Source organism: the organism of the source record quoted next, unplaced genomic scaffold (genome assembly GCF_019419815.1).
Source record: "Pyrus x bretschneideri cultivar Hongxiangsu unplaced genomic scaffold, Pyrus_bretschneideri_v1 Contig16, whole genome shotgun sequence".
Lineage (NCBI taxonomy): Eukaryota > Viridiplantae > Streptophyta > Magnoliopsida > Rosales > Rosaceae > Pyrus > Pyrus x bretschneideri.
Window position 1 is genome coordinate 6,494,405 of NW_025999457.1, and position 60,948 is coordinate 6,555,352.

General features: G+C 36.7%; 5 protein-coding genes and 1 non-coding gene across 8 annotated transcripts; 3 read left to right on the top strand and 3 right to left on the bottom strand.

Annotated features, from left to right (window-relative positions):
• The first annotated feature begins 8,468 nt into the window (after positions 1-8,468).
• On the top strand, positions 8,469-20,495 carry LOC103962080 (purple acid phosphatase 2-like). Of its 2 annotated transcripts, XM_048581197.1 has the most exons (9): positions 8,469-8,476; positions 17,792-17,951; positions 18,224-18,421; positions 18,589-18,703; positions 18,928-19,157; positions 19,341-19,479; positions 19,654-19,874; positions 20,009-20,130; positions 20,297-20,495. In XM_048581197.1, the coding sequence occupies exons 1-9, from the start codon at positions 8,469-8,471 to the stop codon at positions 20,493-20,495; spliced, it is 1,392 nt and encodes a 463-aa protein (XP_048437154.1). The 2 variants fall into 2 exon arrangements, with proteins under 2 accessions (XP_048437154.1, XP_009373020.2); XM_009374745.2 differs by lacking the exon at positions 8,469-8,476 and having other exon boundaries at positions 17,379-17,951.
• Positions 20,496-28,138: 7,643 nt separating this feature from the next.
• LOC103962056 (WD repeat-containing protein 13) lies at positions 28,139-33,767 on the top strand. 2 transcript variants are annotated; one of them, XM_009374720.3, is made up of 13 exons: positions 28,139-28,242; positions 28,647-28,976; positions 29,076-29,185; positions 29,335-29,404; positions 29,653-29,788; positions 29,908-30,045; positions 30,420-30,559; positions 31,403-31,450; positions 32,535-32,645; positions 32,735-32,916; positions 32,999-33,120; positions 33,209-33,285; positions 33,369-33,767. In XM_009374720.3, the coding sequence occupies exons 2-13, from the start codon at positions 28,725-28,727 to the stop codon at positions 33,477-33,479; spliced, it is 1,497 nt and encodes a 498-aa protein (XP_009372995.2). In that variant the 5' UTR covers positions 28,139-28,242; positions 28,647-28,724; the 3' UTR covers positions 33,480-33,767. The 2 variants fall into 2 exon arrangements, with proteins under 2 accessions (XP_009372995.2, XP_009372994.2); XM_009374719.3 differs by having other exon boundaries at positions 28,142-28,242; positions 29,644-29,788.
• Positions 33,768-33,897: 130 nt separating this feature from the next.
• Positions 33,898-33,970, top strand: TRNAE-CUC. Its single transcript has one exon. It is a non-coding gene; the product is annotated as a tRNA-Glu (tRNA).
• Positions 33,971-35,259: 1,289 nt separating this feature from the next.
• On the bottom strand, positions 35,260-38,976 carry LOC103962055 (chromatin remodeling protein SHL). Its single transcript, XM_048581086.1, has 5 exons — positions 38,775-38,976; positions 38,322-38,667; positions 37,241-37,309; positions 36,146-36,281; positions 35,260-35,540 (listed from the first exon to the last, which is right to left on the bottom strand). The coding sequence occupies exons 1-5, from the start codon at positions 38,845-38,847 to the stop codon at positions 35,514-35,516; spliced, it is 651 nt and encodes a 216-aa protein (XP_048437043.1). The 5' UTR covers positions 38,848-38,976; the 3' UTR covers positions 35,260-35,513.
• A 1,315-nt stretch (positions 38,977-40,291) lies between these two features.
• LOC103962054 (beta-galactosidase 5) lies at positions 40,292-46,513 on the bottom strand. Its single transcript, XM_009374717.3, is given in 20 exon segments — positions 40,292-40,760; positions 40,881-41,217; positions 41,316-41,518; positions 41,673-41,786; positions 41,873-41,983; positions 42,591-42,700; positions 42,808-42,917; positions 43,015-43,193; positions 43,306-43,361; positions 43,364-43,469; positions 43,838-43,956; positions 44,085-44,172; positions 44,357-44,462; positions 44,541-44,629; positions 44,885-45,028; positions 45,186-45,278; positions 45,387-45,453; positions 45,528-45,640; positions 45,747-45,842; positions 45,984-46,513. Coding segments are annotated over 20 exon segments (2,544 nt in total). The 5' UTR covers positions 46,164-46,513; the 3' UTR covers positions 40,292-40,637.
• A 1,975-nt stretch (positions 46,514-48,488) lies between these two features.
• On the bottom strand, positions 48,489-59,196 carry LOC103962053 (RNA-binding protein 28). Its single transcript, XM_009374716.3, has 19 exons — positions 59,170-59,196; positions 58,731-58,907; positions 58,468-58,528; positions 57,021-57,057; positions 56,418-56,548; positions 55,962-56,054; positions 55,764-55,866; positions 55,542-55,675; positions 53,034-53,173; positions 52,489-52,539; positions 52,327-52,409; positions 52,185-52,239; positions 51,975-52,086; positions 50,883-51,624; positions 50,588-50,801; positions 50,391-50,461; positions 49,766-49,934; positions 49,535-49,664; positions 48,489-49,370 (listed from the first exon to the last, which is right to left on the bottom strand). The coding sequence occupies exons 1-19, from the start codon at positions 59,194-59,196 to the stop codon at positions 48,643-48,645; spliced, it is 3,258 nt and encodes a 1,085-aa protein (XP_009372991.2). The 3' UTR covers positions 48,489-48,642.
• Between the last annotated feature and the right edge of the window lie 1,752 nt (positions 59,197-60,948).

Below are 60,948 nucleotides of genomic sequence, written 5' to 3' on the forward strand. Positions count from 1 at the left end.
TGATGAGTCGCTGAGAAGTGATCTTCTGAATGACCTTTCAAGTGCAAGGTTTGCATTCCACTCCTGCATCAGAGGGCAAATACTGCAAGAGAAGATGCCAAACCTGCATGGGAAAAAACTAGGGAAAATACCACCTCTGCAAGGGGAACGGATAAGGCAAGTGAAAATGATACATTGAAGCATGTGGAGACAAGCACAACAAAACAAGAGCTGGTTCATCCCCGATAGAGCTGAAGATCACTTGTCATGTGGAGCTGCTCGTCGTTCCATTTCATTCAAGGACAAGTCCCAAAGATCTTGAAGAAATCACAAGTCCGATTCAAGATCAATTGTCCACCACCCTTGAATCAAATTCAGCTCCAGATAAAAAGAGTAAATTCACACCTTTGGTGCAAGTCTAGCATAAAGTCCTGCAGCCTAGTTCAAGAAAAAGCTTGTGGAAAGTTAACAAGTAAAGCACCTATTTCGGCAACTCTCCCCTCTAAGAGACTAAAGTAGAAGGATCAATAATCAGCCTAAAGAATTTGAAATTAGAGGGAGATACTCATCAGGGGGAGCATCCAAAACAGATCAAGATTTTTTAACGAGTCAATCAATAGCTTATGGCCATCCAATGGGGAGTGTTGTAAAGATGGCTAGCCACTAAGAGCTAGTTGTCCACTCAATAAAGGAAGTGGAAATTTAGGATGGCCACTAAGAACATGTTCTTCCACTATGAGCTATCGGCTACATACTTTTGGTGCTCTTATTTTCCTATAAATGTAAGACTTATGGAACACAAAAAAGAGTTACATGGCAAAGCTAGGAAGAAATGAAGAGGAAGAGAGAAAAGAAAGGAAGGAGATAGGAGAGAATAGAGAGAAAGTTATCTTTGTAATCTTTATTATTTCAGATTATAAATGGAAAGCATCACTACTGCCCCGAGGACGTACTCCAGTCACACTGACTATAGAGGAACCTCGTCAATTTTGTGTCTTGTTTATTTATTCCACTGCACACACCATCAGTTTTACAACACTTAGGTATTTATAGAAGAAAAAAAATAGAATTTTAAATTTCGTCTCGAAAAAAAAAAAAAAAAAAAGATATACATGACGTCAGCTAAGAACACAGTTGGGCCCAACTGAACGGGTTGGCTGGCTAAGCTTGCCTAACTCGATGGCCATTTGGTTGAATTTATGGCCCTGTGGGTCCCAATGTTTTTTGGCCCAAATCTCCATTGGAGATGTATTTTATGTCAAATTGGACTATACTTTAGCCTATAGCCCCTTGGCCAGCACGGTTAGAGATGCCATATTGACACTTCAAATAGTACTCATCCTACACTCCAACTTTCAGGCAATTCTTATGCAATCATCGTCCCTCGTTTTTAAGGCCATCTCCAATCGATCCGACTAGAGGGCCATATGGCTAAAAATAGCTCGAAATGACACAAAAACTGTCTTCAACCGAGGGCTAGCCCAGCCTACTTTTTTATTTTTGGACGAATTTTTTTAACCCAACCCTTTTTTTTTTTTTGTCGAATTTCTCACATACTTTTCATCATTCCATACTATCTTACCTCATTTTATTTCAATTCGTCACATTCTATTTCCAATAATCTTTCCCTTAATTTTTTCAATAATTTTCAAATGGCCACCTCTTTCAATAATCTTCCAATATATCCAAAAATCTTATTTTAATATGGTAGTTTAATTTAATTAACTATATTTATTCAATTAAAATAATAAATTATATTTGGTCTATGGCCTTTTGGTCCCCTCGGTTGGAGATGGTTTTTTTGTCACAAGGCTATGTTTGGTCTATAGCCATTTGTCCCCTTCGGTTGGAGATGGTATGAAATATGGTATGGCACTGTTCATTAAAATATAATTTATTTGAGGGCTATATGGCTAAAGAGAACCCTCTGGCCCTCCTTCAGTTGGAGATGGTCAAATACCTTTTTTCATTGTTTTTCTTTTGGTGTATCTTTGTTTTAGATATATTTTAATTTCTCTCAAGCATGTTCCGTTTGGGGTTTCGTATTTGTTTGATCTTCTATCTTCTTATTTGTTTTGTCCTCATGGACTCTCTGTGTTTATTATTCACTAGCCCAAAAGAAGTAGTTTAATACCAACAAAAATTAGACTTCAAACAGATCTTTCAATTTTAGTAACTGCTTGTGTGACTCAAATATTGTTCCATTCTTTGCACTCTAATATTGCTTGTGTGACTTATTTGGTGCTAGCATGCTATTATGTTTTTATTCTTTTCCCTCTTCAAAATATTTTCATTTTGAATAATCTTATTGATGATATGTATTCCTGATAGAATATGTTTTTCTAAACTACCACATTTTTGTATGGTCGTGTAGTTGATATTCTCTTGCAATTCGAATTGAGTTAAATTGATAGGAGTTGGTTTCACTACATACTAGAGAGTGGAAACTCGATTATGATGGGGTGAAGACATAATAGGGAGGGCAGATAAGATTACTTAGGCCCTGTTTGGCAGATTAGATAAAGGATCGGATAGGATTAGTTATACGGACCCGGGTGTTTGGCGTTCACTCGTACTAAATAAGCACCGGATTAATTTAACCGGTCGGATAGGATAATACGGTATACACCCGCTTAATAAAACCAACCAAAACGTCCGGATTATTTAGTCGGGGAAGAAGAATATGGGAGAGAAAGGGAGGGAGTTTGGGGGGTGTGGCGGAGAGAGCTGGGGAACAATTATTTGGGATTCTTCTATCGGGGAATAAGAAGGGAGAGAGAGGGAGGGTGTTTGTGGGGTGCGGAGAGACCTGGGAACAAAAAAATGATTTCATTTTTTAAAATTTTTTTTTTTTAAAGTTTGATGCCTCCTATCTAGAATAATATCAAACACAGTATAAATAATACGGTCACTAGTCCGATACTGCACCAAACACCCGACTAATTTAGTCAGTACTATCCGGTGGCTATTTATCCTATCCGACAGAAATAGTCAGTACAGCCCGAGCTGCCAAACGAGGCCTTAAAGGACTAGGGCTGCTCTCAGGGCTAATGATGCAGGGTTAAAACGTAGGCAGCTCACAGAAGACTTAGTGGCAATGACAATTTACTTAGCAAGGTATTGACAAATAGGCTCTGGAAGACCAATGCTAGTAAGATAGGTATCGCTTTGAAGTTGTTTTCCGATTTCAATTTAACTTGATAGATTTAGAGTAGATTAAACTTCAACCAAGATTTAGAGTAGATTAAACAATGACTTCAACCAAGAATATAGAATATATGTAAATGTCTCCAAGAATTGAGAACTCTTCGTCTTGATTTACAGGAGTCCATGTTTCAGCGAGAGAGGAAGAATCTTATTTAAAATGACTCGAAGCATTTTTGGTGAAATTGTATTTGGGTTCTAAGAGCACTCAAAAAGCATTTACTAAGAATTAGTTCCAAAGAACATTCATCGAAGGTGCTTTCAGTCATTTGAAAAGCACCTTCAAATGAGTCCTAATTTACAATCAACTCATTCAGGCTGCATTTGTTGCACTAGACTATTTCGAACTGAACTAGCTTGACTTGAACTAAGTAGGATAAGAACAATGAAGTGTTTAGTGTATTGCGAGGCTAAATATGTTTGGCATTTTGTAGTTATTTAATTTTTAAAATCCTAATTAATATTTCACGTTTGCTGTTAGTACTTTTTAGAAGAACTAACCAACATTTTTCTATAACTCTCTCTGCCACTTCACTTGCTCTCACAAAATCGATTACAAATCTTAAAATCAAACCACGCAGCAAGAAAGAGATTGAAAATGTAGGAGGCGGTGCATGTGTGATTGGTTCAAAGGTGGGAGATAGGGGTTTAGATTTGGTTTGGGTTGTCTTGGTGCATTTGTGATTGAAAATCTCAAGCTCATCCCACTACATATTTTTTTTGGGTTTTCTGGGTTGGAATTTTGGAAGTCGAATCTGGTTTTGAAGAGGGATTTGGTTTAGGTTTTCTGGTTGCATGTTTTTGGGTTTGCATGATCTAGGTTTGAAAAGGGTTATGGGACGAGAGGAAGAAGCAGATGGGAGGGGAGAATCGAAGCAGAATTGGTCTTAATGGTCCGCCCAATTTCAGTGGTGGGTGGTCTCGCTAAGACCCTCCAACCAAGCTTGTAGTCAGACTTGGTGTAGGGTAGTCTCATTAAAGCTAGTCTTTGGATGAAACAAATACGCGACAACACTAATAGTTTAGTCCAATGAAAGCTAACGATAGCAAACAAATGCACCCTCAAGGCTTTGGTTGATTATGATAAACCAAATATTCAAGATATTTCTCCACGTCAGCAATGCATGGTAAAGGACTCTCCAAGTCAGCTACACAAGTTAGATAATCTTCAAACTCTTCAACAGATAGAAAGGAATCACAATCCTTCCTTATCTAAAACTCATGTGTAACTTAGTTTTGAATTTCAAATGTAATCAGATGATATGTTTATACTGTAACCAACCTCATCTTGTAATCTCTATATAATGAAGTCCATACCTCACTCATAATTAATTGAGTTGAGTTTATGCAATCAATGTTTGCAACCCTAGCTTAAATTCTTTCATGGTATCTTTAAGCTAAAATCTAACGACAGAATTTTTTTTTTCTCCTCCCATGGCTTCTCAATTTTCCTCTCCCATTCCCCTACCAAATGTCTCCAATTTTCTCACGATCAAACTTGATCGTACCAACTACCCACTGTAGGAAGCCCAAATGCTACCTTTCCTCCGCAGTCGCAATCTTGTTTCATTGATAAATGGAACCAGTAAGTGTCATCCAGCATTCCTGAAAGATGCGGATGGCAACATCACTGACACAATAAACCCCGACTTCGACACTTGGGTACAATAGGATGCCACTGTTATGTCCTGGATCAACTCTTTAGTTCACCCCACCGTACTTGCTGCTTTAATTGGGAAAACTAGCTTTTATTCTGCCTGGAAAACACTACATGATCGATATGCTTCTCAGTCAATCGGTCGCCTTCTTTAGCTTCATAGTGAGTTGATGAATACTCACAGAGGTGATTCTTCCATTTCTGAATTTTTGGATAAAATTAATTGTTTAGCAAATACCCTCTCTCTCTAGTGCTCCTGTTTCAGACTCCGACATCGTTGCCATCATTCTCAACAACGTCGGCCCTGCTTATGAAAAGCACAGTTGCCTCAGCCCAAGCTCGTGATGAGGCCATTACCTACAGTGTTTTGGAAGCACTTCTCCTTGGCACTGAAGGAGGACAAAAAATGCATTCTACATTTGGTACTGACAACGACCTCACTGCCCTTATAGCGAGTCGCAATGGAAGCCATACACCTGCATCTTTTCGAGGATGAGGATCCTCTACTGGTTTTCAAGGTCGTAGTCATTTCAATAGTGGTCGTGGATCTTCTAATAGACACTGCCACTCCCCCTCACTCTCACCAAGGGTCCAACTCTAACCAAGGATCCCACTCTCACCACGGGTCCAACTCTCACCAAGGGTCACACTCTCGCCAAAATGATGTGATTCTCGGCATAGCTCATTTCCAAGGTACTTTCACTACTGGACGAATTCAATGTCAAATATGTAGTTGCCATGGTCATTCTGCCATTGACTGTTTCAACCACCTAAACATGTCTTATGAGGGACGCGTCCCTGCACCGGGATTGCCATACAAAAGTGGTTGTTTGACTCAGGGGCCAATGCTCACATCACAAATAATCCTACTAGTGTTTCAAATCCTCATCCTTATAATGGCATGGACCAAGTCAATGGAGTTGTTGGTGGAACAGGTTTAACAATTTCACACATAGGCAACACTTGCATTTGTACACCTAACTCCACATTTACATTACCCAATACACTACTATGCCCAAATGCATCAACTAATATTATTTCCATCCATCACTTTACAAATGATAATAACTGCTCTCTAACCTTATACCCTAATTTGTACTCTGTTCAGGAACTTCACATGGGGAGAATGCTTTTACAAGGCCCGAGTAGAAATGGATTATACCCCTTATCTGGTGTCTCATCATCAAATAAAGGTGTGTCTGCATTTTTAGGTACTAGGGTGTCCAATTCAATTTGGCACTCTAGGTTAGGTCATCCATCGTCTCATATTTTGCAAAGTTTAGTTTCTAGGAATAAATTGCCCATTAAAGGTGTTGTCACTAGTGAGTTCTGTCACTCATGTCCCATGGGTAAGAGTCATAAGTTACCTCTTCAATTGTCAATTTCTAGGTCTTTGTCTCCACCTTACCAACTTCATTTTGGGATGATGCTTTTCATACAGCAAATTATTTGATCAATCGTTTACCAGCTAAAGTTCTCCATGATGAGTCTCCATTCCAAAAGTTGTTTCACAAATCTCCTCAATATGATTTTCTTAAAGTTTTGGGTGTGCATGTTTTCCATATCTTCGTCTCTATAATACTAATAAGTTACAATTTCATTCCAAACGTTGCATTTTCTTAGGTTATTCATTAAATCAACAAGGTTATAAGTGTTTAGATCCGTCCACGGGTCGCATATTTTTGTCACGTTATGTCTTATTTGATGAAACCAATTTCCCATACAAAGAATCCATTTCTACCAAGCCTTCATCCTCCCACTCATCTACGGTACTGAACATTGATCCATCCCCTTTAATATATCCCTCTAAGAACCCTATTTCCCCTACTTTTCCACAAAATCCGCATCACTCCTTCCATCCCACCATACCATCCACACAACTTAACCCTATTCCCCTACTTTACCTCAAAACCCGCACCATCTCATGCATCACATCATAACATCCACACAACCTAACCCTATTCCCCGTACTTTACCACCAAATCTGAACCACCCCATCCCTCCCACCATATCATCCACACAACCTAATCTTCCCCATTCACCTATATTAAACAATCATATTCCATCACCATCACCCATCTCCCATGTACCCTCTATCCCTGACCCTTTACCAATCATATCCTCTACGAATGCAGTATGTGTGGCTCCTGTCTCATCTTCTTCTCAGAGACACATTCAACCTGTTCACTCCATGGTTACACGTTCAAAGATGGCATTCAAATACCAAATCCCAAATATGCTCTTGTTTCTGATGTGACTAATGAAATTGTTGAGCCCACTTGTTTTACACAGGTAACTAAGTACCCTGAATGGCGTATAGCTATGGCAAAAGAGTTCAATGCTCTGCAAAGAACAGGAACGTGGTCCCTGGTTCCTTTTCATCACTCCGTGAATGTTCTACCAAATAAATAGGTGTACTGTATTAAACGTAAATCTGACAATTCCATTGAAAGATTTAAAGAACGTCTTGTTGCCAACAGTTTTCGTCAACAAGAAGGGATTGATTACAGTGAGACGTTTAGTCCTGTTGTCACTCATGCTACCATCAGACTTATTCTCTTCGTGGCTCTTCATTTTAACTGGCAAATTATCCAACTTGATGTCAAAAACACGTTTCTCCATGGTTCTTTAACTGAGGAAGTGTACATGCGCCAACCTTCTGGCTTTGTCAATCCACAGTTTCCATCACATGTATATCATCTTCGACGGTCGCTATATGGTTTAAAACAGGCCCCACGTGCCTGGTTTCAGTGTTTTTCTCAACATTTGGAAGAACTCAGGTTTCAAGCATCAATGGCAAATTCTTCGCTGTTCATTTTCCTCAATGGAACTACTGTCATTTATTTACTCATCTACGTTGATGACATTCTTGTCACATGTAATAATCCATCCCACATCTCCACATTGATTCAACAATTGGGGCAAAAATTTTCCATAAAGGACCATGGGGCCTTACATTATTTTTTGGGAATGGAAATTACGAGAACACCGACGGCCATGTATTTAACATAATCAAAATATATCCTGGACCTCCTCAAATGCACTCAGATGGCTGACGCTAAATCATTGTCTACTCCAGCCCTTCCTGGCCGCAAGCTTAGTCTGTATAAGGGTGAACCCTTAGATGATGGAACAAATTTTCGAAGCGTTGTTGGGGCTCTCCAATACCTTTTATTCACATGACCTGACATTGTTTTCGCTGTCAATTAAGTCTGTCAGTATATGCATTCACCCACCACTACACATTGGGCTGCAGTCAAGCGCATTCTTCACTATCTGAAGGCCACTCATGATCGCAGTATAGTTTACAAACACAGTTCGTTGTTCCTAACAGCCTCTGCAAATGCTGACTATACTGGTGACCCAGATGATCGTCGCTCGACTAGTGGTCATTGCATTTTTCTAAGGGATAACTTAATCTTTTGGAGTTCTAAAAAACAAAGAGGTTTGTCTCGCACAAGTACAGAGGCTGAGTATCGACAAATGGCCTATACCTCCGCCACTTTATCTTGGTTCAGACACATATTCCATGATCTTCATCTTCCTCTCAATCCACCAAGATTGTGGTGTGATAATATCAATGCATTGGCAGTAGCTTCCAATCCAGTTTATCAGACTCGTATGCATCATGTGGAAGTTGATTATCATTATGTTAGGGAAAAAGTAATTCGAAATGAACTTGTTGTGGCATATGTTTCATCCGCTGACCAAATCACATATATCTTAACAAAGGGTTTGTCCATAGCTCGTTTCAGTTATCTCATTTCCAATCTTCTGTTCGTCAACGCCCACTCAGCTTGCGGGGTGGTGATAAACCAAATATTCAAGATATTTCTCCACGTCAGCAATGCATGGTAAAGGACTCTCCAAGTCAGCTACACAAGTTGGATAATCTTCAAACTCTTCAACAGATAGAAAGGAATCACAATCCTTCCTTATCTAAAACTCATGTGTAACTTAGTTTTGAATTTCAAATGTAATCAGATGATATGTTTATACTGTAACCAACATCATCTTGTAATCTCTATATAATGAAGTCCATACCTCACTCATAATTAATTAAGTTGAGTTTATGCAATCAATCTTTGCAACCCTATCTTAAATTCTTTCAGATTATATGTGTAGTAGTGTTCTTTGGTTTTTTTTGGGAACTAAATACTATTTTGCTTCTCTTGCCGGCAGATTCGCAATTGGAATGTCTACATTTTTCTCAAGTATTGAATTACAGTTGGAACACTTGGCTTAAGTGCGTGTCTTTTTGGAATAGTTTGCATGGATACACTTTGGATTCTACTAAACATACTTCTCATACATCCAATTTCTAATCACACTTTAATAATACAAATGAAACACATAAAACATATGCGAATTGTATTACAGTTAGGCCCGAAGTATTATTGCACTTTTTTAGATGCACATTCAACAACTTCTAACTTTTTTGCAAGTGGCTTTTTACCGTAGTGGTAGAAAGATGTTGAGCCATTGCAGGACGGCGTGGGTTTGAATCTCGTCGGTGGCTAATCTAACATCTAATCTAACAAAATCTATTGTTTGACAAAAAAAAAAAAACAACTTAACTTTTTTATGTTTAAATATGAAAATGAAGAGCCGTGTCTCAAAATAAATAAAAGCTAAGAATCACATTCACCTACATTGTTCTACACGTTGTTGTTACACCGTAAGTTTCTTCAAGGGCCTTGGTGGCTTTGATCTTGAAGGTTGATGGAAGTTTCTTCAAGGGCCTTCGGGGCTTGATCTTGAAGGTTGATGGATGAGCGTTTCTTCAAGGGCTTTTGGGCTTGATCTTGAAGAACGGTTGGTTTTCTTCAAGGGCCGTCGAGGCTTGATCTTGAATGAACAGTTGGTTTTCTTCAAGGGCTTTTGGGCTTGATCTTGAAGAATGGTTGTGTGGATTTGTTGATGTTGTTGATCCAAAGGGTCGTTGGGGCTTGATCTTAGGATGAACGGATGATGAATGATGAACACTTTCTTCAAGGGGCCGTCGGGGCTTGATCTTGAATTGGTGGAAGCTCTTCAAGGGCCGTTGGGGCTTGATCTTGAAGGAGGATTTGACGAAGAATGAAGAGGGCTTTCTTGATCCTTCGGGATTTTCTTGAGAGCTTTAGGACTTTAAGGCTTCAAGGTTTTGGTGTGTGTAGAGAAATGTATTTGTGAATTGGTGTTTTTTCCTCTTGATGGAGAAGCCTATTTATAGGCTTTGAGAGTGAATCACCACCACAAAATTTTCCCACCCAAGCACTATTACCTAATTTTCCCACTTAATGCAATATTGAAATTGAAGTGGTCTTCTTTATGGCCTAATTTCCCACTTAATACAATATTGAAATTGAAGTGGTCTAACAAATGGCCTAACTTTCCACTTAATGCAATATTGAAATTGAAGTGGTCTAACAAATGGCCTAACTTTCCACTTAATGCAATATTGAAATTGAAGTGGTCTTATTTATGGCCTAATTTCCCACTTAATACAATTTTAAACTTGAAATGTGCTTGCTTTGTCATTGCCCAAATGAGAAAAACTTGCTTTGATCCGTAATGGATTGAAATGTGCTTACCTTGTCATTGCCCAAGTTGAGAAGAAAAACTTGTTTAATCATCCAAGTGTATTTCTTCCTATTTTGTTGAGTCACATGCCATGTGTACAATTTGTACGACACGTGGCAATACACTCCTATGTAGATACAAATTGAAGAGCCTAATCTTAAATAAAGTAAGCTAAGAGCATCTTTAATGGATATTGTTAAACATAAAATATTACGTTAGTATTTAATAGTTTATGTGACGATTTGACAATTTTATAATATTTTACTTTCGATGTTATAAAAATAGCATTATAAACATTTTTCATCTTTTTGAGGAGAAATTTTGAGATTTGGTTTTCAGGCCAGCTTACTTCACTTTGAACATTTTTCATCTTTTTAAGGAGAAATTTTGAGGTCTAGTTTTCAGGCCAGCTTACCTCTCCTTAAGAGTGAAGAATGTGATTAGTTAAGAAAAATGGTTAGTTGTAATGTGTAGGCAGTTAAGGTGGTTGTAAGGATAAGTTTGTTAGAAGTTATTGTGGTAATAACTAAAGAAGTTAGAGGGCATTATTGTAATTGAGTACATCATTTAGCTCTATAAAACCAAAGTGTAAATTGCCATTTATGACATCTAGAAATATATAATCATTATCTATCAACACATACTCTCTCTTAGTGCTCTCTAGTTCTTCATCTCAATTCTTTACATTTGTTCAAAGATCTTATTGAAGTTAGTATGGTATCATCACCAGCAAAGGCTCACGGCCATTTCTAATCTTGAAGCTTTCATCTCTTCCCGTGATTCAACTCTGAAGGGCTTCTGGTTCTTGGTGGTGAATCAATTATGTAGTTCTTCAACAATTGGGTTTTGGAGGTTCACAAAATTGTTGATGTTGCTACTCGCTTATCAGGTACTATTGTTTGTATTCTCAATCAGTAATTTAGGGATTTGATTCGTCGGTATTCTACATCTGTGTTAACTACTCTGCAATTAAAAGTTTCAAGATTATGTGATTTGGGAATTTTGAGTTGATTGCTCGAATGTTCATGTGATTTCTAAATTTTCTGTTTTGTTGATAATTCAAGAAAGTGTTAGTCTTTATTGATATTGCAGAAAGTATCAATCTTTCTTGATTTAGCTAAAGATATAAATCTTTCTTCACATATAAGGTAAGTGTCAATCTTCTTGAATAGTAAGAAAGTGTCAATCTTTCTTGGATAACTAGATAGTGGTGAGTATCATTCTCACTCTCACTTTAGTGGGTGAAATTCTTCTCTGAAGTATTACAATTTGTGTTTCTTGAGTATTTCATCATGTCTACAAAGGTTAAGAGTCTTTTGGGCATGCTTATAATAAGACTGAAGGATGACAATTTTGCTAAATGAGCATTTCAATTTAAGTCAGTTCTTAAAGGCTATAAAACTGTTTGGTCATTTTGATGGTACTAATGTATGTCCACCAAAATTTGTGATACACACTAACATTGGGGTCACAACTGAGAATACTACAGCATATATTGAATAGGAATCAACTGATATGGCATTGATCAATTTGTTATTGGCAACTCCGTCTAATGAAGCTATTGAATATGTTCTTGGTTGTAAAACTGCATTTGAAGCTTGGTCAAATCTTGTGGAACGTTTTGCCTCTATGTCTAAGTCCAGGATTAACCATTTGAAAACTGAGCTGCATATAGTACAAAAAGGATCAGATTTCATTGATAAGTATCTGTTGGGGCTTAAGAACATAAGAGAATAGTTAACTGTTGCAAGGGAGTTTATTTCTGACAATGATGTAATGATTGATGGTCTTGCTAGATTACCAAAGGAGTATGCTATAATTTGAATAGTTATTCTTGCTAGAGAATCAATTATTACATTGAAAGAATTTTGTGCTTAGTTGTTAGGTGCTGAAAAACAAATTGAATGAGAAATGAATGTGTTATCCCAAAGCATGGCTGCATTATACACTCAAGGATCATCTACAACATAGAATTCATCTAATGCATCTGGATCTAACCCTTGGGTCACTGTCATATCCCTGCTACAACAGGTGGTACAATTACACAACAACAATTTTCACAACAGCAATTTCCACTACCACAGTATCCACAGCAGCAGTTTCCACAGTAGTCTCAACTCGTTGATTCACAGTCTTATGGTTTTGCTTTCATGGGCAATGGATCGAACTCTGGTAGTCCAAGATAGAACTTTGGTCAAAAATCATTCAACGGTTCAAATTACAAAGGTAATAATTACAGGCAAAATGGTGGTTATAAAGGCAAGAATTTCAGCTATGGTGACTCTTCAGGCTTTCAATCTAGGAATTCAAGACTTAATGGCTCTAGTATGTGGTCTAGTAGCGCTAAAAACAAGTCCAATGTGGTAATTGAATGCCAAATATGCAATAAAAGAGGTCATACAGCTGTCAATTGCTTTCATCAAAATTCAAATACACCAACTACAGGTTGATTGCTAGAATGTTAGATTTGTAGAAAAATAGGACATTATGCACTATAGTGTTTTCACAGGGCAAATTATGTATTTCAAGGTCCTCTTCCACCTGCAATATTGAATGCTTATGGCAGCACAACAAACACCTCAATATGTTCAACAAGATTCTTGGATTGTTGATACTGGAGCTTCTCACCATATCACTTACTGATGTGAATACACTCAATCAAGTCACTCCATTTGAATGTTATGAGAAAATCACAATTAACAGTGGCACAGGTCTAACCATTGACAATATTGGTTCAACTACACTCAAACACAATTCTCATGAATTGATCCTTAAAAATGTGTTACATGTTCCTAAAATTGCAAGAAGTCTTCTTTCTGTACGACAATTATGTGATGATAACCATAGTTGGTTTATTTGTGATGAGAGTGAGTTTTTTGTGCAGGACAAAAAGACAAATGAGGTTTTGTATCAAGGAAACAGTAAGCCTAGGGAGCTATTTGAAGTACCAATTGTGAAAAATCAAGAAGAGTGCAATCTACAATGTAGAATTCAGCTTTTTGGAACAATTGGTAAAGTTAAAACAGTCCAATATAAGTATAGATATAGATAGTACTCATAATATGTGTACTCATTGTGTAAAAGGCAAGATGTTAAGGATTCCTTTTTTTCTATTAGAAGTGATAAATGATCTCTGCCATTTTAGAAGGTTCACTCAAATATTTGGGAACCATCTCCTGTAAATTTATTGAAGGGTATAGATATCATGTAAAGTTTGTTGATGAATATACAAAGTATGTGTGGATTTTTTTATTGTGCAACAAATTTGATACAATTATTGTGTTTGTAAGGTTCTATAATTTTGTTCGCACTCAATTTGGAATTGTAATTAAATGTTTGCAAACTGATGGAGGAGGAGAATACACTAGTCTTGCATTTAAAGCTTTTCTTTATTCAAAAGGGATTGAACATATAATCTCTTAGTCTTTATACTCCACAACTAAATGGAGTGGTAGAAAGGAAACATAGGCATGTTGTTAAAACTACTATCACTTTGCTTATTGTTGCTGGTTTACCTGCTGAATTTTGGTATTATGTATGTGTACATTCAGTGTTTTTTATCAATAGGATGACATGTAAGTCTTTGGCACTAGAATCCCCTTACAAAAGATTGTATACCAAGCAACCAGATTTGAAGTCTATAAAAATATTTGGTACTGCTGTGTATCCATGGTTAAAACAATATAACAACAATAAGCTACAACCAAGATCTGAGAGATGTATTTTCTTAGGATATTCAATGGGTTATAAAGGTGTTATCTGTTACAATCCCAAAACTAGGAAATCCATTGTTTCAAGGCATGTACTTTTTGATGAAATCATATTTCCTTATATTCAAGACTCACAACATAACATCTCTAAGCAACCTATGGATTCATTTACATCATCTCATTTGGTTAGATCAGTCGTTGTTCCATTTTCAATTCTAACACAGGTTCTACATCATGAAAATGCAGCAAATCAAAATGGTCATCTTCATTCAGCTTGTTCTCTAAGTCGGTCTGGGAACATTTCTGTACAATATAAAGGGTCTTCCAATATTTCTATCAATTCCAATGCTTCTACAAACATAGAAAATCAAGATATCAGTAGTCAAGTCCATGGCTCAACATCTACAATAGGCAATACTCTTTCCTCCTCATCTAATACGCCTTTTTTGCTTCATGTCCTTGATCCTGCACAATTCCAAGTAATACTCCCTATTTCTTCTTCACCTAACACTCATAACATTGCTCAATGTTTAGATCATGGCATCCAAACTCAACTAAGGACATGAGCTATTCAAAGAGAAAACTATTCATCCTTTGTTGCTGCTTTACCAAAGTTACAATCATTACAATTTCAAGATCCTAGTGTATCATTAGAATTTGATGACATGTGTGGAGAATTCTCATTCATTGTTGATATAACTAAGGTTGAAGAACCTAAACATTTTAAAGCAGCATCCATAATAGTACAATGGCAAAATGCCATGCAGGAGGAATTCGATGCATTGACAGCTCAAGGAACTTGGAGATTAGTTCCCCCTCCAACAAATAAAACTGTTATTAGGAGTAAATGGGTGTACAAAGTCAAAAGAAATCCTGATGGGATAGTTGCAAGGTATAAGGCAAGGTTGGTGGCACAAGGTTACAGTCAAGAACAAGGTCTAGCCTACTCTGAAACATTCAGTCCAGTAGTTCGACACATTTCAATGAGATTAATACTTGCATTGGTAGTTCAAAATAATTAGAGGTTTGAGACAATTAGACATCAAGAATGCATTTCTACATGGGGAACTTGAGGAGGAGGTCTACATGAAACAACCACAAGGTTTTTTGAATTCCAAGCATCCAACACATGTTTGCAGGTTAATTAAATTTCTATACAATCTCAAACAGGCTCCAAGAGCCAGGAATTCGAAGTTTACTAATTTCCTGCCTTCCCTGGGATTTAAAACCTAATGTCTGATACTAGTCTATTTCTGAAAGAAGATGATGGAGATGTGATTATCATGCTATTATATGTGGATGACATAATATTGACTAGTTCAAATCATGCAAAGATACAATTTGCCATTTCCCAACTTGCAGATGTCTTTGATTTAAAAGACATGGGACAATTGACATATTTCTTAGGACTTCAAGTTCACTATCAATCAGATGGATCTATATTTGTTAATCAATTGATGTTCACAAAAGAGTTGCTAAAGAAAGCAGGCATAGAGTCATGTAAGCCCACTTTAACTCCATCAAAGCCTCACTCTCAAATACTTGTTTCTAAACGAATTCATGTTGATGATCCAACTCATTACAGAAGCTTAGTAGGTGCACTTCAATACCTTACATTTACAAGACCTATATAGCTCATGTTGTCAATGTTGTTTGCCAATACATGACAAAGCCATTTAAGTTACATATGCATTTGGTTAAATGGATTTTGAGATATTTGGAGGAACCATTCATTATGGTTTAAGGTATACAAAATCAGCTGACTCTACCATTTCAACCTATTCCAACTCTGATTGCGCAGCAAATATTAACACTATGAGGTCTATCACTGGTTATGTGGTTTATATTGGTTATAATCCAATCTCATGGCAATCTAAGAAGCAATCCACAGTGTCTTGAAGTTCCACAAAAGCTGAGTATAAAGTTTTGGCTTACTGTGCAACTAATGCGTTTTGGATCCGTTCATTACTGAAAGATTTGAACCAGTTTATTCCCATACCACCTCAATTACAATGTGATAATTTGTCATCATTAGCCTTGTGTTCTAATCCAGTGTTTCACTCAAAAATTAAACACCTAGACTCAGACTACCATTTTGTTCGAGAAAAAAAAGTACAAAAAAGGGATATTATTATGCAATACATTCCCATTGAAGAACAAGTAGATGATGTATTCACAAAGGGTCTTCATAGTCCAGTCTTTCTTAAACACTACAACAATCTCAACATTGGAGTTCTTCCTCAGCAGTCTACAAATGCATCAGGGTCTTAGTGTTCTTGAAGATGTCTTGCTGTCAATCTAAGCTCTGGCAGCTTAGCGTGAGGGGGGAGTATTAACCATAGTCATTAGTGATGACATGGTTACTTAAGAGTGAAGAATGTGATTAGTTGAGAAGTGTGGTTAGTTGTAATGTGTAGGCAGGTAAGGTGGTTATAAGGATAAGTTTGTTAAAAGTTTGTGGTAATAACCAAAGAAGTTAGAGAGCATTATTGTAATTGAGCACGTCATTTAGCTCTATAAAACCAAAGTGTAAATTGCCATTATGGCATCTGGAAATATACAATCATTCTCTCTCAACACATACTCTCTCTTATTGCCCTCTAGTTTTTCATCTTAGTTCCTTACATTTGTTCAAAGATCTTAGTGAAGTTAATACTTGCTACCTCATCTCTCTTGATTTGTCATGGTTACATGGTCCACTTTTAGTCTCATCCCTCCCACAGAAATAGAATATTTTTGCCAACCACCCTCAACCTCAAGTGATGTTGATTAATACTTTATTTTATCACTCTTAGATGAGTTTAACTTTCGAGATCCATCTTGTGAATAGACAAATCTCAAAATTCAAACACATGCACTAATAATAATATAGTGGTGAGTATTACCACTATTTAAGATGGTAAAAACAAATGCACATTATAAAAATCTCTCCCCTCTCACACTATCCGGATTAAGGGTGTAGTACCCAACATCATGAAGAGATCCTCTCATGATCTCTCACACCAAACCCCACCAATCAATTAATCTGAGCCCTTAAAATTTGATCTAATGGCTAAAATTATTTTAACTTTTTAAGGAATTCCCTATTTGTAGTCGTTAGATCAAATTTCAAGAGCTTGAATTAATTGATTGGTAGGTTTTGGTAGGAGAGGATCTTTGCCCCCAACATCCTCTCCTCAATATTATAATACGACACGTGGGAAAACAAAACTGCACCAACACAAAACAGTATTTTTACCACATCGGCAAATCGGCAAAACAAAGGCAACGGGAAAAACAAAACTGCACCAACACAAAACAGTATTCATCGCACATCGGCAAAACGAAGGCAACGGGGAAACCAAAGTTCGTAGCATAGACTCATCGAGCTTACCACTAAAGCCTAAACAGACAAAGCTAAAGAAAAATGGAAGACAAACATAAGAATCTGCTTAAGAATTCAAACATCACAACATCACCAACAAAGAACCCACCTAAGACAAAATCCAGGCCAACCCAACTCTCATTTCATTCAAATACCTCACAGTATGACAAATTACAGAATTTTTTTTTTGTTTAATTTTATTTAACGGTTTCATGTATATTTAAGGAGGATGAGGGTTCAGAGCAAATGGAGTGCTGTGGATAATATGACCGAGATGGGTGTGGGGAGCTTAGATTCTTCTACTTGTTCAAGGGTAACCATTTTTGTAGTCTTGGGTTTGGTTTTGAACTTGGCAGTGGTTTGTAATGGAGGTCAAACAAGCGCTTTTGTGCGGAAAATTGATTTCAGCGCGGATATGCCGCTTGACAGTGACGTCTTTCGAGTCCCTCCTGGGTACAATGCACCTCAACAAGTATAATCTCTCTCTCTCTCTCTCTCTCTCTCTCTCTCTCTCTCTAGAATTACGATACATTGTTAATGCAGTTCTGTCTTTTGTTTTGATTGTTTACATTCTATTGAATTGTATGGAACCATATTTACAAGACCCGTTACTGTTTTTTTTTTAGTTTTGATTTCAGAAACGTATTGCTTACTACATAGTCTTGTTTCTTTTCTTGATGGGATTGACTAATTTGTGTGGTTTCGAGCGTTTTTACTTGTCTGAAATGTTTGTGCTGAGTAAAGGTTCATATAACACAAGGAGACCACACGGGAAGCGCGGTGATTGTGTCATGGATCACTGCCGACGAACCAGGTTACAGTAAGGTGGTTTACTGGAGTGCAAATAGCGAGAACCAGACGGCTGAGGGCATAATTACAACTTATACTTTTTACAATTACACTTCTGGTTACATTCACCATTGTGTCATCGGAAACTTGACGGTACGTTTCCTCTGCTTTATGTTGTGCCTCATTTTTTATTCATCTTCAATTGCATAGTTTCTGGAATTGGTCCGAGAGTTTCGGAATTTGCTGACTGAAATTACGCATGTAGCCTCAGTACAAGTTATAGATAATAGTATGCTCTAATCAGCTAAATTGTTATGCAGTTCAACACCAGATATTACTATGTGGTTGGAATTGGCGAAGAAACTGAAACGCAGTTCTGGTTTACAACTCCTCCTGAAGTTGGGCCGGACGTACCTTACACATTTGGTCTCATAGGTGAGGATGTCATACCAGAAATGGATGCATCGTAACGTGATGCAACTAATTAGACTTGCTTTAACTTTTGGCTTTCTGATTCAAAGATAACTTCTTGCTGTTTAGTGGGTTGGAAAGTTTTGCTAGTTTAAATCTTTTGAAACTCGTTCCTTGGTGCGCAACTTTCTAATTTGAAACAGTATGCATTTTGTTTTTGGCCTTAATCATTGGGGTTTTATTTGCAGGGGATCTGGGTCAGACCTTTGATTCAAACAAGACTCTTACTCATTACGAATCAAACCCGCTGAAAGGACAAACAATATTGTATCTTGGGGACCTCTCCTATGCAGATGACTACCCGAATCATAATAATGTTCGGTGGGATACATGGGGAAGATTTGTGGAGAGAAGTGCTGCTTATCAACCTTGGATATGGACCGCAGGGAATCATGAAATTGATTTTGCCCCAGAAGTTGTAAGCTAAAAACTAAACCGTCCTGTATGATATAGCTAATGGACTAGGAATATAGAATCTTCCTCGACTATGATCCCATTGTGTTTATAGATTTAAACTGGAATTGCTGCTCATTTCACGAACGTATATTTTGCAAATGGGATAAAGTATTTTGCTAAAAGAAGCTTGGTACTTTTGTTGCAGGGTGAACCAATACCTTTTAAGCCTTACACTCACCGGTATTATGTCCCGTATAATGCATCGGGGAGTACTGCTCCATTTTGGTACTCAATCAAAAGAGCTTCCGCATACGTTATAGTCTTGGGTTCTTATTCTGCATACGGTAAGGGAATAAAATATAGGTGTCTCTGTGTGCGTGTTTGTCTCTGTGTGTGTGGACGTATTTCGTTTTCTATACAGAATACATACTATATCTGAATCCTGCACAATGTTTTCGTTTAATCGAATGGTTCTACTGCTTAATGTGACGTATAATCATTTCCTTTTTTTTGTTAAGGTACATACACTCCGCAGTACAAATGGCTCCAGGAGGAGCTACCGAAAGTTAACAGGAGTGAGACCCCTTGGTTGATTGTTATAATGCATTGTCCATGGTATAATAGCTACCAGTCGCACTATATGGAAGGAGAAGCCATGAGAGTAATGTTTGAGGCCTGGTTTGTGGAGTACAAAGTCGATGTGGTATTTAGCGGTCATGTCCATGCCTACGAGCGATCTGTAAGTGCCCAGTGTGTATATAACATATATGTGTGTGTGTGTGTGTGTGTGTGTATTAATGAGATTCTCTCTGCAAGACATCCATTCATCAATTTTTGATGTCTTTATTTGACTAGTGATCGGTTATATCGCAGGAACGCATCTCCAATGTTGCATATGACATTGTGAATGCTAATTGCACTCCTGTAAAAGATCAATCTGCACCCGTCTACATTACTGTTGGTGATGGAGGAAATCTTGAAGGCTTATCGACCGTGTAAGAACATCAACATACACGAATAGATGCAGTATTTTCCTATTAGAATTGCATACTAACGTATGAATATTTTTTACTAATCAATTACCATCAAGGGCTTGACAACTTTTCAAAATACTTAGAAAGACTTAGCATATGTGTTTTCGTGCTTTCTTTCGCGGTGCAGTATGACGGAGCCACAGCCAGATTACTCAGTCTTCCGGGAAGCCAGTTTTGGTCACGGCATCTTTGACATCAAGAACAGAACCCATGCTCACTTTAGCTGGCACCGCAACGAAGATGGATATGCCGTAGAAGCTGATTCCCATTGGCTTTTCAATAGATACTATTATCCCGCTGATGATTCAAAATCCACAAGTGCCTAATTAGTAACGTATAATACAAATGTATGAGTAATTACAAGATTCAATATTCCAAGAAAGAATATTGAAGAACATGAACCTTCACTTCAGGGAATTTCAGGTGTTGTTCGGATTCATCTTCTCATAAGGGAATTTCAGGTGTTATGAAAAGATTAATTAAGGCACGAAAAAAAATTGGATACAGCAATTGTCATCCTCTCATCACGTGACTAGTTATATGATAAGAAAGATCAAAATGAGAAAGATATATAGAATATAAAACCGGTTACGCATAATATTTTCTCAAAATCTTTTGGCAAGATGAATGCAACCATTCCTCAACAAGTGACTTGGCTCATTTCTTACGGTAATATTCTCAATATTATGGATAAGAAAAATGTTTATATATTTTTGTATTTATAAAGGGTTATTTCTACTTATACATGTCTAAAGAGTGGCAAGTTTACTTACTAAACCCGAGGGTTGCGAGTTAAAAGCTTAACATATGGTAGGAGACGCGTTATCGCAATAATGGAAAGTAATTTGTCTATACATTCTGATATGGGTTTAATTCACATCAATCCTCTCTTCTTTTAATAACTAACAATTTAATCAACTACCACTATTTGTCAAAAAAAAAAAAAAAAAAAAAAAAAACTTAATGTATTCAAGCTTCTACATAAAACCCAATAGTTGGGTACTCATCGGTCAGCATCTTTATCTCACGGACCACCAATGTGGCCCACTAAAATTGCCACACGTGTCAAGTAATATATTCTCAAACCCTGGCCATCTTCACAACCAAACATTCATCTTCTTCCTGCCCTTCTTGCTTATGAACAGATCTCGTCAACCATCAATTTGTAATTATTATCCTTATACTATAAGGAATTTTGCTCGTACTGGAGTCTGTGACTTGTATATATCGTACTCTCTATACGCCAATGAAATCATTCAGTTTAAACTTATTGCCTCGTCGAATCGCGTATTTTCTCTGCAAATTTTCCCCGTGGCCTTATTCTTACATCACTGCATGTTTCACACATCTTTCGCCTCTCTATCTTGACTTGCAGACTTGCAGTGTAAACTCCATATGCACTTTTTAGTTTGATGAATACACATAAACTCCAAATTTAATAATTAATTAGAAGCATGATTACAAACATAGTAATAGATGAATCCCACACTGGTGAGAGAGGACTTACATGAGTTTATAAGTAAGTTGGCTACTTCTTATATTGCTAATTGGTTTATAGTGGACCTCAACTTCTTTTATGGTATCAGAGCAGGTTGTCCCGTGTGTGAAGCCACACATGCTCCACGTAACCCCGGTTGTGTCGTCCATATGTTTGGCTTGAAAATTTGTCACACATGACAAGGGCATGTTGAGATGAATCACACATTAATAAGAGAAAGAACCTTGCATGAGCGTATAAGTAAGTTGGGTTATTTCTCATATTGCCAATTACTTTTACAATAAACCTCAACTTCCTTCACAAAGCAACAAGCTGCTACTATTTAATCCTCGCATTCTATTCCAGGTACACATGCAAAAATAATTAAACAGCAAAAGAAACATCCAGTAAAGCTACACACCCACACACATATATATAGATACAGAATGTATGAAACCGATTACATAAATCTTTATTCATTACTATAAGCTTCTCTCAGCAAACGATTACAGAAAAGATAAAAGTAGCATCCATCCATGGAAGGATAACTAGTAATTATTTAAAATGCAAAACAAAACAAGTTAAGACTCCTCATCTCTGCATTAATCTTTACTACTTGGTTCTCTTAGCAGTTGTTGAAAGTTTTCTCCAAACCAACTACCGGAGGAAAACCGATTCCATTAATATATGCTGCTTTAGAAGGTCGGGACTTTTTTGGGGCAGGTGGGCATCGCACATTCTCCGGTCGCATTAGTCTAGCCTCTTTAGCTGTGGGTGTAGTTGAACTTGCTTCTTCCGATTTTTCTTCGCTTTTGGTATTGATTGGCTTTACCGAGGTTAAATCCATCTTGATGACTAAAATCAGCTAAAACGTACACTGCTACACAGCAAACAAACGCACGGAGGTAATTCAAGACGTCCAACGCAAAGTGCGTAGCCAAGGAAATTAAAGGTGGTTTTGTTGAGATCAATATTAAGGCTTATATTATACTAGTGTGTTCATCGGCTAGTGTTTGTTGGAAATTATATATTGTAATTAATATTATAATATTTAATTTCTATATGAATGAAAAATAAGAGTTATATGTCATAGTTGAATTCAAATTCATAAGTTGCGTCTGTTCGTTGGAACTTTAGGCAACAGTCACAATGTATCAAAAGGGGTGGCTTGAGTTCTATATAAACTTAAACATCCCACATATCTAATGGACCGAAGAGAAGAGTTTTCTTCAATGTCTTAGTAAAAATCCAAGTCGTGTCTTGAGAGTACAGAATATATGAAATTCGCCAGAGTCCGAAGATTGAAGTGCCTTGACTTCGGATTATAGATTGTTAAATCTGGGAGACAGACGCCTACCGAACTACAAGCACAAGAGTAGGAGTGAAATTCTGTCTTTAAGACATTGCATTTATACAAGCCTCAATCTCCAAGTTTGTCAGTTTTTTCTAATTTTCTCTCTAGTTGTTTATATTAATCTCATATATAATTGATGTTGTGAATTTCTTTATGATTATTATCATTGGAATTATATTATTATTTTTCATATTTTCTAATATTGCTCCAACAATCTAAAGACAGAATTTTAATTATGCAATAATTGAAAAATATGGTTGTGAGAATTAAATTGAGAAAAATAGAGAAAGCAGCAAGGAAGTTGATTATTTGTTGATGAGTCATGGTGTTAGATCATTTGGCAAGATGCATACTGTTTGTTGTATATTCAGTATACAAAATAGCGAAAGATCAATTGCCATTAAGGTACTCGTTTTGGATTGAAGAAACATTGCAATTGATACAGTGATCAGTACGCAAATTGACGGTACTGTTTGGGTAAAGTGGAGTTCCAAATTCTAGAAAAATTGCTTTGCTTGAATACAACACATGATAAAATGTGTGTATTTCAATTCAAAGCCTCTCAATGCAGAATGATTCACCAAAAAAAATTACGCTAGCATATTGGAATAATTTCTCTTGCTTTTCAGAACCACATGTTGTAGATTGTATGTTTAGCATACAAAACAACGAAAGAGTTATGGGAATTATTGATGATTAAGATACATTTATGCGTTTCTTATTTTTATAAGTTGAGATCTAATATGTAGCGTGGCTGTTTGGTTTGGTAAACTGAATAAAGTTTCTTAACATATATACATGCAAAGTCCTGTTAACTAATGACAGTGGAATTGTTTGAATTCATTCTGCATTAATCATCTGTTTATATTAGTATATGGCCAAGAATTTGTCGGCATGATTTATAATATGTTATATGTATGACTGTTCATTCAAGAGTAATTAATTGAGATATTGAAGCACGAAGATATATTGCAAAACTGTCACTAATCACATAATTAGGCATGATGAAAATGCCCTGATATAATATCCTCTTTATGCTTTTATGTTTAAAGAGTTGTATGTAATATGGGTATGCCAAAAGGTTACCGTTGTGATGCCAATTGATTATGTTTGGTAAGTTATGAATGTTTTGAATATAATAACCGATGCACCTTTTCAACTGATATTATGATTAAGACAGGGGACCTCTGGTTGCATCTCGTTAAACTAGTGCATGGTTTATTAAGTGATTCTTGGAGAGAATCAAACTAATAAGCAATATCAGTTTATGAGAAAATCATTATTAAAAGGTTGCTCTTATATCAGGAAAGTCATATCTTGATACGTAGGAAGATGCAAACCGTTGCATAACTGGGATTGATCATTGGGTGTTAATCCGTGAGACCGCAGCTTCCAGCCTTCCATGCATGCGGTTTTATATCCATTATATTTAAGTTAAGGATTTTGAGTCATATAGAACCATGTGGAGGTTAAGTTGCAGAAAGATGCAACTATTCAACAAATGGATGGTTTTGTAATGCGGTGGAATGAAAATTGAAATCTGCCATGTGAGATTCAAAGAAGAAGCATGCCATTTGAAGTGTTGCTTTTGATAGTGAAAAGGTATGACCTTTCCAACTAGTCATTGACATATTCAAATGCGTTCATGGGCTAGTATGTAAACTTCTACATACCGACTGGATGTATTATCATATAGTGATAATAATGTTGCAAAATCGTTTATATGCTTTCTTCAAAGTGATATATTTATAAATTTCAAGAGGCCCAGGATGAGATTGTGTGTCATTTAAGGTGATATTAATATAAAGAAATAATCATGAAAGTGTGGGGGTCTTTCAAAAAGGACAATACCATATTGAAAATATGAAAGACATTTCGCAGATTTGAATTCGACATAATGATGCTTATTAAGTAAGCATATGAATGGACATGGCCATTGGGTCATGCATGTTAGTCGTAGTAAGGAAATAATGAAAGCCAAGAAGTGATTTTCTCATAATTTCTACTGAGGCATGAAGGCCTAAAAAGATAAATAGAGTCTATCTTAGTTGTTCCTTACTTCTTAAAGTGGAAAATGTGATTGATTTAATGATAGCATTAAAAGAAACTACAATTATGAAATAATTGTGGGGGTTGGTTAAAAGTAATTTGCTAATTGAACGACATTTAAGATATCATCTCTTGTAATGAGTAATTGTTTAAGGTATGGCAAGGTTAGAGATCTTCTTACAAATACCTTAAATGTGGGGGAGTTTACCCAAGTGCTTCTTGTTAGCAAATTACTTAGTAATTAAGTCCTAATATAATTTTGAGGACTTGACATTTCAAACAATGTCAAACAACTACTCTCATATGAAATATAATTTCATAAGATAGATTGTGCACACCATTAATGATAGTCAACCTAGTGGTGGATCCAATTATTAAAGGTTAGACTAGAGAGTAAGTTGATCATTAAGGGAAATGAGGCTAAAGCCAACATAACTAATGAATCAGCTAGGCGGAAACCTAACTTAGTTGATTGGAGATCCCATGGTCTAAGTTCAATAGGCAAATTGGTCAGGCATGATTCAAAGAAGTTAACACACTATATACCTCATTCCTATGATGGAAGAAGTGTGTTGTCTGCAGAAGTTTAGGATGTATATTTATACTTAATGACAGTGATATCTTATAAATAAGAGGAATATTACAGAGTATTCTTAATCAGTGGTCACCTATGTGAAAGTAGAAGTGGGTCGCTTCTATGAGTATGAGATGGCTAAATTCTCTAAAACTCTCATGAATCCGGGATTTGTTCAGGACTAAAATGAACACAACTGTATGAACTGGAATATATTAGGATTAGTGATGTGTGTTGCTTATTGTCTTGATTTACTACTGCGGTGAACAGTTCAAGATTCCATATTCACTGCGTCACCAAGTAAATCCGATAAGTATTCATTAGGGTAGGTTCAAGTCCAAAATACACATCTCCCGATGCATCTCTTGTCCGCCTGTACTCTCAAATTCTTCCTAATTTTTCATTCATGTGGGGAATTGTTGGAAATTATATATTATAATTAATATTATAATATTTAATTTCTATATGAATGAAAAATAAGAGTCATGTGTCATAGTTGAATTCAAATTCATGAGTTGCGTCTATTCATTAGAATTTTAGGCAACAGTCACAATGTATCAAAAGAGGTGGCTTGAGTTCTATATAAACTCAAACATCCCATATATCTAATGGACCGAAGAGAAGAGTTTTCTCCAATGTCTTAGTAAAAATTCAAGTCGTGTCTTGAGAGTACGGAATATATAAAGTTCGCCAGATTCCGAAGATTGAAGTGTTTTAACTTCGAATGATAGATTGTTGAATCCTAGGAGACGAACGCCTACCGAACTACAAGCACAAGAGTAGGGGTGAAATTCTGTCTTTAGGACATTACATTTGTGCAAGCCTCAATCTCCAAGTTTATCAGTTTTTTCTAATTTTCTCTCTAGTTGTTTATATTAATCACATATATAATTGATGTTGTGAATTTCTTTATGATCATTATCGTTGGAATTATAGTGTTATTTTTCATATTTTCTAATATTGCTCCAACAATTTTTCCTTTCCGACAACCAAAAAAGGAATATAGCTTAACCATATAACGGGTATATAGCCAATTCCTAGAGAGAGGGGGAGAACATATAAAAAAAGCTAGGTATGAAGAGGTTAAGTCTATGAAATATGTAAATAATATAATTATAAGTTACCCATAAATCCAATTTAACCTTAAAAAATGGAAAATCGAGTAGGAAAGCAATTTTTTGGATTGGGGGATTTCCTGAAAAATTACCACCAAACTCGACATTTATGATATTCGAACTTAAAACTTTTTACAAATTAAGAGTAATATCATTAAACCATATTACACTAAGTAAAATACCTTCATTATATGTATTAGTTGTTAGCTTCTTGTCCTTTTATCTTTACTTTCTCAAACCCTTTTCAACCTAATCCGACTTTTAACCTTTCCGGACAATTAGGTATTAAGTAAATATCCACATAAACCCTAATCGACCTCGCCATTGTCATCTTATTCTGTTGGATTGACGTCTTGCCTGCCTAGATCCAACATGAACTCAAGCCTGACTTCCAGCTCGAATTCTAAACATGTCTAGAAATTGATCTTGGGATATTAGTACACAAAATAGTTAACTGCAATTGAGTGATAATATATAATATAGATCGTATATACGTAAATTGTCATCCAATATCTCGGTGAGTTGCTGACATAAATTTTCTCTACCATCTTGAGTTTCCTCTGTTCGAATTGAATGAACCAAGCATTAACTTTGTTGATATATGAGTCAAATCAGGATTCGAATTGATGATCAATTTAACTCTAGTGATTCGTAAACATCGTGTTGACCCTAAAAACTAATCGGGTACAAACACACAGAGAAAGACATACCCTATATAAACCATTGTCAAATTTGCAACAATTGTAACTCAAGTGCTTAAAGATGTTTATTTGTGTGCTTGGTTAAAAAATGTAAAGCAAACTTTTAATGTTATATTTTATTTTGTAATTACAAATAAAAAGTATTCAACTTTTATACAAACAAACGCTTTTGAGTCTTACCATTTGAATTATAATTTGCAGTTTAGTATTGTGTTTCGAGTCTCAATTTGAACAAAATTTGTAGTGCAACCGAAATTTTATCTTCTTGTGCTTATCTCACTCTTCATGTGACTAAATGTCATATATACAACTGATTGCATTTGAATTTCTTTCCTCAAGCTAAAACACCTCCTCACACAATAGCAGGTGATGTTTGAACTAATTTGTGTATGAACTTGTACATACGGCTTTTCCAATTTCCACCGTAGGCTTTTATTTCCTTCACTTATCCCAGAACTTTTATCATGATCAATTTTCTTTCGCAAGTGGCATTTTATCACAGTGGTGAAAATGTGTTAAGTCATTGCATGACGGCATAAGTACGAACCCCGTCAATAACTAATCTAACATCTAACCTAACAAAATCTATCGTAGATGGATCCTAATTTTCCCTCATTTGAAGTTAAATATGACTTCTAGCCATATTAAGACTTACTACCGCGAATTCAATTCTCTATCATGCAAATTTAATGTATCGACTTCCGCATAAAGAGCTCAACAAAATGACATTTTTACTATTTAAGTGACTCGAATGTTTTCCACCTTAGAAATATGGATAGAATATTTGATTAAAATTTAGAAAATTTGGTGGAGATATAATTTGCCATTAATAAAAGTTGAGTAAGTATTAACTAAAATAAATGTTTATGATAAAAATTGACAATGACTTACAAGTTCATGTAAATCCGCGATGATTTTTAACTCACAATAAAAAAGAATTCAATTTTCAAACTTTATGAATTAAATGTTAATTATGATTAATAGTTTAAGAGATGTGATATACACACATCCTATTTTACTTCTCACTTATTTTTTTAATTTTAAACCTTCGGATCAGATGAATTGAAGAATATCAACAGACAAAAATTATCAATGACGTGTGAGAAGTAAAATAGGATGTGTGAATAGCACACCCTAATTTAATTAGACATAGCAAAGTAAGCTAATTTTAACCAAAAGTTGAGCTTTGATCGCTTCTTCCAGTTTCTTTAATTTTGTGATCCAGCAGCATAAACGAGACAAAGAGTAATATTTCTCATAGGTCAAACGATTTCACCTTCCTCAGATGACGGAGAAAAGCGGGGACGGCGAGGGCAGCGGTGGGGGTGATGGTGGTCCAGCAGAGGAGGAGAAGAATAATAATAATGCTGATGGTGGTGTTCCACCAGAGGAAGAGAAGGAGAAAGAGAAGAATGGAGATCCAGAACTGCTGATCTGCTTGCTTCAACCTGCTCCCGCCGACTCCGATCCCGACTACATTGGCATCCGTCGCCTTCTCCTCTCTCGCAAGCCCCAGTCCCCATTTCATCGCCGCCGAGTATTCTCCTCCTCCTCCTCCTCTACTCAACAATTTGCATAATTCAATCGTTCATTTCGTTCATTCCAGTCACATTGTTATTGCTTCTGATTGTTGAAGGATTGGAGATGCAATGGAAAAGGGTACGTCGCGTTTCGAAATTACATCCGGCGGCCGAGGAATTGGGAGAGGATGCAGACTCCGAGCCTCCAGACCACTCCCGGAAACAGGTCGGCGATCAATTCATATCAAAGCTTTGCTAATCTCTCGAAACGTGATGAAATCGAAAGTTAATTTTCTGATTAGTGAGTGTTTAGTTTGTTTTCTTAAATTCGTAATGTATGCTGACATCAGGGTAATTTACTGCTTCATGCATCAGTGGGCGATGGATTCTGCCTACAAGTCCACTGTCCCTTTTGTACGACGTCGAAAGCTGGAGTCCTGGCAGGGTATGCAGTGCATTTCGAGTTCAATTTCCATTACGTTATGGGTTTTTGTTAATCCTATATAGTGTGCATTTGTTGCACATTCTAATCGTTTTCGGTTGATTGAATGAGGACATGTAATTCTTTAGCTTTTCGAACTGTAAAATCAATGACCCTTGAACACAATGCGAAAGTTTGTCATTTGTACGTTCTTTCCTGGATTTTTCCTTTTTTGGTTTTGTTATACTTTCGTTTTATTTTAGGACGTCCAGAGTGGCAGTCAACCTTCACCTCGCAGAAGTTTTGGCTACAGTATAAGTGATAGCGACCGCCCACGTCCTCGGCGGGCAGAACCTGCATACTCGTTTGTAGGAATGCATTGCATCTTTGATCAGTGCAAAGCCTCTGGTAACTATTTTCCTTTGAGTACTAGACTAGAGGGACCCCATTGTTGTGTTATTAAGCTGAGATTGAATGTGACTTTTAAAAAGGTTGAAATTTGAAACCTCATTGGTTTTTATGTACAGTTACGGTTTTGAAGTTTGGGCACATGAGTTCTGATCTGCTTGCATATGGAGCATCAGATGGAACCTTGACAGTATGCACTGTTTCTGATCCACCTTCAATCCTCAAGAATCTGCATGGTCACTCCAAAGATGTTACAGGTTCGATCGACTGGTATTGCTACTGTTGTCTTTTCTTTTGTTTTTGTTATGATATATTTGTAGCCATGTTTTAGTAAAATCTCGCGGTCAAAGACTTTAATTTTATTATTCCTTGAGATGTAGAAAACAGAAGTGCTAGGTTGCAATTTGCTCCAAGTACACACTTTGGTACCACCAAAATTCCTTTTTGGTTTAGGCAATCAATTTCTGGTAGCAGATTAATAGGTTGTATTCTTAGTGGTTCTAATGTTTAAAAACGTAACTAGAAACATGATATGCAACAGAGTTGAACATCAAGTCCGTAATCTATACAAGATGCAAATCTCTTTAGCTTCTCTTTCTATCCGTTTTTGAAATTCTGGTTCATTTTTCAGACTTTGATTTTTCGTCGAACAATCAATACATTGCATCCTCATCAATGGATAAAACTGTACGAGTGTGGGAGATTTCAAAAGGCCTTTGTATTCGAGTAATATATGGAGTGTCTCCACAACTGTGTATCCGTTTTCACCCTGTAAGTGTGCACAAAAATTAAGAAAGTTCAGCCCTCGAAATTGCCACAATATTTTTGTTATATTGGTTATCTTACTATAAAAGTATGTTTAAAGTGTTTTTTTGTTTCATCAATGCAAGTCATTTTATTCAAACCAAGTACTGGTTTCACCATAGAATACCTGTCAGGCTTTTTGGTTGCCTTTCTACCAGATTCTCAAAGAAGAGGGGTGAAGGGGGGGTTTACATACAACCGAGGCAAAGTGGTTTATGATTGAATCTCAGAGGCATTCTTATCATTTGGTAGATCCAAGTCCATGGCCTATTTCGGGTTCACTCGGAGCTTTGGCAACCACCGTAGGAGGTGTGATGTACATGCACCCATTTCAAGGGGGTGCAACACTTCTCAGTTTGGGCCTCATATTTATCCTATATACCATGTTCGTATGGTGGCGCGATGTTCTACGTGAATCCACGTTGGAAGGACATCATACCAAAGTTGTACAATTAGGACTTCGATATGGTTTTATTCCGTTCATCGTATCGGAGGTTATGTTCCTTTTTGCTCTACCAGATTCTCAAAGAAGATTACGTTCACTAGCCTCAGATGACCCTCATTTGCAATAACGTTCCCTTTTAAACCTTCACAGATCAAGTTAATATTGGCTTTCCCTTTGACAATCCGTGGATGACAAACTGTTACTGCATTTTGAGCTCTTAATACAGTATTATTCCTCATAAAAAATCTATGGATGACTTCAGTGCAAAGTGAAAATCATTTACCCCATTTTATATTTATTTTGTACATGAAAATACTGTCATTTAAGGGTTTTTTTTTTTTTTTTCTGTTATCTTCTCGATGCAGGTAAATAATAACTTTCTTTCAGCTGGCAATGCAGACAAAGAAGTTACGGTAATGACTGCATACCTTATGTTCATTCACAGTTGAAACTTGAACACATTTTATAACTTGTACTTTAATGTAAAGTGGATGAGGTACAGGTATTTGAGTCATATTGTCATTATTATCTATTCATTTAGACTGAATATGGGCACCAAAGAAGAGTACAGCGGGAGATTTCCCTGGGAAACTATAACTGATACATGTTACATGTTTCTGTTAATCATCAGTTCATCTGAACGTAAGTAATCAGAAAAGAAGGCCCAACTGCGTGCCTATTTTCTCACTGGTGTATCTTGTGTAAGTAATGGCTGCTGGGGAAGGTGCTGACCATGTGTTCCTTATTTGTCCCATTGCTCGAAATTTGTGACACAGTTTATTATCAGAGGTTGGGGTGAGATGGATTATTCCAAGAGATTATTCTGCTCTACTTTGTGAAGGATAAAGTATTGGGGACAGGAAAAAAGCTAAAGTCTCACGGGTTGTATGGTATCCTTATGTGTTATGGTGATAGTAGTTATTTGGTTTATTTGGTTGAAGAAAAATGAGAGGATATTCGAAATATAAGGGGGTTGCTGTGGAAGTGCTTTTGAAGCAAGTCAGATTTGGGCATTAGGATGGAACTTGTGGAATTTTCTTTTCTGCTATTTATTTAGATTGGAAGGCAGTTGTGTGTTCATCTGAGCTAGGATGAGTATGATATACATTAAAAAATTTGTTTTGTTAGAGTATGTGTTCTTCTGGTCCAATGGTCCTGCAGTATGAATTGTATTTCTTTTAGTTTAAAAAATACCTTGGATCTCAAATTAATATGAATATGGATTCATACTTTATAACTAAAGATCTTACTGCTCTTGATAAAATGAACACTATGCCCATTTATCGTAGGAATTACAATCATAATGGAACATCTCATTAGACATCCCCACACAAAAAGTTTTATTGCTACATTGATTTTTGTTTATCTTTTTCCGAAACATGAGGGAACCAGTTTTTTATAACTCCAATAATGTCATAGGGTTGCATGGATAATGTCAATTTAATTGATTGTATTTGATTGTATCTGATTGGTGGAACTTATACATCTATATTTCAGGTTTTCAATTTCAGCACTGGGAGGGTCATTCATAAAATATTCTTTGACAGTGAGGTTACCTCCATGGATTATGCTCACACTGGACAGCTCATTTTCTGTGGTGATGCGACGGTATGTTATTGCATATATTCATTTACAGTTCTCTTCCAATGAGCTGCCTATCCTTTTACTCATACACTCTCTTGGATAATTTGTTACAGGGCTGTATATATTCTATAAGCATGAATTCTCACACAGGAATGTTGTCTCGCTCTCATCGTCACCGAAGTAGCACAAGGCGGAAATCTGCAGTCATAACTGTGCAGTACCGAAGTTTTTCTCTGCTGGCTCGGGGCCCTGTCTTGCTTACGTGTACTCAAGATGGAAGTTTATCTTTCTTCAGGTTTGGCCACTGAACCTGCCCTGTTACTTTTGTTGTGTATTCAAAATTTCAAGCCACTGATAGTGAGGTTGGTATGCTGTAGTGTTGCTCTGGAAATACAGGGTTATTTGACTCTCCGTTGCTCACTGAAACTAAATCCACGAATATACAGCATCCGGGCTTCCTTCTGTCCGCTGCTTTCCCTTGAAAAAGGAGAATATATAGGTTTGTATGCCAATATCAATGTTACCACATGCTTCATTACTACTTTTCTTTTAGTGTTTGCTGACAGTCATACTGTTACAATGCCTAGTTTCCGGAAGTGAAGATTCCAATGTCTACTTCTACGATTTAACTCGGCCAAAGCATACTTGTGTAAACAAGCTACAGGTTCGTCTTATTTTTACACAAGGTTTTACTCTTTACTATGGTATGAAATTGGACCCTAAAGACCAAAATATATCCAACTGCAGGGTCATCGATTTCCGGTTATTGGTGTTGCTTGGAACCATGGAGAGAACTTGTTAGCATCATCTGATTTCTACGGAACGGTTATTGTATGGAAGAGATCAAAGACAGGTTAAAACAAACATATACAAAGAGATACAAGTTTCAACTCACACTCTCGCCATAGCGGGCTATAATTCTTCCATTTTCCCCAAAAATGAGGTATTAAACGTTATAACGTCTCGTATAATGTACTATTAACCGTATCAATCACGTACGGAATAGAGTGGCATTACTTGTACAAGTGTTTGTATCTTTTTTGCCAATGTAATATGAAGCCACCAACTTGTTTTGAATAAAGAGAGCTATGCAAATGAGATGCATGTTTTTTGTAGTTGATATAATAAAGCTTAGTTTTCTTCTTATGAGCACAAAACAGTTAATATGGCTGGTGATTGGATAGATTCTTTTTAATTTTTGTTTTGCGGTGAGTGGTTTTGTCTAGTCATTAGGACTTTTTTTTTTTATATCATATAGTTACACCGAATTGCAGCCTCCGTTGTAGTCTAGTTAGTCAGGATACTCGGCTCTCACCCGAGAGACCTGGGTTCAAGTCCCGGCAACGGAATTTCATTTTTTGATTTTTAATATAATTATAGATTATAATCGTTTCGCGTTACTGTTACCGTTACCACGGAGCACTTGTGCAGTGTAGATTTCCGCTTGTTAAAAGTAGAAGACTCCTTAGTCATCTGCAAGAAGTAATGTCTTTCATATTCTATAGATAAGTAAATTATAATTGGTTTATTGTAATTTCGGTTTATTAAATCCGTGATCCTAATGTCTTCTTGTTATTCTTATGATTTTAGAATATGTCTTACGAGTATAAAATAGGTACATCTTCTGTTTTTTTTAAATGAAAAAATGGGTGCCATTCAAACTGGAGAATCCATTGTTACATCGGACAATATGTTCATTGTCACTAACCCACTAAAGTTACATGATAAATATTCGCACTCACTCAAAAGCAGTGGAAGGCCATGGACCATGCACTGTACAAAAGTTGCATATGTGCATCGTATATTCTAAATCTTAATTCGTGTGGCATCTTATTACTCTTAGTATAATAAAATATAAAAAGTAAAAAATACTAACCACTAGAGAGAATATAGATAAATAAAAAAACAAAAATCCTCGGCCATCGACTCTGTTCTTTAGCTAAGGGGGTTGGTGGCAATCTCTTTTGGTCTCTTACTCATTTCTAATAGAGGGCACAGCGGACAGAAACAAAATAAAATAAAATGCAAACTAAAATGTAGGGTTCATTATCTTCTAGTGCGAGAAGATACCTGAAAACTCCAAAGCTTTGTCTCTAGTACCAGCCTACAACGTAAACAACTAGAAGATAATGGCTTTTATTAAGGCAAGCAACTGAAACAGAGAAGCACTATGAATATTTCATTCAACAAAAAACATCCAACACACCCTGACTGTTATTTAGTGCTAATGGCTTTTATTAAGGTACTAGGACCTCAGAAGTGACTCTAATTTAAATTTGAGATGGTGGTATTTTGAGCTTCTTGTGGTCTGTGTACTTGATAAAAGACTATGAGAAGAAAGCTCGACATGTGTTTTAGCCTTGTGGGTAATTTATAATATTGCTTTGCCAGTGATTGCAAGATCGTGACAAGTAATACATGTTTTCCTCGTGGTACCTTTACAGTAGTGATCCAGTTGACAAAGTTACATTTTCTTTACGAGTATTATCTTTCATGTTGGTTGGATACAGATCATCCATGGCTGATGATTGTACTCCAGTGTCTTGAGATGATTTCTGCAACGCAGGAACAGTGAAATATATAGTGTCCAAACTTGTCGATGCTAGACCTAAGTAGGAAGATCCAACAGGGGAATAAATGCGTTCGGAATATTCACATTTCTACATTCCATAACTACATACATACATACATACACGTCCTCGACCTTAAATAGATAGAGGATCTACTTAATTACATATAAAGGTTTTCAAGCTAGTTTTCGTCTTCCAATTAACTCATAGATACACAATTTGTGATGCAAGACATGTCTCCCGTCTCCGTGCTTGCTTAAGCCCTACCAATGATCAGAAGGCCACAACCTCTAGTTTATCAGATTGACTTGTATATACAATATCACCTCCGACGCCGTTTTGTATCCACCTGAAAGACAACATGAATGAAATTCAAGAATACTTTGTGGCCATTGACTTCAAAGAGATGCTAGAGACCAACAACTATCAATGATAAACACTGCCTTGGTTGTTTTTTCTTGAGTCTTGACAAAATCAAGCTTCAAACAAACCATTAAATTACCTACATCTCCAAATACTAGTCGTTCTCATAACAAATTATACGCTTTAAAATTCATATAAAGTCGGACAACTTAATGAACACATAGTATATTTGCTTTTTTATGTCATTGCCTCACCGCCAACTGTAAGATATTCATGAAGTCTGACCAATGATGCCTACTACCAATAGTCCTGGAAATTTGTAATAAGTTTCTTTCTATTCAATGTATGGTTTCTTTTAACACCCTTTTCTGTTCTTTCTATTCAACTTAATCTGGTCTCAAAACTGAGAGTATATATTCATCACAAGCCCCTATGTGTCTTCGAGTCATTTAATAATAGATAAAGAAATCCGAAACATGTCCAATAACGTGTCAATTACCAGAGGACACGCAATTCAAATTGAGTCCACAACCCCACATGCAACCAAGAATGATAATGGTAAACCTAACTTCAAATTTTATCCGAATGTACCTTTGTATCAGGGTGTCTGGAAGCAGTATGGGAATTCTGCAATTTCTTTTGACCCTCGGAAGAGCAGCCTTCACAGAAAAAGTGATCTAGTCTTTTGGCTTCCTGTATATTCATGTCTATACAAGCAGGATGAAACCTGAATCAAGTGAAGTAAATTGAATATTGCATCTGTATTATAAAAGGATTGGCAAGGGGAAGAAAGTACAAGTGAAAATAGACAAAAAGCATATCACTTAAGAAAAGACTAGGCATCCGTGCTTCGATGCCTTTGTTTTCACTATTTTCAAGCAATAGCCCCTCAAGTGTCAACCTCAGAAGCTGCGGAAAGCAATGGCTCAGCAACACACCACATGCTCAAGGCAGACCAGCATAAGGTTATACACTTGTCAGTATGCTTCATGCTTATTCCATGTTAGCATTTGGGACAAAGATCAGAGATATATGCATACCGAAAAAGGGTAAAGCAAAACATTCCATCTAAAAATAGTTCCTCTAAACGGTATACTTCTTTAGAGGGAGCAACACCATGAGACTTCGTCTGGTGCACAAATAAACAAAATGTCTAGCTGATTCACATTCAAGAAGTTCCTCGTAATAACTAACATTATGGTATGGCACGTTAACTATGTATATTTGAATGCTAACCTGTAGTAGTGTATGAACACAGTTCCATGAACTAACCAATTACTTCCCCTAATTTCCCCTCAAGTTATGAATAACAGTTACTTTAAAATTAAATTTATAATCCATCCATCTTCAATTTCACAACAATTTCCCCTCCAGCATTTAGAGGCAATTTATACCCCAGAAAATCTGTTACACTCCAGAAAGGTCCGTCTGAAATATATAAGAAGTACAAAGTCATAGTCTTCGAGATCTAGTAAAAGGGAACAGCCAAGTTTCAGTGTGCACCTGGTTAGCAACTAAATGCATGTGTAAATTAAAACATGATAAATAAAATCTATCAAGAGATAAGAGAAATATTCAGACGAAGGACCAACTTTTCAACTTTATGATAAGAATCCAATCCACCCTCCGTGAGGCATTAGCGTGGGGAGCGCACAAACAACTAAATAACTTAAACATTTAACTTACCAATCACTACAACCTTCACACTGAACCATGAGGTCATCCGGGTTGTAAGGCATCTCACATTTGCAATACCTGCCACGTAACATCAGAAACCCAAAAAGAGGCATTTTGATATCAGTCATTCCAAAACCCAATGTGGCAACAACTTGAGCTTGTTCACAAAGATCAAATAGAAAGGCTGACAACTTAACAGCCATGAGCAAAAACAAAAATTGTGGGAAACTTATATAACTAATAAAAAATTGGACACTTAAGCTCAAGGCTTAAAATATGTTTCGGTTATGATTTCATCAAACTCAAATATTAGTATAACCTATATAAGATAAAGAGTGAAAACGAAATCTTGAAAGTCAAGCTACGTTGATAACGAGAAGGATAGGAAACTGAGAATTAAGGGTGAAGGACCAGATGAAGATGCATAAAACTTAAATCAATGAAGAAAAGTTTTGAGCTTTTAGTTCTAGAGGCCGTTTGCCAACCATTTCATTTTCAGTTTTCGATTTTGTTTTTACTACTGAAAACTTGCATGGTAACTGTTTTCAGTTTTCATAAAAAAAACTAAAAGCTACTGTTTTGAGTATTCAAATTTTGGACTACCATTCATCTTGGTTATCTTGTACTTATGAACAAGCTTGGGGCTACTTTAAAGTTTATGCTTACTACTAGGGCTTCCAGCACTAATTCGTACGCTTAATTGGGTCTCATAGCCCCTGTGACCTTCAATTCAGAGTCTGATTCATGCGCTTTAAAAGCGCACTTCTATGGCCCTTCGCCGAGCAGTTTTAAGTTTTCACAATCAAACAAGTTTTCAGTTAAAATTGTTATCAAACGGGCCATAGTTTTACGTATTTCTTAAAGTTTCCAGAGACTACTACAATATATGATGGAAGTAACAATGAAGAGTGAGCGAAAGTTCATTGCTTTTATATTTAATGCACTCTAAAAACAATAGAAACCAACCAAATCATATCAATTGAAGCACGAAATCAATACTAAACACCAAATAACAAGAAAAGTTGAAGAACTGACAACTCAATCTCCATTCCAATTCAACCAATTTGAAGCAAAAGAAGAATAAACATACACGGCAACACGGTCGGGATTGAAAGCCCCAGTGGAGGAATTATACTCAAAACGACAGAAGAAATCGTCGTTTCCAACAGCGTCAAGCTTGGTGTAGCTCTTGAAGGTGTGGACCGTACACTTGGCCTCGATGGTGTCGGCGCTCTGAACATCGTGGTGATCGGAGAGAAAGACCTCTTTGGAGCCGTGAAACTGCCTCCGGCCGCCAAGCGACTCCTCCGGCCGATAGTACCACTGGACGTGGACCTTGACGTTGGAGCCGCGGCTGTCGGCCTCGATGCGCTCGATCTTCGCCACGTACGACGGCTTCCCCGGCTCCGACGGCCGCATCAGGACGCAGTCACCGGCTGCCCCACAAACACAGAAATCAAATTTACAGAGAATACGAATCGAATTTTGAATTTTTAGAAATAGGGAACTGAATTCCGAGTAGTGAGTAGTGGAAGTGGTGTACCTCTGATGGTTTTGTTGATGGGTTTGACGGTGTAGGAGTCCAGCGTTCGTCTCGGAGCTTTGGGTTTGGCCATGGCGGAGATTCTAGAAGCTCATCGCCCGAACCAGACACGCAGAATTGGAATGTGGAATTCGGAAGAAGAAACGTGGGGGGTTAGTTCCTTCGTACGAGGGGTTGGATTGTAGGGGCATAGCATGGACGCATGCAGAGAGGATAATAGCTCCTTTATTGGAGGGGACTTTTTCTTCTACGTATTGACTCGGGTTCCTTTGTTGACTGTTTTTTAACATGAAATTGTTGTGACTTCCCCAGTTGGAATTGTGAGGTCGGACTTGAAGTTTTCAGGAATTTTTTATAGTGTTTCGGAGTATTAAATATTTCAGAATTTCTAACTGTTAAATTTTAATTAAAAGTCAAGATTTAAAGGTTAAAAAGATTGAAGCATCCTTTGCTCCAAAGCACCGTAAAATTTTCGTGAAATGTAGACCATATATTTGTACTAGATGAGTTGATACTTGATACCCATATTGTGGAGTAGGATTTCAGCAACTTGTTCGTTTGGACCTCCTTGTATAATCTTTTCGGCTTACATCTTATTTTGTAAGAAAATAATTAGTCAAATTTGAAATAATTCGATCATCCAACAGTCTTCCAATAAATAGACAAGTCTCACTTAAACATTGAAATTTTGACAACGATTTTATTTGGTTTATTTTTGTAGAGTTAATCTTTAAAGGTTAATCAATAAAGTAGACGGTTCTAATCATCAAACAACATTGTAAGATGTGAAGTAGAGCCGAAAAAGTAAAACAAAAATGTTTGAGTGAGAAAGTTGTTAACACCTCATATGCTAATAGCCCACTAACCATATGTGTGAAGTTAATGCACATGACGTGTTGGAAATTATATATTATAATATTTAATTTTTGTTTGAATGAAAAATAAGAGTCAAGTGTTATAGTTGTATTCAAATTCATGAGTTGCATTTATTCGTTGGAATTTAGGCAGCAGTCACAATGTTTCAAAAGGGGTGGCTTGAGTTCTATATAAACTCAACCATCTCAGTCGTCTAAATAATAAAGAGTAGAGTTTAGTCCCCAAGACTTTATTGTCTCTCTCGTTATTAAATATCTTCCGAGTTGTGTCTTGAAAGTAAAGAATATATAAAATTCGCCAGAGTCCGAAAATTGAAGTGCTTTGACTTCGAATTATAGATTGTTGAATCATGAGATGGACACCTACTTAACTATAAGTACAAGAGTAGGGGCGAAATTCTGTCTTTAGAACATTGCATTTATGCAAGCTTCAATCTTCAAGTTTGTCAGTTTTTCTAAGTTTATCTCTCATTGTTTATATTAATCTTGTATACTATTGATGTTGTGATTTTCCTTATGATTATTGTGATTGGAATTCTTGTGTTGTTTTCATATTTTCTAATATTGCTCCAACATGACGTTGATAAAATTAGAATCTCCAAAATGTCGTAAGACCATTTGTCAAAATATGGTGGTGCTTATACTGACAATAAACCAGTGTGCGTGTTTATCATTTTCCTTAAAGTCAAGTTGAATACGAATTTCTCCTGTCATCCTCAATCTGAATCGAAACTTCAACTGGGAAGCTTTGTGATTGAGAAGCTTCCTTTCAGTTGTATGAAAAGATCAGCATTCCATGCCTACTTCCGTAGACAATACCTTTACATTTCCATACACCAAATGTGACATTCTATATTTTGATGCTAAAACACTGCTCTGCTGCTGCCTAATCCAATTTTCGTATGGCATTAAATTTTTCCCAAGTTCGGTCTTGAACCCTTGAATTTGGTTCTGGCAGTTTTTCTCTTCGTTCAGCGGTTAGGGCAGTTCAAGTGCTTATAGGGGAACAAACAGCTTCCACAGATAACTTTTTTAGTTTGCTTGGACAAGGGTCCGCGCCGAAGTTGGTGTTTGATATGGTCAATGAACACTTCTGCTTACCTAGGCACTCCTGTCAAGATAAAACATCACCAAAATCTCGATTACGTTGAAACTTTGACATCTCTATGAGTTGATTGGAAAACTTATAACTCTTTACTGCAGTAAATTAGGAGCAATATCTGAGAAGTACCTTCTGCAGGACAGCATTTGAGTTTGGAGCGTGACAGGTGCCGTGCTGAAATTTCCCACAGCTTCCGGATGGAGTTCCAAAGCTTGAAAATTTAATAGCAGAAATGGAGTGTCCATCTGTACAGTGTAGGCTAATTTCAGGCTTCTGTTGCACTTCCGTTTGGCCATGGCTCTCAGTGTGCCAATTTGTAATGCGTGGGTGATTTTCAGAGACCTCGGCACAAACACTCGTCACTGATTTTTTCACAAGAGCAACCTTTGATACATCACCACCAATCTCCTCAAATACTACCAAGAGGTTCTTAGACGGCTTCAGCCAAGAGCGAGGAACATGGTACCTGAGGCATGACAGAATTAAAGTTCAGTTCTTGAAGTGGTTCTTACTGTGTTTTCTGCATGGATTTACTGAACCCTAAACCGTGAATGAAGTTGGTACCATTGTTGAGTTGGATGCTGACAACCAAATTGGCATTTCTTAGGCCTGAATGTACCAGAATATGTGCATGCACTGCAATCGCCATCAGCGTAAATAGTCCAGTATCTTCCGATGCTCTGCCCGTTGATCCATACTTGACCCTTCCCCATACTACCCATGTCCAAAGCCAAGGGCTCATCTCCATTTGGTTCATCAAAATATGCCTACGCATTCAACAACTGTTAAACCACGTTGCAGTAGGAGGCCGAACAAACTCCAATTCACCCTCCAACCAACATTCAGTTCTTAGATAGAACCATATGAAATAAGAGTAAAACATTTGGTCAAGCTTCAACGTTGGAAGTTACATTTCCATACCTTATACCATGTCAGTGGCTGTTGCTTTTGTGCCACTAAGGACCCTGTCAGCCAATCCACAGCTGAAATGGAATTTGGAGAATCCAGATTCGCGGCTTCACCTTTTAGCCCAACCTGTATAAAGAAACAAAAGAATAAGTTGGCCTTCCTCAAGTACACGAGTCACTGGAATTAAGTGGAAGTAGAGATTAAAGACCGACCTGATATGACCATTTCTGCCAAGATAAATCTCTCGTTCCATGGTCTAGTCCATGTAGAGCAACTGGTCCCAGCACTCCTGTGTTCCGTGTCTCAAAGTGAGGACCATTATTCTTCAACAACATCAAGCAGAAAATAGTTCAGTTAAAAGTTCAACTTTGGATTTGGTTTAAAAACAGAGAGAGAGAGAGAGAGAGAGAGAGAGAGATCAATGTAAGCAAAACCTAAACGACAACGCAAGCTTTACACAGACCAATCACAAAATAGATTGCACAAGATAGATAATGCTGTATGTAAACCATACACGTATTACAGAGATGCAAAACTAGAAATACGAACTCAAAAACTAATACAAGTTTGAACTACCCGAATTTCGTTGTGCTTCTGATGTTCCCTTTGACTCAATTACTAAGAAGTTGAGGTTCCACCATCAACCAATTGGACATATGGGGAGTAGCACAACTATTTATAAGCACATGCATTGTCCCCTCTTTCCCCAATGTGGGGTTCTCACTCTGAACAATTACATCGCAATGATGAAACCTCATAGTCATATGTCTCTCACATTCCATGGCTAATTCCTTATTGTAATGAAGGATACAATAATCATCACAATTTTTAAAGAAAATATAGAAATTCGAAACATAATAGCCAACAATAAATTTTCTTTTGTATATCAAAGCATTGGATGTTAGCGAAAATAGAAATTAAGGAACTAACCGCCAATCCAACAGCTATACTGAGAAGTGAAATTTTATTCAGTCCAGCATGCAGGTTGACATTTCCTGTAAAAGTAAATCTTCTGTGTTCCCTTGTCCCAGAAGCCGATCCTATCGTTATAGAACATATACATCTTTTAATCAGACTCCAATAGGTATTCCATTAGATCATAACTAGCTGGTGTACTTCTCTCAGCACAAGCTGATCAACAGTTTACCTGAGAGCTGGTCATTTATGAAGACATGCACAGCATCTCCAGCTGACTGCACAGTTAGACTGGGATGCTGACCTCCGCCCAGAAATGATTCTGATGGATCTATGTCAACACTATAAGCATCAAGTTATTGATAGTTTAGTTTTAACAAAGGGATATACATGTTAGAAGATATTTTGGGTATAAAACATTTTAGTGGTTTTATTTCACCTGGTTGTGTACCACAAATAATCACTGGAGTCTCTTGTGATGTTCAACTGATCTAGGAGGCCAGTGACCGTGATTGTAGTATCACCAGCCACTGAAGAAACATCTTCATTGAAGATTCCCCACGAGTGCAACTCAGAGTTAGTGCGCAAAAGTTGTGTTTGGGATGTCTGAACTCCCACCTGCAACAGAATGCATGGCTCCCTGCTTATCATTTCTGCGTATACACTATACTAAAGTGGAACAAAACCAGTAAAAAAGCATTCCAAAGTTACTTTCGTTTATGTAACTCACTCGGGCAGTGTTGAATGCAACATTTTTGCAATCTGGAAGGATGCTGATGGACCAGGGGGGAGGTGAAAGTTCATGTTATTGAAAGTCACTTTTGTAGCTGACTTTGTATTGAAATTTGAGAGAAAAGCTGCACAGCCTCCTGACTTGGAAGAGAATACATGTGCCTGGAATTTGAGTCAATCTGGTTAGAAACAAGCATCAACTTCCATATGTTCAAAGTTTCCAAAACATCAATCTGGTTGAAATTGATTTTGTACAAATCTTCAAGGAAGACTTCCTTTTGAAAACCACCAGAACGACATTCTTAAGCTTAGTTCATAGCTTCTCAAAGGAGGTGGTATTCAATATGGCATGGCCTCATTAACACAGAATCCCTTTGACCATTAGATAGATTACTTTTTTTTTTTTTTTTTCATGTGTGATTACTTGTTTAACTAACGTATAAGACGTTTTGAAACTCTACTGATTTCTACTGCAGAAATTCAGAGTAAATGACATTCTTACTTACACGCTCTCAGAGAAGCAGACAAACCTGTTCGTAGCTCCCTAAGGTTGTGACAGTAGGATCCGCATTCAGCAGAGCTAACTCACATAGCTTGACAGCCTTATGGAGTTCCTTTAAGTGGCCATACTTAGGTTGCCTGATCAAGCCTATAAAATCAGTTATGAGTTAGAAGACTGCAAATTAGTAGTCTAGTACTATTTACACATCACGACGTACATCTGAAGAAAGATTATGAATTTGGAAAGTCACTGCCGAATGGGTTCAATTTTCTCACCGTATTCGTCGATGGGAGCATCATAGTCATAGCTGGTAGTTATAAAAGGGCCTCCAGCAGTTCTTCCAAAGTTGGTCCCTCCATGGTACTGCATGCAATGATTAGTTACCTCTGGGAGTGATGTACTATATGATAATGCATTATATATATCGGATTTACATTGACAGAAATAAGGTATCATTGGATTGCAGAATGTTTTGTATAAGAAGTTTTCATACTTTAATGTTTGTCTTCTATCTCAAAGCATACAGACGGCAAAGGGATTGACTGACCATGTAATAATTTATGAAGGAGCCTCCTTTTTGGATGAATCTGGCAACTGCAAATGCCAAATCTTCAACAGGCCGCTGGTAAATTGGGCCACCAAATTCTGTGAACCTTTAAGAAGACAGGACAACGTAAATCTACTACTTCTCAAGCTGCAGTTCTGAGAGCAAAGGTCAATGTAGAACTTACCAGCCACTCCATGCTTCAGTCCACATAGTGGGTTTGTATGGTTTGTTGGGAGAAAAATAATCGCAATAAAAACCATTGCAAGTGTTTATCTGTCAGCAGCATTCAAACAATCCAAAATAAATTAGACTTGTTAGCAACTCTAACTTAAGCATAGATTCACTTCGTTGCCAGTGGTTAATTAGCCATAATTGGCTAATATAAATGCAAATCGTCGGATGCTTAAATTTCCTAGTAGAAAATAGAGTTTGATGGGTAAATAAAGGAGACGGGAATGATAACTGAATGTGACTTATTGACTTGTTCAGAGAAGTATGCATAGAGTGGGGCAAAGACATTTCGCTTACCACTGGGTCAGGGGCATCATCTTCCTTGCACATTACCCATGGGACCCCGGTACCCATTCCAACAGCCATCTTTGCAGCCCAGGTCATATATGCATAACCAGAAGCCCCAAACGCCTTGCTTTCTGGCTCGTATTCGTTCTCAATCTGAACAAAAAGTAAATTAAATTAGTGTTACGAATCATCAGTGTGCTCAGCTATCCAAACCGAAAACAGTGTCAAGTGGTAACCTAGTACATAGATGTGCTCAAAATTAAGCTGACTGAAATGTTATACAGTAGTAAAAAATAGTGGCAGAAGTTACCTGAGAAAGGATAATGGGGCCACCTTGTGACTCAAACAACTTTTCGTTCTTCATCAATTGGACAACTTTCTGTGTAAATTTTTGCATTGCTGACTGCAACACCAAAAATAAGCAAAACATTAATCGATGATTAATTCAGACAATTGACCGAAAACTTCAAGTTTTCAAATTACATATCCGTCCTTCGTAAAAAAAACAGACCTTAAAAGGCTCATTATCTGTTCTGAAGCTAATGCCTGGAACAAACTTCAGCCAAACTGGAAACCCCCTAAAGAAAATAGAAATATTCAAAAAGAAATTCATCGACGAAACGAAAAACTGCTGAGGAAAAATGATCATTACCCAAAATTCCATTCTGAACAAATATAAGGACCAATCCGAAGATGAACATAGAGCCCTGCCTTGTGAACCGTCTTTATGAACCGAACCAAATCGTTCCTCCCCTCGAAATTATACTAAAACCCAAAAATTGTAAGAACAACGTATCAAACAGAGAAAGGGATAATATGCACAAAATTCAGAGAAATGTAAGAAATTAAGTGAAATAAAAACAATGAATACATTGCCAGGAGAAGGTTCATGAAGATTCCAGAAGACATAGGTGTCGATGGCATCCAAGCCACCATCTTTGGCCTTCTGTATAAGACCTTCCCACATCTGCATTTCACTTATCATGTCCAATTAGCAATACGGTCATCAAAATTTTGCAAAAGAAATCACATTTGGTCAGGAAAATAGTTTAACATTTTAAAAAAACAAAAAAAAAGTAGGCTTTAATTTAGATGGGGAAAATGGTACCTCAGGAGTACTTCTGGGATAGTGAATGGAGCCAGAGAAGAGAAGTCTCCTCTGCCCATCAATGACAAGAGCCTTCCTATCATACACAACATTGCACTTTGTCACCTCAACATACACAGAAGACCACACTATGCAGCAGCAGAGCAGAACCCAGCTCAAAGCTGAGCTATTAGCCCTCATTCTTCTTCTTCCCACTTCCTAGAGAGATAGAGTGAGAGAGAGAGAGAGAGAGAGAGAAATCTAAAATATGGGAAATAATGGGAGAGTGGAAAATTGAAATGTGGTCACTTCAGTTTGTCTGGTATGACATTACTACTGTAGAGATTCACAGTGACATTTGGCTCAAAAGTTGAAATTTAACATGAAAATACAAGGAAAAAATGAAAGGCAGGAAATCTGTAACCTGTTGGAAGGAAGCAGCAAAAGGTGAAGGTCTTAACTTGAAGGAAAAATACAACAAAATGCGTTTGGGCAAAAAATGTATGGAGCGCAATGGGTGTGATATGGACCGGACTGGAGGACACAACCCATCTGTGTTCTGCTAATGGCTGCATGCTGGAAATTGTAACGAAACAATAATTTTGGGATATTTTAAAAGTACCTGATAATGTTATTCAAAATTACAGTCTAGTAATATTCATCATTAACTTGTAAGTCAGAGATTTGAAGTTTGAATTTCGTGGGTAACAAATTCGATACCAAATTAAATTACCCATTGTGTAACTTCTCTTTAATGTAAAATATATCATTGTACTAAAAAAAAATACCCATGATATGTCCATTACAAGGGAAATCATGAAGATGTTTCTTTCGCGAAAGAAAACAAGAAAGTACTATAGTGGTCTAGTAGTGTTTTTCTTTAATCATAAGTAAGTGGTTTAAGGTTGAAATCTTAGTGAATGGTGAATTTGATACTAAATTGGATTGCTTATTATATAGTTTAACCGAACTTTCCTTCTTTAGTATAAAATATATCATTATACTAAAGAAAAAAAAGGTATCCCATGACATGTCCTTAATTGCCGAGGAAATAATGAAAATGTTTCTTTCGCGCAAATAGAGACATTTTGTTATGTACCCGGAATATGAGCCGAGTACATTATTGGTGTCGTAGTATAAGTAGATGGCATGTAATTTTTTGTGTTTTTCTACTTTTATTATGATACGTGGTGTCCCGACTTGTATTTTGAAAACACTTCGAGTAGATAGGGTATATTTTTCAGCGTTCTCTAGTTCCACAAAGAGGAAGGAAAACCTAATCTCAAAAAATAAATTCTCCCTCCAAAAACCAAATTTAATTTAAGATTAGTATCCAATGGTTCTGTTTCCCTCCAAAAGCCAATCTTAATTTTAGTGCTTGTGGCTCTCAAGGAAACACATGGGACAGGGTAGAGGTGGCATCTGATTCTCAACTCTAGTACCAAAACTACAAAAAGCCATGGCCGCGTCTGCCATAAGAAAGAACAAAAAGATATTAATAAAACTTCTTAATGTTTTTCTGGTCAATAATTCTGAATTTTCATAAGAAGAACTTGCTTGCAACAGGATCGTTTCATTAATAGTAAGTTTTTAACTCAATTTTTTCCGGATAGAAGTTTAACAATGATGATATTATGCTTTTAAAATAAATCTGTGACTTGTACATTATTAATATGATTGATGTGACTTTTACCATCCAAATCCTGAAAAAAAATTATATAATTATGTTTATAATAACTCATATAATAACGTCGAGAAATAGAAAACAAATTGAAATAGTTAGCAAGTCGTGTCATTGATATTTGATGTCAATTAGGAGTGGTTAATCCTAACTTGGTTAATTAACTTTGTTGGAGTCAAAAAGTTGGGACATAGGATCCTTGGTTTGGTCCCTTTTGCCTATGAAAGTGTGCCTCTTTGGACAAAACAAAAAGTGAAATTGGCTCTTTGCATGCATTTTCTGCATTCCTCTCAACGACAATTGGACCCAAGTGCCCCTATTTTCCTTACAAGCAATCTCATATGCTTGATTGAGCGTAAAACTTTAATTGCATGGTCAAACGCTCTTAACTATTTGAAATTGTCCGTGTTTCATGTCTTTTCTTTCCGTAATTGTACACATGAGGACTGCGTTTGTTAAACTATGATTTTTTTTAATTCAAAAATGTAATATTATCGAGAGCATACATGCACAAACGATTAACCAAAACCATTAAGTTTTAACGGAGAGAGTAACCGCGGTATCCATCCCTACATGCAGCCTTATGTCCTGTTTTCTTGGTTTCCCACTAGGAGTTGTTTGTTTGTCATCGCTCATCATTGCACTAGGTAGTGGTAGACAGCAAGTTGTCAAACCCTAGCAGCTGAACAGTTGGCCTGATAAGGGTCTGTTTGGTAGCACCGTAGTGTTTTGTTTACTAAAACGTCGGAACGGAATCATTTCACTCCTTAACTTTTTCTTGCGTTTACTTGCAAATAAAGAATCGGAAAGCACACAATTTCCATTAAAGTCTGTAATCAAATACCTAAGAGTACAAAAATGTAAATTTCATGCTAACCAGTATTGTCAAAATTTAAACACTGAGCAAAATATATAGCAACTGCATATCCAGCAATTGGTTTTACGGTTTACTCTCTTGAGAGATTTATCATCATGGAATTCTACAACATCAACGAAAAATTATGATTGGAACCATTTTCTAAGCTTCTTGGAACCTTGCTTTTCGCCATCAGTTTGGGCGGAGCTCCGTTGTGAGTACTTGGATCTATATTGCTCGATCAGCACGTCGAGTTTATCCACAACGTCCCGCCCTAATGGGTCTTTATTTTTCTTTGGCCTTTTTCTCCTCGTTTCATTCTCTCCGCCCTCTACTTCTTTCTGCGCTTGCAGCTTCCTCTTTTGAGGTTGTACATTTGCCTTTCCCACAGATTTTGATTTTTGTGCATCAATGGCCATGGATTCACGTCCGAATGATCTCCCACGACCACCAGGCTTCGCGCCATCTTGATGATTGTTTGGTTCATGTTTTGAGCTTTCCGAATTCTCTGTTGAGCCTCCTGATACTTTTGTTGATGAGATCTTCTTTTCCTTTCTGAACGGACCCTGTTTCTGCCTCTTAGAAGCTCTCAATTGATCAGTGGCAGTTCCATCACCAACCCTGTTTTCCACTTCATCTTCTTTATTTGGTACTGATTCATCCAGACTTTGCTCTTCAACACTTTGTTTCCGTTTGTTGAACTTCTTGCTTGGATCAGCATCTGGTCTATTTGAGCCATCCTCTTGCTGTACACCTGGATTACGACGAGCTGCATTCTGCTGCCCTTGAATCTTAGCATTTCGTAATTTCAATTTCTGGACATTATCCAGTGCGAACTCCACAATTGGGCGATGATCAGGACCAAAAGTTTCTACAAGTTGCATCACATTGAATTACAACACAATGGATTCAATGCATTCAATATCTATTACCCAACATAACAGGATTGGAACTGAGACTCCAGTATAAAGATTTACTATCACCAGTGTCTTATGTCAACATGAATTATGTAATTCTGCTGAAGAAATAACTTACCAGGATTGTTGTTCAGAACTCTCAGGGCCACAAGTGCATGCTGATGCTCTGTAAACTCAACAAAAGCAGCTCCACGAGAGTAATTCTTTGTGTTAAGCTTTCCTTTCTTCACATCCTCCAAGAACTTTATCTGCATGCTCAATGCCAAATATAAATAAGGGAAAGTTTCTTAAAACATAATAAACGATTAAAACCATAACAAATAGAGACAAAAGTTAACTGCTAATTAACCTGTCGAATAACAGGTTTTTGTTTTGTAGCTCGTGAGGTAACTGCATCAGTACAAAGTCTTTTTAGTTCCTTTTCATTCATGGACTTTGGCAAATTTTTTATAACTATTCTCGTCTTGGAAACGTGAAAATTTGGAGATTGAAGCTTCGACATCTTGCTTCTCTCCGCCCTGCATGGTTTCAGAAAATCATTAAAACCTGACCCAAAGGAATGTGAAACATCATGAAGTAGCAGCAGAATAATCAGCATTCGCTGTTAAAAGCTATGGAGTCTGATGTTACTTCTTGACAAATTACCAGATTTTTTAAAGCTTGTGGAAGTTTTACCAGGTTTATAATTCATGTAAAAAAGTTAAATACGGACTGAGAACTATAAAACAGGAGAAAACCCGTACAAATGGTTTTTAAGAAAAAAAAAAAATCTATAAAGTTAGAAACTAAAACGTAAATACATTACTACAAGGACCAAAAATGGAAAATGATATTACAAAATATTGTATTAATTTAATCAGAGATTTTGTCCGGAGACAATCAGGTGAGAACCAATTGAACTGTGCTCCAAGCATCCAATGGACAAAGTATGCATAAGCAATATGCAAGCAAACAAAAATTTAAGCAAAACTTACATTTGGCGTTTCAACATATCACTAGCTGAAACCCCTTTTGCAGCTGGAGTTCCCTCAAGAATAAGACCTTCCTGTTAATTTTGACGAAAGAAAATGCCAGCCATTCAGGACAATCCGTTCAAATAATTACCACACACAAAACACTGTAGAATCAAAATAAAGAAGGAAGGGGGGAGGAGGCTTGTAGAAGAAATAACCTTTGCTAGATAGAGATTGCGGTGGTCTAGGTCCTCTTTCTTGGCCACATTTAATTCCTTATCATGAGCTGACTTTTTATCCAAAGCCTGCAACACTGTTAATTGTCTACCTTTCAGAGTAATTCCCGAGCCAGATTCCGCATTCCCAGCTGAAACGGCAGAACTGGCTCCATCTTTTGTTTTGAACCTGAGAAAGCCAGATCCTTTGGGTCGCCTGCCACAACATGATATCAGATGTAGTTTCAAACATAAAAGGATGCAGGAGGAATCATATCAAACTACAAATAGAACATACTTGGTGACTGGATGAAGGACTGGGACAAAAGAGTCAACTTTCCCAAAGGTAGAAAACCTTTGTTTGACATCTTCATTAGTGATCTCAAAAGGAAGATTGCTTATGAAAATTGTTCTATGCAAATCTTCTACTTCGTCCGCCTGTTCAAGATTTGGTACCGTGCTTGTACTTAACTTTCCAGGCTCAGTAACGTCTGATGCTTTTGCAGTCTCAAGAGATGAGTTATTAGGCTCATCAACAGATTCATCAATAAGATTTGATGCCGTGGTTTTGCTTTTATTTCCAGGCTTATCAAACTCTGATGCTTTTGTAATCTCAGAAGACAATTTCTTAGACTTATTAGGTTCATCAACAGATTCATCGATAAGATTTGATGCCGTGGTTTTGCTTTTCTTTCCAGGCTTATCAATCTCTGATGCTCTTGTAGTCTCAGAAGACAATTTCTTAGGCTTGTCAACAGACATATCAATAGATGACTCCTTATTCCTTTTGGGCAGTGTGGAATCATCATCAGGAGTTGCTATACCAGAGGGTGTGATGAAGTTTTTTAGAACTTTCCTTGCAATGTCTGCTTCCTCTTCAAAATTAATTTCAGTAGGGACGTCCTTTTTCTCTGCGGTGTTGTCATCTAGAGCATTGTCTACTCCATCATGGTGGTGGGACTTTTTACCGACATCCCCAGCATCATCCTCAAAATCATCACTGCTACTGTCACTTTCCCCATTTCTTTCATCCTCTTGTCCTGTAAAATCAGAGCTTTAACATCACAATAATGTAGAAGCAAGTACTAAAAATGAAGTACATATTTATCAATAAAATCGTTCAAGATAAAAAAGATTTCGAATATCACGAAGTAACTCAAAATCAGGAGTGTAAAGGCATCTTTTCGAAAATTATGAACAATTAAATGCATTTTATTAATCAGACACTCTGTGAATCATCGTATCATCATCATTCTATTTCACAAAGTACAAAAACACAAAACATCAGTTGACTACTCAGATACTATTGATTATTACTCCAAGATTCTACATGAAACAGTAGGACAAAAGTTGCTAAATGAGAAAGAAGTTACAGCAATATAACAAGTACCATCTGCTGAAGCAAGGGCATTATTGCCACTACCATATATCTTCTTCGAAACAGCCCAGTCAACAGCTATGGATCTTTTATGAAGCATTTGTCCATTTAGCTTTTTTATTGCCTGAGAAAGCAAAGGAAAAATGTTAGCTCACGTAACTCAGCACAAGAACCCACGGTTTCATTATGTACTCCAAAAGTAAAGCATGAATCTCAATGTACATTTTCCGCATCCTGTTTGCCTGTGAATTTGACAAATGCAAAACCTTTAGATAACCTGCAAACAAGGAATATAAACAGGGATGAAGAAATAGAGAACATGATATATCATTGAGAAAATCAATACTGGACAATGGTAATATACCCTGTGTTAGGATTGTGTGGAATAAAAACATCCCAGACAAACCCTGCTGGTGAAAACATGTCTTTTATTTCATTCTCTTTGGCCTGCGTTTGTGTAAGAAAACTATCAGTTTAAGTTCTCCTACGAACAAAATGTCATATGAAGATACAGTGAGCAAAAAACCTTGAAAGGAAGATTTCTAACAATGAGCTTCCACTTCTGAGTCTTGGAACCCTGACCGAACAAAAAGAATCCAGCTGTTTAGAAGCAATATACTAGCACCACCACCACCAATAACATGAATAACAAAAATAACATCACTAATGTAACAACCCATAATGCTACGTAAATGACTAATTTGAATAACAAAAAAAATCCGGATTTTCTCTCTTATAAATCTAAATGCTGGTTTGGTCCTTGCATGACCTGCAAAGTAAGAGCCTATCAACGTTAGTATAACGTATACTTGTTTTTATTTCTGATCCCTGTAGTTCCCTAACAGATAATGCTAAAACATATTACATTCTTGCATCATCTTTTTTATTTTTCACTGAACCATAGCCAAGCTTAAATAGAACTAAACTTGAACTGGGAAGAATCCAAAGCCAAAATTGCATTGAAACAATGAAGCAATGAAACTCCATGAATTGGTTCAAAGTCAATTAAGGAATGTATAAGCTAGATCAATTCAGTTTGAAATTGTAGTAAGCAGTACATGTATAATTTACCTCCCCACCCAGCTGACGTGCCCAAACAATGCCGCCTTTTATTTCTTTTTGGTGTAACATAGAAACAGAAGCATGAGCTGATCTGACACTGTTATAAAGTACAGATGAAGCATCCATTTTGCATCCATCTTGCACAAGACCTGAAAAACCACCACATATGAGTGCACACAACAACTTTTGTCTGTCTAGTAACATTGAAGTTTCAAATTCCAATTAGGAAAGCATGTAATCAACTACAACAGCCAAACTAAAAGTATCAAGTGTTTCCCCAGAGTAGTTTGTTGCAACTCTCATGTGAGTATTGATTATGTAAATTTAAATCAAGTCATCCAAATTGCAAATTATACTTAATCATAGATACTTAAAACGTTAGTTTATCAAGAGAGCCGATCCATTTTGTAATTTAAATGTCATATGCAAAGGAGAGTGGGACAGAAAAGTCAGATTTAGACTGAAAACAAAGGAGACAATGGTGGTACTCTTTAAAATTTACATTATGTTGAGGCTTTTGTAAATGATGAAGAAATAAAAAGCAATCAAAGGCAAAGACAAATGAAAAAGGAATCTAGGACATTGATGAATAGCATGTTTAAGAGAAGCATGATAGAGGGAGTGAGAGAAGCATGACAGAGGGAGTGGGGACAAGATCAACACCTCAAATGCATCATTGTCCATATGAATATAAGCATGTCTTCGTATTCCCAATAATTCCTTTATTTTAAGGTTTTTATCACATATGGTCCTTTATGTTTTGGCAACTCATCACTTTGGTCCTTTATGTTTCAAACTCATCACTCTAGTCCTTCATCTATTACTTTGATCATCAAAATTGTCCCTGCCAAGTACTTCCGTTAAAAGGTCTGTTAGTGACTAGCGTGCTGATGTGGCATTGGCATGGGACCCACAAAATCAATCATGTGATGCCACATGTATTCAATATAAAATAAAAAATAAAAAAAATCAATGTTCAAAAATAGTATAGAATTTAAAAAATACCTTAAAATTTTGAAAACCGAAACAGATTTAAATGAAGAGGAAGGAGTGGGTTGGGGACGGGGAAATCTGAGTGGGTGGGAGGGGGCGACGGCAAGAGAGCCGGAGAGGGAGGGAGTGGGAGAGAGAGGGCGGGTCAATCTGGGCGATTCTAATGTCCTATTAATGAAGGCTTTCTCAATACATGGGGTATATTGGCTGGCGAAGCGGATGGGGCGAAATCTGGGTTAGGAATGGTGTGGTTCGTGGTTTGCAGAGAGGGAGAGTAAGGTGGCTTCCTTTTTTTATTTTTCCTTAGTTCAGAAAAAACCAAACAAAGCTTTATAATTTCTGTGTATACATATACACACGGACAAGCGTTTCTCCAGCAAAAGCAAAATCATGGACTCCAAACCAATTAGCAGTAAACTATAGATGGTCTCTTTCTCGCATGCTAGATTGCTAGTATGACCCAGTGTTAATATACAAATGGTCCCAAAAATATGCAGTCTTTTATCAACAGAAGAATGAAACAATAGATATGGAATTGTGATGAATGAGGGATGGAAGTCTCCATCAGATTCTTCCCCTCAGAAGCACAACGTTTTAATTTTTTTAAATTTTTATTAAAAAAATATTATTTTGGTTTTGTCTGTCTTAATTTGTTTTGTGGGCCCCAGACAAATGCCACATCAGTACCCAGCGAACTTGTTAACGGTAGTAGACGGAAGGGACAATTTTGCTGACTAAAGCAATAGATGAAGGACCAAACTGATGAGTCTGAAACATAAAGGACTAAACCAATGAGTTGCCAAAACATAAAGAACCATTTGTGATAAAAACCCTTTATTTTATCATCCTAGAATTCCGTTATGCTTGTTGACCGTCCTTCCTTTTGGTTCAAAACAATCATATTTTATTCTTCAGTCTGCATGAGTTTTCTATGTTTCTCGTGTTCTACATTAACTGGGAAATCCTAGTGTTTAGCCTTCATATGGATATGAAGAAATACATTTGAGTATGTCACACAAATTACACATGCATCAGTAATTGTACAGCATATATATATATTGCAACTTTCCATGTGCTTGTCCATACTTCATGCATTCCAATGAATTAAAATTTAAAAGAGACACAGCAAAAAGAATCTTGTCTCAAAGGTTTGTGTGTAACGTACATACGGTTGTACAACTACCAACAATTGTTTACATGAATGCAATGCCAATAAGTTGGGAACAGCATAATATACGAAGTAAAAAATTTACAGGAATGGCCAGTATTATTCTCCATAACAACAACTTCCAGCAACAAAAGCCAAAGAAAACACTGACAAAATCAAACAGTTTGCACCTCATAATATTAAACCAACCCACCCACCAGCGACAATGGCTAAACAAAAAAAATGACAAAGGAAAAGAATTTTCATGTTTCAACTCAAAATATTAAACTAACTAACCCCATTTAATTTGAAAATTAAAAGAAACTTGCAGGTGGTAGTGGCAGGGGAAGAAACAAAATGAAAGAAAATTCCCTTACCATGTTGTTCAATCTCTTCTTTGGGAAGAGGATAAGTGATGGAACATACGTCCCCAATCTCCCTAGCTCTGCGATGAACATCTTCTGCCATACCAGCATTAAGAAGACCACCGAATATGACAGTTCTAGCAACCCTACACAACAAGAAGAGATTAAGTACATCAAAACGCATTTCTGGAAACTGATGCTATCAATTGACTTTCTTATCTCAAAATTACCTACCTCTGCTTTTCCGAACCACCCACTTTTGCCACTTGATCATTACTCAGTGCTGGGGTCTTTCTAGTCTTCACGGGTTTCTTTGTATTTTTTTCCAAAGTAACAACTACAAATAGCTAAAGCAAAATGAGTGAAATTTACAATAGCTAATTTTTTTTTTTTTTTTGGTGATAGCAGGATTCAAATGTTAAGATTATTGACCTCTTTCCTGAGATTTTGAAGCATCCTTTTCCCCTTGGGAATTTTCACTATCAATGTCATTTTCTGTTTTCAAGGTCTCATCCACGTCAATTCCTAAAACCAAAAGGTAGTAAGAAAACAAACCAAATTTGCAGAAGAAGTAGCTAAGACTATTAAGAACCTGTTGGAAACAGAGGAAAGATGCAAAAGAAATGAGAAATGAAGGGGAGATGTGAGCGGTGAAGAAGAGAGGAAGGAGAATGCACAAGTAAATTAATTTAAAACTATTTTCAGTTTTTGTTTACTAAAGAAGTCTCTGTATTTTAGTCCCCTCTTTGTCAACTCTATCATCTTTCTTTCTTATCACTTTCTTCTACCTTTTCCTTCTGTATTTTTAATTACAAACAAAAACATTACCAAGCAGACCATAAGATATTTTCATTTCATGTGCTCTTCAGATTAATTGTACATACGAACCTTGATTAGTCTTTGGCCTTCGTTGTTCAAGCGGAGCACGATGCATGGCATGTTTAGCTGCAATTTTTCGACCTCCAATGGACAAACCATTCTTTAGCTCAACAGCACGATTAGCATCTTCTATGACAGCACTACAAATCGATGCAAAATACAAAAAAAAAAAAAAAAAAAGTGTTCAAAAGTTGCAACCACAAACTCAATTTCATTGGCTCATATTGCTGCAATATCTCCTAAGTAAAACTCCTGAATAAACCCTTTAGTATTAAAAAACATGTCAAGAAATTTCAAATCAAAATTTTTTATCTTATTCTTCATGATTTTTTTCATACAACAACATTTTATACTAAGGGGTAGGGGGATTTGTGCTAGGCCACACAATGCGCACATCATAATAACGTGGTATTCTTGACAACAGAAAAAACGTGGTATTGAACTCACCATCTACGGTAGTCGGACCTAACACCTACCACTTACAGTTGAATAGGAATACTACCAGTGGCCATCATGATTTTCTAATTCAAAGTAAAAAACTAGACTAACTTGGGAAACATAACAATAAAAAAAATGATCCATAATATGGGAAAAACAATGAACTTGACTTACAATTGAACAAAACCAAAACCACGGTGCTCAGTTGACCCTGTAAACAATGTAATGAGACGAATTAGAAATATTTTGACTTAACTGTTAAAAACCAGGTTAAATCCACGAAATAAATAATAAAAAATCTGCTGATAACCAATATTAGGAAATGAAAATCATATGACACATGAAATCTCATTTTGAAACAAGTTATTGATCAAGCTTCTTCTTGTTGTGTTCAATCATTTCCACAATCCCTCATAGCAAATAATTTATAAGACACACACTTTACTAATAATTTTTCGATCACTTCTTTCACTTGTTTCATGCTGTTTTTGTTTAAAGCATGCTTGTACCTCATACCCAAAGTGATTTTACTTTAACTGATAATGGCAGTTGAAGAGAGATTTCCTTCTTCTTTTTTTTTTTGTCGAGGTAATTTACTGTTATGATTTTTAGTTCAATATGAGGGAGGAATTGCTCTTTGTGCTCATGGAGGTTCCTATATTATTGTTGGCCACTCACTGTGATCCTTACGTAAAGGCAAGGGTCAAAGCTGATTAGGAGGAAACTTGCCATACAACTGATCGGCTAAGACTCTTCTTTCCTAAAAAGCATTTGAATATAATGCCCTCTTAAAGTAAGTATAGTTCCAGTGCTAGGGCATACCTATAAAGTTAACACTCAAATATCACCTCAAGCTAGGGAAATTTTCTAGCTGCAATTAATTCTAGGACAAAAACCTCCCGGCATAACATCTACACGAAGGGTGTATGTGAAGAGATGTTAATAGGTGGCAGACCCTCCAATCTCCCTCTCCAACTTGAATAAGGCTCAATTTACACTGTTCTGAGCACAGAGATGGGGTCCGCTATGAATATAGTGAGAGGAGTGATCTCCAATGAGTATGAGAATCTCCTTTCTATTTTTGGGTTTCTTTTCCTTTGAAGTGCTAACAAATACTACAGGGGGTTATATAGGGTGGACATGTTGTCAGTTCTAAAACCTTGTTTTAGCAAGGGAGGATTGCTTTCTGAAAATGGTGTTGTGGTGATTCAACACGGCAAAATCTAATCATACTTTGGGGTGTGCTACTACATTGGGGGTTTGTCAAGAAATCAAACTTGAGCTCTGAGCCTTATTCATTGCCTTGAAGTATATTCTGCAGATGGTGCGGCTTTGATACAACGCGGGCCGATAATTACCATTCCAACAAAGCCACACAAATCTAAGCATGGGATGCAGAAAACTTATCCAAAAACATTAGAAACACACCCCTCCCACCCCCCGGCGGCGGGGTACATATGCTGTTAGTTAATTTGGTTTCTTTTAGGGCTCTGGCCCCCTCTTTACAAAAATTAGATATTAACAAGACAACAGGAAACAAGCAAAAGTTCTCCGAAAACACCAGTGTCAGAACTAAAAATCAAATAGTAAAGTTCCATTTTTTGCAACATTTTCGGCTTACCCTTCTTCATAACCAAAAAGCACCGCCTAATCGGTCCAATGTCGCTGAACGTCTCTTCCAGCTGAAATTCAAAAGAAAAACAAACAAATTAAAGAAATTTGCATTACGAAACAAAGCAGAAAATTAAAATTTGACACCAGTTAGAACAGAAATCGTATGAACAGATTGTAATTCAACAAATTAGCTAATTGGAGTGATTCGATTTCAGTAAAGGAAGAAAGAAAAACACAAAACTGGGGGTGTGGGGGTACAAGAAAGAGCACCTGAGATTTGGTGAAAGAAAAGGGGAGGTTGGAGACGAAGATGGTGGAGGGGGAGTGCTCGCTTTCGGTTCTCGGTCGGCCGCCATCGCCATCCTTTGCTTTTCTTCTTCCCCATCTCTGTTTTGTTTTGCCTGGAGAGGGTGCACCAACGGAGGAAGCAGCTATGGACTTTTGGACCTAAAACCTCAGGAGGGAAACAAAGGACAGAGAGGGTTAAGGAGGGTTGAGGTTGAAATTTGGGCCTGGCCCATGAACAATATGGTGTTGGACTGGGTGGATATTAAAGTGGGCCTAAAACAAGAGCAGGACTTGTACTTTTGGTTATGGTATGTGAAAGGATACTACAACGCTTCTTCTCTGAGGAACTTGGAAGTTAGAAGTTTTACATCCTAAAAATTTGTGTGAAGTAATGTCCTTTCTAAAACGATTGGTGTTATACTCGTCTTAACACAATTACTCCACTCATATTTCATAACAAAAACTATTAGTCTTTTGTAATACTCTTTAGATGACATATTTAAAGTCCGTTTGGAAACTATTTTTCATCCATAAATAATATTGTACTTTGAATTTATCTGTAATTAGAGATGGAGATTGAACTTATATGCAGACAAAATAACACATTGTTCTAGCTAATTTGGCTCAGTCCAAATATGTTAAAACCAACTAACTATTGAATTATAGTAAAGCGGTTGATGACCACGATTTTTGTAGTCAAATGATGATAAGGATTTGGGAAGGGTAGTGTGCTATCCACACACCTATTTTCACTTCTCACAAACCTATCTCAATTTTCGACCATCAGATCGATTAAATTGAAGAAGATCGATGACAAAACATTAATAAGGACATGTGGGAGGTAACAATGACCGTATATAGCACTATCCTCTGGGAAAAACGATTACATGATCTTTGAAGTACTTATGATTAATGGACACCAATTTGTCCAAGAGAAAGAATTACAAAAATGGAGTTCTTCCCTTTTTAAATACGAGGATTAAATTAGGTGGTGTCGCGTGCTTTACCTTATATAGACACTTTGAAAAATGTGGTACAAATAAGTAAATAACACAAAACATTGTCGTGTACAAAAATTTCAGCTTACAAGCTAATAACCAAAACATTGTGACGGTCAAGTCCCTTGTCTACCTATTTTCACGTACATGGTGAGTCGTGATTAAATAAACATGGGACCATGGTCCATGGCTCCAAATATTTTCATGTAATTATATTATTTGAGGATCATATGCAATTATTATTTTTTATTGTTATTGACACGATAAAAAAGTTATTTTTCACCTTAAATATATAAAATTATGAGATTAAAAATACACTTAAAATGAGTACACACTGACTTTTTTAATGTGCCAATAACAATACCCGAAGCGTTATTATTGAAAGAGCTAGTGTATTGCATAATGCTAAGTTTACATCCGACTAACTTAATGTTTTCCAAAAATTTTCTTCTCTTACAAGTAAAGCATAGAAGAATACAAAATGAGTTTTAAAATCAATAATTAATTAGACCAATATACTCGATAAAACAAACATTTGATCGAAAACAACATCATATGTAACTTATTTATTTATTCTTTTTTTTTGAACAAACGATATGTTCTACACTAAAAAGAAGGGGTGGGTTGAGTCTCACAATGGGCTTGCAATAATATGGTTCAAATTCATCTTTGACGAGTATCGAACCTAAGACCTCTCACTAATAAATGAAGAAGAATACCATTAAATTGTTATACTAAGTGACTTTTAATAGACCCTATTACTTGATCAGATATATTATCAACTCTCGAGTTAATAGATGAATGCTCTTATTCACTTGATGTCCAAGGCATTTACGCTCTTTACTATTTTATTAATCATAGGGAATTAGAAAATTAATAAATTAAAGGATGGCCCAAGCTGAAGATTAGGTAGGAAATTTGCAAATGTCCAAACGGGCCGAATGCATCGAACGAAAAAAGTGGTGACACGAAACCTGAGACAAAGAAAAGCCTAATAGACTTTTGCGTCCAATATGGGACCCACAAAACATTGTATGGTGGGGACTCTTATTCACGTCATAGATGACGTCATAAACAGTGAACTATGAAGCTGTTTTCCCCTTTACATACGCAACTTTTTCTTATTATTTTCTTGTTTTTTTCGTGAGCCACACAACACAAGCACCATTTTTGTTTGTTCCAAAACACCATTTTGAATGTTA

What these genes read in the sequence shown, in the direction of transcription:
- LOC103962080 (XM_009374745.2), top strand. Translation starts at nt 17,709, where the DNA reads ATGAGGGTTCAGAGCAAATGGAGTGCTGTGGATAATATGACCGAGATG. An exon ending in GGTACAATGCACCTCAACAA is followed by an intron (nt 17,952 to 18,223) that starts GTATAATCTCTC and finishes TGCTGAGTAAAG; the next exon opens with GTTCATATAACACAAGGAGA. An exon ending in GTGTCATCGGAAACTTGACG is followed by an intron (nt 18,422 to 18,588) that starts GTACGTTTCCTC and finishes ATTGTTATGCAG; the next exon opens with TTCAACACCAGATATTACTA.
- LOC103962056 (XM_009374719.3), top strand. Translation starts at nt 28,725, where the DNA reads ATGACGGAGAAAAGCGGGGACGGCGAGGGCAGCGGTGGGGGTGATGGT. An exon ending in TGATCAGTGCAAAGCCTCTG is followed by an intron (nt 29,789 to 29,907) that starts GTAACTATTTTC and finishes TTTTATGTACAG; the next exon opens with TTACGGTTTTGAAGTTTGGG. An exon ending in GGAAGTTTATCTTTCTTCAG is followed by an intron (nt 32,917 to 32,998) that starts GTTTGGCCACTG and finishes GGTATGCTGTAG; the next exon opens with TGTTGCTCTGGAAATACAGG.
- LOC103962055 (XM_048581086.1), bottom strand. Translation starts at nt 38,847, where the DNA reads ATGGCCAAACCCAAAGCTCCGAGACGAACGCTGGACTCCTACACCGTC. An exon ending in AATCCCGACCGTGTTGCCGT is followed by an intron (nt 37,310 to 38,321) that starts GTATGTTTATTC and finishes GTTACGTGGCAG; the next exon opens with GTATTGCAAATGTGAGATGC. An exon ending in TGTGAAGGTTGTAGTGATTG is followed by an intron (nt 36,282 to 37,240) that starts GTAAGTTAAATG and finishes CACTTGATTCAG; the next exon opens with GTTTCATCCTGCTTGTATAG.
- LOC103962053 (XM_009374716.3), bottom strand. Translation starts at nt 59,196, where the DNA reads ATGAGTGGAGTAATTGTGTTAAGACGA. An exon ending in TTCAAAATCTCAGGAAAGAG is followed by an intron (nt 55,867 to 55,961) that starts GTCAATAATCTT and finishes AGCTATTTGTAG; the next exon opens with TTGTTACTTTGGAAAAAAAT. An exon ending in GATATGTTGAAACGCCAAAT is followed by an intron (nt 49,935 to 50,390) that starts GTAAGTTTTGCT and finishes GAAACCATGCAG; the next exon opens with GGCGGAGAGAAGCAAGATGT.